This window comes from Phocoena sinus, chromosome 4, assembly GCF_008692025.1.
Source record: "Phocoena sinus isolate mPhoSin1 chromosome 4, mPhoSin1.pri, whole genome shotgun sequence".
Classification (NCBI taxonomy): Eukaryota; Metazoa; Chordata; class Mammalia; order Artiodactyla; family Phocoenidae; genus Phocoena; species Phocoena sinus.
In genome coordinates this window covers 7,860,639-7,932,727 of record NC_045766.1, presented here as the reverse complement: position 1 = coordinate 7,932,727, position 72,089 = coordinate 7,860,639, and the positions used below count along the sequence as shown (strand labels likewise).

The 72,089-nt window shown below is 38.5% G+C and overlaps 1 pseudogene; it reads left to right on the top strand.

Annotated features, from left to right (window-relative positions):
• Window positions 1–36,709: 36,709 nt before the first annotated feature.
• On the top strand, window positions 36,710–46,622 carry LOC116753171 (annotated as a pseudogene).
• Window positions 46,623–72,089: the final 25,467 nt, after the last annotated feature.

The following is a 72,089-nucleotide window of genomic DNA, read 5'->3' as shown; positions in this document are numbered from 1 at the left end:
GTTTTCTAATCTCACATTTTAGTGCCGGAGACTGATTATTCCGTTAAAGAGCAAGTCACTCACTCACTCACCCCTGCACAAAAGCCTGCCAGTTTTATGTCATTCAATGACCCCTTGCTTCCCCTGGAATTTCTACCTTGGTTTGTCTGTTAGTGCTCTTCAGATGGCATGACGGGTGTTTTTCAATGTGGAAAGAACGGCTTTCCACCTTTGAAGCATTTCATCTAAGGTGGCGTTCTTTAGATGACTTAACACGGATTCTTTCCCTTTCTTTTTCCCTCTTAGGCACGTAGGCACTCTGGTGGCATTTTTCATTCTTCACACTGCAAAAGTTGTGTGGAAGACAATAAGCTTGTTTCTAATTTGGCATTTCCAAAAGCTTGGCAAAATAGAAATGTCTATTCAAAAGTTGAAAAAGAGCATATAAATAGCACTAACTGAAATTTGTGATTAAACAATTAACAGAAAAGAACCTTATGAAGTCATTAAAAAGTATAAAGAGGGAGGCACTTCCGGCTTGATCATTACAGGGTTTGAACTGTTATTGTTTAACACTGACTGAGCACCAGCCACGTGGGAGCCAACCTGTGAACAGTGGAGTCAGAAATAGTCCTTTCCCAGTGGTATTCTCATTGGCGTTTCTTCCCAGCAAGAAAAGTTTTAGGGAGCGCTCTATAGAGATACAGAAATAAGGAAAGAGGCTGTAGATAACATGATTATTGGGGACCAAGGTAAAGAGAACATTGGCTTTGGAGCAAAACAAACAGACAAAACTGAGTTTGAATTTGTCTTCCCTCTTTTTATCTCTGGGACCTTGGGCAAATCATTTCATTTCTCTGAGCCTCAGTTTCTTCACCTATAAAATGGCAGTACTATTATATCTCTTAAAGTCTTCATGTGACTGGATGATGATTCAGGTAAAGTCAAAGAACATCCTAAACACTCAGGAAAAGGTCGCCATCTTATTATGATTATTGCTGCTAACTGTCTTCATTCATAACCATCTCATTGTTTCATAACATTGATTAATTTGTAGGATATTTAAATGTCACAAAGAATTTGAGAAAGAGGAATTTAAAGGGATCAGGGAAAAGTATACCAGTCAGTTAGCATTATGTTATTTCATTTGACTTTAAGCCAAGCAAATGTTCAGCTGCCATTTAAAAATGTACCACCTGCCTTTCCCTTCTCTTTTATATATTCTTTAAAGTAGCATGGTGGAAGATATCCAGCTAGACTCAGAGTGTGCCTTTTAATTTTCAATTTTGGGCATCCGGATTCTAGTAGGAATCCTACTTTTGGACCTGTAAACAATGAAGGAATTTGAAGCCTTGCACCCTCCATGTTTACAGGGAACACTTGCTCCAGACAAATGCCGTTGTAATATGTTTTGCTTAGGATTTATCTCTGCTCATATAAAGTGATATTATTTTCCCCTATGAATAGTAACAGATGCAGGGAGAAGATTACATAAGAATGGCTTAGTAGAGATAAGGACATTTTCACTTGTAAGAGATGAAACATGTTAGGGGAAAGCAGAGAGCAAAAGCTCTCTTCCACAGTAGGGAATATATTTGATGACCTAATGCAAATATTATACACTTTGGAAAGTGCTTGATATTACAAGTATCATTTTGTACTGTGTGCTCCACTCAGCATATTTGCTATTTTATTTTAATACACATGATTAGCACTAGAAGTGGAGAGTGTTACGGATAAGAAGTTATACAAACATGGAGGATGTAGCTGCAGTGATCAGGACAAAGCCAAGGGGGCAGGCAGGCCAGGTACCCCACTGAGGGGCTGACCTGCCCCATTCTGGTCAAAGGAATACAGCATGTGGTACAGTGGAGTTCAAACAGGCAAGAACATTCAATGTGGCCACTTCTTACAAATAAATAGAATTTTTAAAAAGAATTAAAAATGTCCAGTACAGTGTTTGGAACATAGTAGACACTTAATGGATGGAAATCTATTTTTTTTTTTAGCCTCTTTTCTTTCAGAAAGTGTAATGTTATTGCTGGCGAGTAGAATATTAGTGACTATTCATTGAGCACCTATTATGCAGCATGAATCTTCTAATGAAAATCCTTTTTGCTTCTGTCATAGCACTTAAATTTTTTCTTCCTCGGAACTCACCTTCCTTCGATTCCTGTGATAGGCTTCTCTGACTCCTAGGGTCAAAAGCCTAGCTGGGGCAGGTCAAATTATCTAAATAAAAACAAACTTTTTGGGGGGCGGGGAGGCATGCGCACTGCTCAGCTTGTGGGATGTTAGTTCCACAACCAGGGATTAAACCTGTGCCCTCGGCAGTGAAAGTGTGGAGTCCTAACCACTGGCCCACCAGGGAACTCCCTACAAGGACTTACTGTATAGCACAGGCAGCTCTGCTCAATATTCTGTAACAACACAAATGGGAAAAGAATTTGGAAAATAATAGATACATATATATGTATAACTGAAGCACTTGGCTGGACACCTGAAAGTAACACAAGATTGTTAATCAACTGTAGTCCAATATAAAATCAAAAGTTAAAAAAACAAGCCAACAAACAAAACAACAACTAAACCAAATAGAAGAGACAAGACCCTACCTCAGAACTCAGTCTCAGTAACGTGACAGACACTGAAGGACTTCAGAGTTGAAAATTTTCCACCATGGCCTTTGCATGTTCTCTCCCCCGACAGCTGCTCCTTTTCCACTCCCTTTTGGGCACAACTTTGATTTCTAACTGTTCTTGATCCTTCTTGATAAAACTTAGATTGACCAACAATGGGGTGTGGCCCAGGGAATCTGAATTTTTAACAAGCTTCCAGGTGATGCACAGGTTGCTGGTTCATAGACCACATTGTGAAGAGAAGAAACCAGGAGACACTCTAATTAGGGTGTCTATTCTAGTCATGGGCTCTTTTATTTATTTATTTTTCTACATCTTCATTGGAGTATAATTGCTTTACAATGGTGCATTAGTTTCTGCTTTATAAAAAGTGAATCAGTTATACACATACATATGTTCCCATATCTCTTCCCTCTTGCATCTCCCTCCCTCCCACCCTTCCTATCTCACCCCTCTAGGAGGTCACAAAGCACCGAGCTGATATCCCTGTGCTATGCGGCTGCTTCCCACCAGCTATCTACCTTATGTTTGGTAGTGTATATATGCCCATGTCACTCTCTTGTTTTGTCACAGCTTACCCTTCCCCCTCCCCATATCCTCAAGTCCATTCTCTAGCAGGTCTGTGTCTTTATTCCTGTCTTACCCCTAGGTTCTTCATGACATTATTTTTCCTTAAATTCCATATATATGTGTTAGCATACGGTATTTGTCTTTCTCTTTCTGACTTACTTCACTCTGTATGACAGACTATAGGTCCATCCACCTCATTACAAATAGCTCAATTTTGTTTCTTTTTATGGCTGAGTAATATTCCATTGTATATATATGCCACATCTTCTTTATCCATTCATATGATGATGGACACTTAGGTTGTTTCCATCTCCATGCTATTGTAAATAGAGCTGCAATGAACATTTTGGTACATCACTCTTTGAATTATGGTTTTCTACTGGGCATGGGTACATGCCCAGTAGTGGGGTTGCTGGGTCATATGGTAGTACTATTTGTAGTTTTTAAAGGAACCTCCATACTGTTCTCCACAGTGGCTGTACCAATTCACATCCACCAGCAGTGCAAGAGTGTTCCCTTTTCTCCACACTCTCTCCAGCATTTATTGTTTCTAGATTTTTTGATGATGGCCATTCTGACTGGTGTGAGATGATATCTCATTGTAGTTTTGATTTGCATTTCTCTAATGATTAATGATGTTGAGCATTCTTTCATGTGTTTGTTGGCAGTCTGTATATCTTCTTTGGAGAAATGTCTATTTAAGTCTTCTGCCCATTTTTGGATTGGGTTGTTTGTTTTTTTGTTATTGAGCTGCATGAGCTGCTTATAAATTTTGGAGATTAGCCTTTGTCAGTTGCTTCATTTGCAAATATTTTCTCCCACTCTGAGGGTTGTCTTTTGGTCTTGTTTATGGTTTCTTTGGTGTGCAAAAGCTTTGAAGTTTCATTAGGTCCCATTTGTTTATTTTTGTTTTTATTTCCATTTCTCAAGGAGGTGGGTCAAAAAGAATCTTGCTGTGATTTATGTCATAGAGTGTTCTGTCTATGTTTTCCTCTAAGAGTTTGATAGTTTCTGGCCTTACATTTAGGTCTTTAATCCATTTTGAGTTTATTTTTGTGTATGGTGTTAGGGAGTGATCTAATCTCTATGGGACATAACAACATACATATGGGAACATATGTATGTGTATTTTTGCATGTACCGGTCCAGTTTTCCCAGCACCACTTATTGAAGAGGCTGTCCTTTCTCCACTGTACATTCCTGCCTCCTTTATCAAAGATAGGGTGACCATATGTGCGTGGGTTTATCTCTGGGCTTTCTAACCTGTTCCATTGATCTTTCTGTTTTGTGCCAGTACCATACTGTCTTGATTACTGTAGCTTTGTAGTATAGTCTGAAGTCAGGGAGCCTGATTCCTCCAGCTCCTTTTTTCGATCTCAAGATTGCTTTTGCTATTCGGGGTCTTTTGTGCTTCCATACAAATTGTGAAATTTTTTGTTCTAGTTCTGTGAAAAATGCCAGTGGTAGTTTGATAGGGATTGCATTGAATCTGTAGATTGCTTTGGGTAGTAGAGTCATTTTCACAATGTTGATTCTTCCAATCCAAGAACATGGTGTATCTCTCCATCTATTTGTATCATCTTTAATTTCTTTCATCAGTGTCTTATAATTTTCTGCATACAGGTCTTTTGTCTCCTTTGGTAGGTTTATTCCTAGATATTTTATTCTTTTTGTTGCAGTGGTAAATGGGAGTGTTTTCTTGATTTCACTTTCAGATTTTTCATCATTAGTGTATAGGAATGCCAGAGATTTCTGTGCATTAATTTTGTATCCTGCTACTTTACCAAATTCATTGATTAGCTCTAGTAGTTTTCTGGTAGCATCTTTAGGATTCTCTATGTATAGTATCATGTCATCTGCAAACAGTGACAGCTTTACTTCTTCTTTTACAAGCTGGATTCCTTTTATTTCCTTTTCTTCTCTGATTGCTGTGGCTAAAGCTTCCAAAACTATGTTGAATAAGAGTGGTGGGAGTGGGCAACCTTGTCTTGCTCCTGATCTTAATGGAAATGCTTTCAGTTTTTCACCATTGAGGACGATGTTGGCTGTGGGTTTGTCATATATGGCCTTTATTATGTTGAGGAAAGTTCCCTCTATGCCTACTTTATGGACGGTTTTTATCATAAATGGGTGTTGAATTTTGTCGAAAGCTTTCTCTTCATCTATTGAGATGATCATATGGTTTTTCTCCTTCATTTTGTGTATATGGTGTATCACGTTGATTGAATTGCGTATATTGAAGAATCCTTGCATTCCTGGGATAAACCCCACTTGATCATGGTGCATGATCCTTTTAATGTGCTGTTGGATTCTGTTTGCTAGTATTTTGTTGAGGATTTTTGCATCTATGTTCATCAGTGATATTGGCCTGTAGTTTTCTTTCTTTGTGACATCCTGTCTAGTTTTGGCATCAGGGTGATGGTGGCCTCGTAAAAAGAGTTTGGGAGTGTTCCTCCCTCTGCTATACTTTAGAAGAGTTTGAGAAGGATAGGTGTTAGCTCTTTTCTAAATGTTTGATAAAATTCGCCTGTGAAGCCATCTGGTCCTGGGCTTTTGTTTGTTGGAAGATTTTTAATCATAGTTTCAATTTCAGTGCTTGTGATTGGTCTGTTCATATTTTCTATGATTCAGTCTTGGCAGGTTGTGCATTTCTCAGAATTTGTCCATTTCTTCCAGGTTGTCCATTTTATTGGCATAGAGTTGCTTGTAGTAATCTCTCATGATCTTTTGTGTTTCTGCAGTGTCAGTTGTTACTTCTCCTTTTTCATTTCTAATTCTATTGAGTCTTCTCCCTTTTTTTCTTGATGAGTCTGGCTAATGGTTTATCAATTTTGTTTATCTTCTCAAAGAACCAGCTTTTAGTTTTATTGATCTTTGCTGTTGTTTCCTTCATTTCTTTTTCATTTATTTCTGATCTGATTTTTATGATTTATTTCCTTCTGCTAACTTTGGGATATTTTTGTTCTTCTTTCTCTAATTGCTTTAGGTGCAAGGTTAGGTTATTTATTTGAGATGTTTCCTGTTTCTTAAGGTAGGATTGTATTGCTATAAACTTCCCTCTTAGAACTGCTTTTGCTGCATCCCATAGGTTTTGTGTCGCTGTGTCTCCATTGTCATTTGTTTCTAGGTATTTTTTTATTTCCTCTTTGATTTCTTCAGTGATCACTTCATTATTATGTAGTGTATTGTTTAGCCTCCATGTGTTTGTATTTTTTACAGATCTTTTCCTGTAATTGATATCTAGTCTCATAGCATTGTGGTCGGAAAAGATACTTGATACAATTTCAATTTTCTTAAATTTACCAAGGCTTGATTTGTTACCCAAGATATGATCTATCCTGGAGAATGTTCCATGAGCACTTGAGAAAAATGTGTATTCTGTTGTTTTTGGATGGAATGTCCTATAAATATCAATTAAGTCCATCTTGTTTGATGTATCATTTAAAGATTGTGTTTCCTTATGTATTTTCATTTTGGATGATCTGTCCATTGGTGAAAGTGGAGTGTTAATGTCCCCTACTATAAATGTGTTACTGTCAATTTCCCCTTTTATGGCTGTTAGTATTTGCCTTATGTATTGAGGTGTTCCGATGTTGGGTGCATAAGTATTTACAATTGTTATATCTTCTTCTTGGATTGATCCCTCGATCATTATGTAGTGTCCTTCTTTGTCTCTTCTAATAGTCTTTATTTAAAGTCTATTTTGTCTGATATGAGAATTGCTACTCCAGCTTTCTTTTGGTTTCCATTTGCATGGAATATCTTTTTCCATCCCCTTACTTTCAGTCTGTATGTGTCTGTAGGTCTGAAGTGGGTCTCTTGTAGACAGCATATGTATGGGTCTTGTTTTTGTATCCATTCAGCCAATCTGTGTCTTTTGGAGGGAGCATTTAGTCCATTTACACTTAAGGTAATTATCGATATGTATCTTCTTATTCCCAGTTTCTTCATTGTTTTGGGTTCATTATTGTAGGTTTTTTCCTTCTCTTGTGTTTCTTGCCTAGAGAAGTCCCTTTAGCATTTGTTGTAAAGCTGGTTTGGTGGTGCCGAACTCTCTCAGTTTTTGTTTGTCTGTAAAGGTTTTAATTTCTCCATCAAATCTGAAAGAGATCCTTGCTGGTTAGAGTAATCTTTGTTGCAGGTTTTTCTCCTTCATCACTTTAAATATGTCCTGCCAGTCCCCTCTGACTTGCAGAGCTTCTGCTGAAAGATGTGCTGTTAACCTTATGAGGATTCCCTTGTGTGTTATTTGTTGTTTTTCGCTTGCTGCTTTTAATATGTTTTCTTTGTATTTAATTTTTGACAGTTTGACTAATATGTGTCTTGGTGTATTTCTCCTTAGATTTATCCTGTATGGGACTCTCTGTGCTTCCTGGACTTGATTAACTATTTCCTTTCCCATATTAGGGAAGTTTTCAACTATAATCTCTTCAAATATTTTCTCAGTCCGTTTCTTTTTCTCTTCTTCTGGAACCCCTATAATTCGAATGTCGGTGTGTTTAATGTTGTCCCAGAGGTCTCTGAGACTGTCCTCAGTTCTTTTCATTCTTTTTTCTTTATTCTGCTCTGCAGTAGTTATTTCCACTATTTTACCTTCTGGGTCACTTATCTGTTCTTCCACCTCAGTTATTCTATTGATCCCATCTAGAGTATTTTTAATTTCATTTATTGTGTTGTTTGTCATTGCTTGTTTCATCTTTAGTTCTTCTAGGTCCTTGTTAAATGTTTCTTGCATTTTGTCTATTCTATTTCCAAGATTTTGAATCATCTTTACTCTCATTATTCTGAATTCTTTTTCAGGTAGACTGCCTATTTCCTCTTCGTTTGCTAGATCTGGTGGGTTTTTATCTTGCTCCTTCATCTGCGGTGTGTTTTTCTGTCTTCTCATTTTGCTTATCTTACTGTGTTTGGGGTCTCCTTTTTGTAGGCTGCAGGTTCATTGTTCCCGTTGTTTTTGGTGTCTGTCCCCAGTGGCTAAAGTTGGTTCAGTGGGCTGTGTAGGCTTCCTGGTGGAGGGGACTAGTGCCTGTATTCTGGTGGATGAGGCTGGATGTTTTCTTGCTGGTGGGCAGGTCCACGTCTGGTAGTGTGTTTTGGGGTGTCTGTGGACTTATTATGATTTTAGGCAGCCTCTCTGCTAATGGGTGGGGTTGTTTTCCTGTCTTGCTAGTTGTTTGGCATAGGTTGTCCAGCACTGTAGCTTGCTGGTCGTTGAGTGAAGCTGGGTGCTGTTGTTAAGGTGGAGGTTTCTGGGAGATTTTCACTGTTTGATATTATGTGGAGCTGGGAGGTCTCTTGTGGACCAGTGTCCTGAAGTTGGCTCTCCCACCTCAGAGGCAGAGCCCTGACACCTGGCTGGAGCACCAAGAGACTTTCATCCACACGGCTCAGAATAAAAGGTAGAAAAAGTAGAAAGAAAGAAAGAGAGAAAGGAAGGAAGGAAGGAAGAAAGAAGATAAAATAAAATAAAGTTATTAAAATAAAAAATATTAAGAAAAAAACAAAAACAAAATGGACGGATAGAACCCTAGGACAAATGGTGGAAGCAAAACTATACCGACAAAACCTCACACAGAAGCATACACATACACACTCACAAAAAGAGGAAAAGGGAAAAAAATAATAAATCTTGCTCTCAAAGTCCACCTCCTCAATTTGGGATGATTCATTGTCTATTCATGTATTCCACAGATGCAGGGTACATCAAATTGATTGTGGAGCTTTAATCCTCTGCTTCTGAGGCTGTTGGGAGATAGTTCCCTTTCTCTTCTTTGTTCGCACAGCCCCCGGGGTTCAGCTTTGGATTTGGCCCCGCCTCTGTGTGTAGGTCCCCGGAGGGCATCTGTTCTTCGCTCAGACAGGACGGAGTTAAAGGAGCAGCTGATTCAGGGGCTCTGGCTCACTCAGGCCGGGGGAGGGAGGGGTACGGAGTGCGGGGTGAGCCTGCGGCTTCAGAGGCCGGCGGGACGTTGCACCAGCCTGAGGTGTGCAGTGCATTCTCCCGAGGGAGTTGTCCCTGGATCCCGGGACCCTGGCAGTAGCAGGCTGCACAGGCTCCCTGGAAGGGGGTTGTGGATAGTGACCTGTGCTTGCACACAGGCTTCTTGGTGGTGGCAGCAGCAGCCTTAGCATCTCATGCCCATCTCTGGGGACCGCGCTTTTAGCCGTGGCTCGCGCCCGTCTCTGGAGCTCCTTTAAGCAGCGCTCTTAATCCCCTCTCCTCGCGCACCAGGAAACAAAGAGGCAAGAAAAAGTCTCTTGCCTCTTCAGCAGTTCCAGACTTTTCCCCGGACTCCCTCCCGGCTATCCATGGCGCACTAGCCCCCTGCAGGCTGTGTTCATGCTGCCAATCCCAGTCCTCTCCCTGCGCTCTGACTGAAGCCTGAGCCTCAGCTCCCAGCCCCACCCGGCCCTGCGGGTGAGCAGACAAGCCTCTCGGGCTGGTGAGTGCTGGTCGCCCCTGATCCTCTGTGCGGGAATCTCTCCGCTTTGCCCTCCACACCCCTGTTGCTGTGCTCTCCTCTGCAGATCCGAAGCTTCCCCCCTCCGCCACTTGCAGTCTCCGCCTGCAAAGGGGCTTCCTAGTGTGTGGAAACCTTTCCTCTTTCACAGCTCCACCCCACGGGTGCAGTTCCCATCCCTATCCTTTTGTCTCTGTTTCTTCTTTTTTCTTTTGCCCTACCCAGGTACGTGGGGACTTTCTTGCCTTTTGGGAGGTCTGAGGTCTTCTGCCAGCCTTCAGTAGGTGTTCTGTAGGAGTTGTTCCACGTGTAGATGTATTTCTGGTGTATCTGTGGGGAGGAAGGTGATCTCCGCGTCTTACTCTTTCGCCATCTTCCCCTCGTCTCCTAATCATGGGTTCTCAAGATTGCATGGCTCAGAGGCATAATCAGTGGTTCTGGCAGATATTGAACCCCAGATTTGTAGCATGAACTATAACATAGTCATTTAAAATATATAGGGGTAAAACTGGAAAGTCCTTTTGAGTAGGTGAAAGCTTTCAATTACTGTTCATTTTGTTGACTTTCCTCAATCATTGTCCAAAATATAAGTTTAAGTTGATGACAACAACAAAAACAAAGTTTTATAACTCAGCCATCTGTCGTTACAAATAGTTTTTCTATCCCAGGTTTACAAACTATATTGTTCATTGACAATCTATTGGGCTAGTTTTAATTAATTCTTTTCTTGGGCTGAGCACTAAGTTTCAGGAGTGAGCACAAATATTTATTTTGGAGGCTGAAGAATTATAGGTCTGATGAAGAACGGGAAGGTTATTACACTCAAAGGACATTTGTACCCATTTTGGGAGAATTGTAAAGGAGTGTATTATTGTGGGATGGATAATGGTAGTTTCCTTCTACACTTAGCAATTTCATAGCAATGATACAGCTGTGTACTATGGGAAACCACCCTAATACTTGACAGAAGTAGAATACCAATGGTTCATTCCTAATTAAACTTGTTTATTTTATTTATTTTTTTCTTGGTGTGTGTATGGCCTTATTTCAGGTTTGAGTTCGTTCTGTGATACAAAGACTGAATGCAGACAAAATACAATCTGCAAAGAAAGTCTATTTTTAATGTTCCAGACTCTTTTGTTCTTCTGAATCTTCTCTTTCCTTCTTTTCATCCATCCATCCCCTCATATCAGGCACCTATTGCCTTAATTTCTCTCCCTCTTATCTTTTGTGCAAGATTCTTAGGGAACAATCTACTATCAGCTATTGGAAGTATAAACATAAATCCATGTTGCTTTTCTGAAGTATATTTACACTTAAAACCTCATCTTGATTAGAATTGGAAAATGATGTCCCAATTACTGGAAAATTAGGCATTAATGAACTGATAGCACCAGAGGAACATTATAGAGCTTCTGGTTTGAGCATAAGGTGATAGTGGGGTAGGGATTTGTTTGAAGACTAAAATAGCCCTTCTGGTTGGCTTGGGTGTTCTTTGGGACTTAACTAAATTTATAATTAGTCAACAACTGATCAATACCATATGCTCTAGTTTGCCAAGGACTCTTCTTCCTCTCCACCCAAAAAAGGACTTTCAACTGAGAAAGAGAATTCAGATTTCAAAATGAGGAGTCCTACCACATTGCCTCTTGCAAAAATGTCTTCTAATTTTATTACTTTCTCTCACTACATTTTATGTTCAGGTACTTTGTTAGAAAATGATTGATGGAGTCGGAAAAAAGTCTAAAAAGAGGAAAACCAAAGATATGGTATCTCAATCATTTATTCTTTCAACAAATATTTATATTTATACTATCTAGAGTACCTAGAACTAGATAGTATGGGGGCTACAAAGAATAATTTTTCCCCTTGGGGGGATTAATTTTTGACTCATCTTAAAATAATAAAGTCCTCATGAAAAAAAAAAGATTAAAAAACACCCCCAAACCTCATTTGGACAAATATCTGTGCACCATGCTACATGTTGCACAACCCCACAGAGTGACTTGTGTGTACAGACCTCTGTATACAGTTCCCACTGGACTTGTGTAGGGTACAAGCTGTCCAGCCTTCTGAGGCAGCCCTTTGATACTTACTTTAGGGACAATGAAAAAGAATGACTTGTTGTCTCTAAAATACTTCTCAAAATATTCTTTCTCCTTTGTTTATTAGATAACCACGTTCTGTCTCACACAAACAAATCAACAAAAAATTTCAAATTGATCCAAATGCTCTAAAATGTTTTCTCTTTAAAGTTCATTTTTCATGGATTTTGCACTTCATGCAAGGGAAAAAAAGTGAAACAATGAAGAGGGGCTTTTGGAGTAATTTCCAGTGACTCTAGATTCCCCTCATTATAGATCTTAGGGCTATTGAAAGGCAGGTCTTACCTCCCTAATTGGATGGAAACAGTTCAGCCTTCCTTTCCAGAAAAAAATTGGTCTCTAGAGTCAAATGTTTGGCTTCTCTTTATGCAAAGTAGAGTCAAAAAAAAAAAAAAAAAAGCACAAATTGAGCCGGTAAGGCAAAAGGTGGAGTAGATTCTGTTCAATGCCTTTCCACTGTGGTTTTTTGTTTTTTTTTTTCTAAACAAAGCAACTCCCAACTAAAGGTGGGCTGTTTCACTTGGGCCAGTGCAGACACACAGATATTAAAGGGTTTTGTGAGTAATTAGTAACATGAATGCAGTCATCACACTCTGAGATGCGTACATATCTATCCAAGCAGAGGGGAAATTGTGTAATTAATTTTGAAACTGTTATGATGTTCCAATTGATTTGGATCAGAAAAAGGAGAACAATTAAGAAGAATCAGAAAACAATATCCCGTTTAGTATTCTAAAGGGAAGAGATAAATTAAATAGGAGTTTAATTGAAAAATTCTGATCTATATGAGGGAAAGGGAATGTTGTGTAAAAAGGATTCCTGACATTATGGGAACACTTATACTGGGCCAGCATCTTGGGCAAAAAAGTCTAAATTTCTCTGACCACAGAGCCTTCAGGAGAGTCAGAGGTCAGAAGTCAAAATGTTAAAATTGTTTCAGTTACCCACTTAACCCAAAACTTTTGCTTCTGGAATTATTCTATTGGAAAAATATTACTCCATGTTAATTCCTAATACAAAGTATAAAATATTGTCATTATTTTAGTCTTTCCATGGCCTTTTATGGGTCATTTTACCTTCTTCGTGTGGCCCTTTACCTATAGGAATTGGAATAAACATGGCTGTTTTCATAGCCTTGATCTTTCTGAAAATGCCATTAGTAATTTATTTATCTCACGGAAAAAGCATATTGATATTTTCTAGGCTAATGATATAGGATAAAATTCTTTAAAAAAATTAATACATTAAAAAAATTTCAAAACAACCTTGTGATATAATAGCTAAAATCACATGGTGGAAAACTGCCTTGTTTTTATATATATTTATCAATTACTCATTACTTAATTGATTTAATTAAGTGTCTACTATGTGTATAATCTTATTTCCTATTGCTGCTTCATTAATTCTTCCTAGAAAAAAATCCAAGGATTTCCCTGTGTCCACTGTACTCATAATTCCCTTGTGTACACAGATTTTCAGGAAAACCAACTGTAGCCTTGGAACCCAAAACCCATGTCTTTTGGAACTCTAATTGAATAAATAATTATGAGGGCAATATAGGCAAGAAAATATATATTATATCAACTACAGGTTCTACTGCTTAACAGTTTGATTTAAAAATAATGATGGGCTTCCCTGGTAGCACAGTGGTTAAGAATCTGCCTGCCAATACAGGGGACACAGGTTTGAGCCCTGGTCCAGGAAGATCCCGCAGGCTGCAGAGCAACTAAGCCCATGAGCCACAACTACTGAGCCCGTGTGCCATAAATACTGAAGCCTGTGTTCCTAGAGCCTGTGCTCTGCAACAAGAGAAGCCACCACAATGAGAAGCCTGTGCACCACAATGAAGAGTAGCCCCTGCTCACCACAACTAGAAAAAGCTCACGCACAGCAACAAAGACCCAACGCAGCCAAATATAAATAAATAAAATAAATTAAAAATAATAATAATGGCATTCTGGGACTTCCCTGGCAGTCCGGTGGTTAAGACTCTGCGCTCCCAATGCAGGGGACACGGGTTCGATCCCTGGTCAGGGAGCTAAGATCCCGCATGCTGCATGGTGTGGCCAAAAAGAAAGAAAGAAAGAAAAAGGTAATGGCATGCCTATGAATTGTGGCTGGATTTTTATCTTAAAAAGGGACTGAAATTCGTATTCAGTAAATTTTGTTCTTCTGATAGGTATAGTCGCATGACCTCAGAATTCCTCATGAGCTAATTATTAGAATGATTCTTTGCTAATCAGTTAAGAAAGTTTGGAGTCAAAAGAAAAGAAAAGGACAAAAGGCTGTATGTTATGAAGACAACGATTTCTGGCTTCTGGTTCGATGAATTTATGGCCAGAAGGTAGAATTCTCCTTTCTCGTGAGTTCGGCATTTTGGTGTTCTTTCTTTTTTTTTTTTTGATGTGGACCATTTTTTAAAGTCTTTATTGAATTTGTTACAGTACTGCTTCTTTTTAAAAATGGTTTTGTTTTTTTGGCTGCAAGGCATATGGGATCTTAGCTCCCCGACCAGGGATCGAACCCTCACGCCCTGCATTGGAAGGCAAAGTCTTAACCACTGGACTGCCAGAGAAGTCCTGGCATTTTGGTTTTCTTGGATTTAAAATACTCACTGTGTCAGGAGAGAGCATTTCAAGCAGGCCAGATAAGATGAAGAGTCTTTTCTGCCTTCAAACCTTGATGTGCTAAGTTCAGTTGTACAGGGTAAAATAATAGGGCTCTGTTAGTGGTTGATATAGAAAACCACCTGTCAGAATATGCAATATTCTACCAATTTCTTTGCCCCAATTTAGAATTCATTCAACAAGAGATCCAGTCTTGTTCATCCCATATTAAAGTATGGTCAAATTTAGGCTAATTGAGAATGTTGTCTGATAGTGAATCTTCTCTCAGCTCCTTTGCAACCCTCTTTTTTCTCCCTCTAATATCAGAAAGAAGTCAGCTAGGAACAGCCTGTGGTGCTTTCTGAGGGGATTTCCTGCACCTTCACGTACTCTGACTGACTCTTTGATGGTAGAATGAAAAGAACATGAGCAAGCAGAAGCCACTCAGTAAGTACACGTGGGATTTGGTGGATGTACTTTGAAAAACTTGAACTGTTCTCATATTTTTGTTCCATCTACTCATTAACCTCTTTTTTTTAAATCTCAGAATTGTATTCACTTCACGTCTTTCCTAGCTCCACTATAGAGAGATGATTTTATGTCCTTCCTTGAAAGTAGAGTGTCTTGCTTGGTGGCTGTCATTTATCCTCTCATCATATAAAACTTGCTCCTCTCAGACCCCTTCTTCTCTGGAAAGTAGCTGTTCTGAGGATGGTGTTTGCATTTCAACCTGGTGATACTAAATCAAGGTGGCACAGAGACTAAATTGCAATCTTTTCAAAAAACATTACCATTTTTGAAGCTTGGGTTTCCTCTGATTATATAAGAAAAGAGACTCTAGGTATAAGATGCTGGGAAACCCTGTTTCTTCCCTCCAATCATCCCTTGCTTTCCTGCCTCTATACTGAATAACCAAGTGAGTATACTGCAGAAGCTTTCTTACCTGGTCTCTATGGCCTCTGTCTCCCTGGCAACTAAACTTTTCAGAGATTACAGGGAAAACGTTTCCTGCAGCCCCGTAGCTGTTTTAATGCTTTCAAATGTCAGAGGAAAAGATTCTACAGTCCCATGGGTGCTGGTGTGAACTGGGCAAGAGACAATATTTTAAAACTTGTTTAGTCAATTCTTCACGAGGCAGCAACCTTCAAAACGTGTGCAAATTATAAAAATGAAAAATAATGTAAGTAAATTGTGGAAGAGGTTTGGAAGTTAAGCAGAGAGAGACTCCTCTATTTGGCTGCCCCCAGAGCACTGGGTATGGGACATCCTGCTTTCCTGTACCTACACATTTTCAAGGCAATAGAGATTTGCTTTCACAGCTGCTGGGGGTACAAAAGGCAAAGGGAGTCGGGTCACCAAAACACTCAGACTGACTTTCATCTTAAGTGCAAAGGAAACACAGCTTTTAACATTTCCCTGTTACTTATATGATCTTTCTCATGAGTGCCCACCTACCAAATATCAGTTTTGGGGGGTTATTAACTAATCCCTAATCTAGACATTTTCGTTACGTAACCTGGTCTAACAGAGATGGTGTTTTTTCAAACTCTTCTCCAGTCCTCAGAAACCACCATTTTACCCCGGACAGAACAGGTGGTTGTGGGACAGGGACTTACTACCTTCTCACGGTGGTGAGGAAATACATTCTCAGGACTTTGTTTGGTCATCTTATGCTTTTGCTGGGATAATGACCTCTGAGGTATAGCTGGTTCCATCCTGCTGGTATCTACTGCTGAAAGCTGCTCCTGGTAGGCTTTGGGTTCTTTTCTCTGTATTGGCACAGCTTGAGCACAGTGGTCTCCTCATGCTGATTTGGTAGCATGGGAGCACCCTTGGTGCTATGGATACTCCTGAGAGACAGCAACAGCTCCTGTACTTCAGACTCAGACCTCCTTGGTAGACCTCACTTGTACATGCCTGGGCCCTTGTCTCTTGCCATGGTGACTCAGCCAGACCCTAAACTGCTTAGTGCCTCCACTAAAAATGAGTTTTTTTCATTATTTTTAGTCTCAGGCTGGGTCCCATGCAAGCAGGCCCACATCTGTCACCTTAACTTCGAAGTTTAACATCGGCAGACAAACAATCTTATCATCAACATCTGAGCACCATGACTGATGTTTATTAGGCCCTCAGCATTTTTCTGCTGAATGACTGAATGAATGGGTGAATGAATGGCTCTACTGAGTTCTTAAGGAATAGAAGTCTTTAGCCCAACTACATTTATCCTTAAATATTTTTCAAGTGTACGCTCCAATTCATTCTTATTTAAGAAAGGAGTTGATAAGTACCAAGTCATTTAGGTAAATTTGTCACAGAAAAAGAATGAAAAGGCAGAAAGTATTCTAGAAGTGACTTGTTAAGACACCCCAGTGAAATTCTCTATTACCTTGCCAGGAAAATAATGGCCCATCATCAATACAAGTAATTGCTAAAGCACATTGATAAGAAAGGCATCTTAATTAAAGATTCTATTGGAAACATGTGTGGACCAATCTAATTTCTAGGCCACAGGGCAATAATAACCTTCCTATATAATATGTTTCTCATTTTTATGAGCATTTATTGTTTGGAGCAACACTGTCTAATTGGACCAAGCACGGGGAAAAGAGCATTAATGCTCTTTGTGCTTGATACACACTTTGAATGGGAATGTGACTGCAAAGAAGACAGTGTGTTAAAGCCTCCATGGAATTTGACTTCTAAGACATCATAGACAGATAGGGAGCAGCCCTGGCTGAGTCTACTGGGGGTAGATATGGCTGCTGTTAATCTATTTGCACTGGGGTGTTGGTGCCAACTCAGATTCTCCTTGTTACTCAAGCTTCTTGTCAGAGTGAATCATTCTCAGTCACCGAATCCCACAAGAAAGTGGAAAGTACTAAGTGTCCATCAACAGATGAATGGATGAAGAAATTGTGGTGTATGTATACTACTGAAATACTACTCAGCCATAGAAAAGAAGGGAATCCTGCCTTTTGCAACAACGTGGATGCAACTTGAGGGCATTATACAAGATGAAAAAAGCCAGACAGAGAAAGACAAACATTGTATGCACTCACCTATATGTGGAGTCTTAAAAAGCCAAAATCATACAAACAGGCAATAGAATGGTGGTTACCAGGGGTGGAGGGATGGGGGAAATGGGAAGATGTTGGTTAAAGGGTACAAACTCCCACCTATAAGTTGAATAAACCCTGGGGATCTAATGTACAGCATGGTGACTATAATTAACAATACTCTATTATAAACTTGAAAGTTAAGAGAGTAGATTTTAAATGTTATCACCACACACACACAGAATGGTAATTATGTGAGAGGATGGAGGTGTTAACTAACCTTATTGGGTATTCATTTTGCAACATATGGGTATATCAAATCATCACATTGTACACCTTAAACTTACGTATGTTACATGTCAAAAAAATCTCACTATGACTCGAAAGAAACTTATGACTGGTGAAAAAAAGTGAAAAGTAGAGCTTTAAATACAAGATAAAAAAGAAAAAAAAATTAAAGAAAAAATTGAAATTGCCAATAGAAGTATTGTAATAACATCCAAATCCCAAACAATGTACAACAACTTCTTTCTGACTGCAACAGAAGACGAAACCTTAAAATAAAAATGGCCAGGTATAAAATGCTCTAAATTTTGGCTCAAATCAATTTGTCCATAGATTAAGATTTTCTGATTCTTTATGAAGTTTACGTTATTGAAGTGGAGAAAAAAGACTTCTTAATTTCAAAACCATGATTGGTTGCATAGAATAGTTGCTGGATGTTCAATAAATAGTCTCTAACTCAATGTATTCTTAAGGGGTTTCCATGAGACAGGACAGTAGATACTGTGTGGTTTGTCTTTTTATATTGCTTATTGATAGATAAAAGAAGTTCTCATCTATACTATTGTTTTCACTGTATTTGTAACATTGCACAAAAACATGTTGCTGTTAAATGATTTGATAAACCATTGGCTTATACTGATATATATATACAACTCTTGCCTATGCTATTTCCCAATAGCACCAGAATCAGACCAATGGGCATCTTATTAAAAAATATCTTTAGCAAAGTAATTCAAGCTGTCTGCGGTATAACAGTTGTATATCAGAGCTGACACAGGATTCTTTCCAGCCACTTGCTTTTATTAATGCAGACTTATTTATTAAGAGCATATTTTCACTTCATTTATTTGAATGCTTTTTAAATTTTTATTTTTAAAATTTATTTTATGAATACTCATCTATGAATGTTCACAGTTGTGAACATAAAAGAGTTGAGTTCTCTCAGTCATCACTGGTTGGTTTTTCTCTCAGGGTTCTTTCCCATTTGGCTGAATTTTTTTCTGTCCTTGTCTTCTTTTGTTTTTTGCCACCTTTGTTGACATATGGAAAAATCTTTAGTTTTTTGCGGGCTTGTTTTAGCTCAGCTGGCCTGGAGGGCAGGACTAGAGTGGCAAACTGGGATTAGCAGAGTTAATAGCTGTGCTTTTTCATGAGCGGCATGGTCTTTGGACCAAGTCTTGAAGACTTAGGAGGGTAGAAGTCAGAGACTCACATAGTCTAAGCAAGTGGCCTTCCAAACAAAGACTTTTCGAGCCCCCTGTCTCACGTGAGAATTATGAGATGGTGGTTCTGACCACACCACGGCATCACAAGTGGAGAGGGGGTTGAGACCAAGTCTTCACTGACAGGCCCTGGCAGGTGATTCCTCTAGAGTAGTTAATTAAGAGACATGTTATTTGTGGCTACCTTTAACACTATCTATCATGAGATATTCTCATGTCAAATTCCTTTTGACTTTTTCTGATAACCATTTAATTATTTACTAGACTAGAGATGTTCTAGGGCTTAGAAGGGTGGGGGGAGGAAAGCTGACATATCTGAACAAGTGAGTAATTTATAATGGAACTAAAATATTCATAAAATGACAACTCAGATACTTCAATTAACACCATCCATTCTATTTCTGTTCCAGATAGTAAATTGAAGCCTCTAAATAACGTTTGTTTTACAATGGATGGTGCATTTCTGAACAGAGCAGATACATTTGAAGTCACTACCTTGTGCTCAGTTGATCTCTTTAGATCTGGGATAGGAAGCAGACTCTTTCAATATACATGTATATGAATAGTAGACATGGGAACTCTGTTTAGCGAATTCACTTTGTAAGCGAATGATTCTTCAGTTTTCCCAAGAGGACAGGTTACTTATTTAACTTGGTTACCTGACAACATTTTGCATTGGTTTGTCATGCAGGGAGGTCTCAGTTACACAGTATTGGATAAATCAAGATCCTTGGTTCATTATACATTCTTATATTTGGTCTTTGTATGGCTCAGTTTGATTTAGTTATGCAGTTGGTTAATTAATTATTTAAAGTATGTAAGCAGTACTTGCACAAGCTTTAAATAAAACAAAGTGAAATCTTGATAATAACCTGCATCTAACTATGTACCTTCCCATGAATCAGAAGTCAGAATAGATAAGTGACTTGAACAAGGTCACATATTGGGTAAGGGTAGAGATGGATTTCAAATAAAACTTTGAACTTCCTAACCATTAACTCTTAGAAAAAGATCAGTATGTCAGTGATGTTTCTTAAACCCCCCCAAAAACAGTAAAGGAAATTCTTTCCTTTACTGTTCGAAAGAAAAGAAAGAAAGAAAGAAAAAAAGAAAGAAAGAAAGAAAGAAAGAAAAAGAAAGAAAGGAAGGAAGGAAGGAGGCTTCATGGAAGAGATGACACTTTATCTCATTGTCAGCAGATTAATTATTTATTATACAACAGCTAAAAATGAAAAACATTGAGAAACATTCTGTGAGTGCTATGTACTTTTTGCAGACACGTAGCCTTACTTATTGCCTTATAAAGGCAATACATAGAATATAGGAAAAGGCAATAATATATAAACCTGAACATTTATAAAGCCATATGTACCCATATACTGATTACATTTGCTGATCACTCTTAAACCATTACTCTAATATGCCTCATTTGTGCAAGCTAAACTTTCCATCATTATGTGCCACATATGATTTAAAAAATTATCACCACGTGTCCCCTTTTACATGTCTATCCAAGCAACACAATCTCCCTCAATACAATCACCTTGGAATACTTGGCATTTACTCCAACAATTGCTGCCAAGTTCTTGAAATGTTTTTGGAGCTTCGTTTAATTGGATTTTCACTTGTTGCCATCTTAAGAGGGGCCTAATAAAACCAATATCATTATTTTAATGTTCCATCTCCCCACACCGTTCCATGCAGAATAGCATCATTTATTATTATGTCGGTCAGGATTTTGAGCTGCAAGCAACAGAAACCCTCACTGATGTGAGCAGAAAAAGAATTTCTTGGTAGAAAATTGGGGAGCTCATAGCATTTCTGAGAATATTAGAGAAATGAGTTTTCAGAGAGGCAGATACAAAAGGCATCCATGCAGTCAGAAGTGCAACCCAAATAATTCCTGTGACCCAGTTTTGTGAAAGCATGACTGAGTGAGGGCTGTCACAGCTTCCACCGCTGACATCATCAGCGATGTACCCTGGCTGCTGCCAGTGGCACTATGTATGTGGCTGCCACTGCCACTGTGGCCAGAAATAATTCCCTCTTTCTTCTTTCTTGCTCTGCCAGTTCCAGATTCAGAATCCTGCTTAGGTCCATCTGATTGATTTAAACTTCACCATGGTCCTATGATTTTCAGGAGAGCTGAGAAAAGGAATGTCTGGCTTCCTCATCTTCTTTAGTATTCAGAGACTTCTCTTCCCATATGGCAGAGATAGGGAGAGGCTCACAAATACGTGTGTTCTCTATCCACAGTGTAGAGTTGTTTCTGATCATTTCCTGGACAGAGTCTGTATTTCCCAGGCCACCTTGCATTTAGATGAATGGAATAGAAATGGAAATGACAGTGTCACTTCTGGCTGATGTGGTTAAGGATTGGTGCGCCTTTTTCGCTTTCTCTTTCCTCTTCTGTAGGACCTTGTATTGAAGACTATGGGGCCCCAAATGGGAAGAAACCTAGAACTCTGAATACAGAGTTGACGGCCAGCTGAATTCCAGCCTTGGGCTTTTGTGTGAATGAGAAGTCAGCTTTTGAGATCTGTGGAGTTTATCTGTCACAGGTACAGTCATTATTAATTTTTTCTATGCTTCATACTCCATCCATATTGGTATTAATTATTGGACTGGCTTTTGATACAGTGACACCCCTAGGAGTGTTGAAGATATGACTGAACGCACCCCTTGAGTAGGAAGAGAATCAGTTTATCTTAAGGATAAACTAAGGATGGGGACTTTCAAGAATGTACACAGCATCTATTGGAACTAGGCAAAAAGTTTCTAACCTTATTCCTGATGTGATGCACAGAGTGAGTGGTCCAGGCTAGAATTGTGCATTCCCTTGGTTGTGTCCTGTGCTGTCTTTAATCCCAAGCCTTAGACGCAATTGTGCCTAGACTTAATTCTTACAGTGACTTTGAATCTGCTCCAATATATATGAATTTATAAAACAAACCAACCTCACATTTCCATTCTCTAAGTGGCATTAATAGCAAATTACTTACAGCACACTTACAACAATCATGCAGCCCATCAATAAGTCAGGACCCCCAGATTAGCACTTTTCTACCAAGCTTGGGCTTGAACAGAAAGCTACTGGGGGAAAAGGATAGGGTTCTCTTAGTTGTAGGAAAAGATACTTCATACTCCTTTGCATAAATTCAGCTATAAAAAGCTCCACCCTCCAACACACAGATATTCTTCTCTAACACCCTGAACAAAACCTTCTTCCATCAAATCTTTGGAAGCCTTCCGTGGCATCACACTCTTTCATAAATCTCTCTCTGTTTTCAGTTTGGCCGTATAATCTGCTTATAAATGTGACATGGAGGAGCCATGTCAAGCTCCCCCAGTGGCTCCAGGCCAAGCATTTTTTTTCCCAAAGAATAATCTTATCTGCATAGAATGGTCCAGCCTGCAGAGAATTCTCCTTCTGAGTTTTATATTCTAATATCACTTGGTCCACTTAATGTTTCTTGTTGGCAGGGGAAATGAGATTTTTCTGAGTTAATTCTAATTAAACCCATGAGCTGCATTTTACACACCCTTGAGAGTATAAGAGAACACATTCTGGGGGCACTTTCCCCTGGTGTCATCTTCCAGGTAAGTAACTGTGTTGGGAAAGATTGGCCATGGGACTGGGAGGTATTAGTGCCCTGACAGAATAGTCTCCAGAGTAAGTAGACTCTTCTGATAGACAATGATGGCATTTTGAGAATCATCAGAAGCTGATAGTATGTATCTTACATGGTATTTTATAAATGGGGACTGAATTGTATTCTATTAAGTCAAGGATGGGATCACGTGGTGGACAGACAGGGAATCCGGCTTTTGGTTCTTGAACTCTACACCTTCCCAAACTCCTGAAAACATTAAAAAAAAAAAAAAAAAACCCAACACTTTGTTTATATTTGGTCCTCAGCTTCTTGGAAAAGCAACTCCTCAATTTCTCAGAGCTCTGTTACCCAAGCTGCTTTGGATTTTACAACACCACCCCAGGCATTAGGGGACAGAGAACATACTGGGAACAGTTTTCTTTTCTGTAGAGGTAGTTTAAGTCCTCCAGGGCTGAGCCACTGCACTCAAAGGTAAATTTATTAGTTGACAAACTACATTTATTGTGGAGGATCAAGATTAAGTGATCCTCCAAGTTATAGGCTTCTCTTTTAGAAAATTCATGAGAAATGAGAAGAGAAAAATCCCATGCCAGTGGCAAGTACGCAGGTGGGACCTCCAAGATCCATTTCCTTGGCACTTACACATTTTTCTTGCTGTCACATACATCTTCATCTTCTTGCCAGAGCTGCTACCCTCTCTTCAAATTCTTGACAGGCTAGGATAGGGGACACTGAGTCAGCAAGGGACATAGAAGAGTGGAGAAAGAAGAAAGAAGCAGGGTCAAATTTTTACCAGCTCTGGGAATCATGACTCCTCCCTTAATGGTATATTTTTCAGTTTTATTGAGGTACAATTGACAAATAAAATTGTAACATTCATAAAATGTACAAGGATATAGTTCGATATATGTATACCTTGTGAAAGGATTCCCCTCATCAAGTTAACTAACACGTCCATCACCTCACATATTTACATTTTTTCTCTTGATAAGAACACTTAAGCTCTACTCTCTTACCAAATTTCAGTTATACAATACAGTGTAATCAGCTATAGGGACCATGTTATACATTAGATCCTCAGACATTGTTTCCCTTCTAAGTTAAAGCTTGTACCCTTTTACCGACCCCTTCCTATTCCCCCCACATCCAGCCCCTGGCAACCACCTTTCTACTCATTCTATTCTGTTTCATTGAGTCTCATCATTTTTAAAAAATTTGTTCCTTTTTTTTTTAGATTCCACATATAAGTGATATCATGCAGCATTTGATTTTCTCTGTCTGGCTTATATCACGTAGCATAATTCTCTCCATATATGTATGTAACATTTTCTTTATCCATTCTTTCATCAACAGACACTTAAGTTGTTTCCATTCCTTGGCTGTTGTGAATAACGCTGCAGGAAACATGGGAATACATATCCCTCCAAGCTAGTGATTTTTGTTTCCTCTGAATATATATATATACCCAGAAGTGGGATTTCTAAGTCATAAGTTAGTTCTGTTTTTAATCTTTTGAGGGACCTCCTTATCGTTTCCATAGTAGCTGTATCAGTTTACATTCCCACCAACAGGGCAAGAGGGTTCCCTTTTCTCCACATCCTCTCCAGCATTTGTTCTCTTGTCTTTTTGGTAATAAATACCCTAATATGTGTGTGTATTTGCTCTTCTTTTTGTCTTGACATCACATGCTGTACAGGTACCACCATTAAAGCATTTTCATAGTGAAAAATAAATAAATAAATAAATAAATAAATAAATACCCTAATAGCTCTGAGATGATAACTCATTGTGGTTTTGATTTTCATTTCCCTGATGATTAGTGGTGTTGACCACCTTTTCATGTACTTATTGGCCACTTTGTATATCTTCTTTGGAAAAATATCTATTCAGGTCCTTTGCCCATTTTAAAATTGATTTTTGTTTTTTTTTTTGCTATTGAATTGAATGAGTTCCTTGTATATTTTGGAAAATAACTTCTTATCAGACATGTGGTTTGCATATGTTTTCTCCCATTCTGTAGGTTGCCTTTTCATTATGTTGAGGGTTTCCTTTCCAATGCAGAAGCTTTTTAGTTTGATGTAGCCCCACTTGCTTTTGCTTTTGGTATCAAATCAAAAAAATCTTTGCTGAGACCAACGTCAAGATTACTGCCTAGGTTTTCTTCTAGGAGTTTTAAGGTTTCAGGTCTTATATTCAAGTCTTTAATCCCTTTTGAGTTGATTTTTGTGTACAGAAAAATGTTTGTATCTTACACTTAAGATAGGGAGTCCAGTCTCATTCTTCTGTGTGTGGATATCCAGTTTTCCCAGCACCATTTATTGAGGAGACTATGCTTTATCTATTGTAATTCCTGGTTCCTTTGTCAAAAATTAATTGACTACACATGTGTGGGTTTATCTCTGCATTCTCTTTTCTGTTCCACTGAACAATATATCTGTTTTTATGCCCATATCATACTGTTTTGATTACTATAACTTTGTAGTTTGAGATCAGGAAGTGTGATACCCTCAACTTTGTTTTTATTTCTCAAAATTGCTTTGGCTGTTCAGGGTCTTCTGTGGTTCCATACACATTGTAGATTTTTTTGGTTCTATTTCTGTAAAACCTACGATTGGGATTTTGATAGGGATTGCACTGAATCTGTAGGCTGCTTTGAGCAGTATGGACATTTTAACAATATTAATTCTTCCAATCCCTGAATGTGAAATATCTTTGCATTTATTTGTGTCTTCATGAATTTCTTTCATTAATGTCTTCTGATTTCAACATATAGCTTTTTTCCACCTCCTTGGTTAAATTTATTCCTAAGTATTTGATTCTTTTTGGTGCTATTATAAATGAGATTGTTTCTCTAATTTCTTGTTCTGAAAGTTTGTTGTTAGTGTATAGAAATGCTATTGATTTTGTGTATTGATTTCGTATCCTATAACTGTACTGTACTGAAGTCATTTATTAGTTCTAACAGGTTTGGGTTTTATATCTGGAGTCTTCAGGGTTTTCCCCATATAATACCATGTCATCTGCATGGTATTTTAATGCTTCCTTTCTAATTTGGATGCCTATTTATTTCCTTTCTTTTTTTTTTGACCTAATTTCTCTGTATAGGATTCTAGTATTATGCTGAATAGGAGTGGTGAGGGTGGGCATCCTTGTCTTGGTCCTGATTGTAGAGGAACACCAGTGAGTATGATGTTAGCTGTGGGCTTGTCATAAATGGCCTTTATTATGTTGAGGTAGGTTCCTTCTATAACCAATTCATTGAGAATTTGTACCATCAAATGATGTTAAATTTTGTCAAATGTTTCTTCTGCATCTACTGAGATTGTCATATGATTTTTATCCTTCATTTAGTTATAATGGTGTATCACGTTTACTGCTTCATGTATGTTGTGCCATCCTTGCATCCCAGGGATAAATTCCACTTAATCATAGTGTATGATCCTTTCAATGTGCTGTTGAATTTGGTTTGTTAATATTTTGTTGATGAATTTTTGCATCTATGTTCATCAGGGATGTTGTTGGCCTGTAATTTTCTTTTCTTGTAATGTCCTTGTCTGGGTTTCTATCAGGGTAATACAGGCCTTGTAAAATGAATTTGGATGTGTTCCCTCCTATTCCATTTTTTGGAAGAGTTTGAGGAGAATTGGTATTAGTTCTTCTTTAAATGTTTGAAGTGGAGCCATCTGGTTCTGAACTGATTTTGTTCAGAAGTTTATGATTACTGATTTAATTTTCTTACCAGTGATTAATTTGTTTGGATTTTCTCTTTCTTCATAATTCAGTGTTGGTAGGTTGTATGTTTCTACAAGTTTATCCACTTCTTATAAGTTATCTAATTTATTGGTGTTTAGTTGTTCCTAGTAGTTTGTTATGATTGTTAGTATTTCTGTGTTATCAGTTGTAATGTCTTGTCTTTCATTTTTTATTTTATTTATTTGAGTTTTCTCTCTTTTTTTCATAGTTAGTCTACCTAAAAGTTTGTCAGTTTTGTTAGTCTTTTTAAAAACCATCTCTTAGTTTTACTGATCTTTACTATTATCTTTCTAGTCTCTATTTAATTCATTTCCTTCCTTCTACTAATTTTGGGCTTAGTTTGTTCTTTTTCTAGTTCATTGAGGTGTATAGCTAGGTTGTTTATTTTAGATCTTTCTTTTTTTTCTTAATGTAGGCATTTATTGCTATATACTTCCCTCTTAGAACTGCTTTTGCTGCATCTCAGTTTTGGTATGTTGTACTTCCATTTTCATTTGTATCAAGGTAATTTAAAAATTTTCCTTTTTGTTTTTCTTTGACTTATTGTTTGTTCAGAAGCATGTTATTTAATTATCACATATTTGTAAAGTTTTCAGTTTTCCTTTTGTAATTTATTTCAAGTTTCATACCGTTGGGATTAGAAACAATGCTTGGTATGATTTCAAACATCTTAAATTCATTTAGACTTGTTTTGAGGCCTACCATATGAACTATCCAGAGAATGTTTTATGTGTGCTTGAGAAGAATATGTATTCTGCTGCTTTTGGATGAAATATTCTGTATGTCTGTTAGGTCCATCTGGTTTACAGTGTAATTTAAGTCCAGTTTTCCCTTATTAATTTTATGTTGAGAAGATCTATCTATTGTTGACAGTGGAGTATTGAAGTACCCTACTATTATTGTATTGCTGTCTATTTTTCCCTTCAAAACTGTTAATATTTGCTTTATAGATTTAGGTGCTCTAATATTGGGTGCATATACATTTACAGTGATTTAATTCTTTCATTTCCGTCTGGTATCCCCATAATACATGTATTGGTCAGCTTAATGTGTTCTATAAGTCAAACTATTTTCACTCCCAGCCTTGAAGGAGTCATCTTGTGTAGGAGATGAAACTTATCCTTCAACCCTGCTCTAGCTCTTAGTTGTCTCTCAAACCTTTGGGATTGTCCAAGCTGCAGTCTTTCTTCTTGGTGACTCCTAGCAGTTCAATGTGTGCCAAGACCCATACATCTCAAAGGGAAGGATTGCAGTTAGCACAGGCTGATTAGAAGCTGAACTCCCAGGTAGCAGTTGGAAGCATGTAGTCAAACTCCTTCCAGGGATAAACTGGGATATGGGTGTTTGCACCTGCTGCTTCTGCACTGAGCCCTGTAGAAATAGCTGCAAGCAAGTGTTCACATGTCTGTTAAGAACTCCTTTTTTTGCTTATTCCTGTGGGACTTGTGAATGCAAGTCCTGCTGGCTTTCTGAACTATGTGATTTGGGGGCCCATCCCTTGGGTGGCAGCCTTAAAAGTTGGGCCACTAGGTGTGGGAGTGTCACTCCTCAGGGAGAACCTGGGAGTTGAAGGTTCCCTCCTGATTTAATGCTGCTACACCGTTACACAGCAGTAGATAGCTGGCACTGTACTGGGGTGGGATTCATGGCAAGAGTGTGTCTCAGCCTTTCCTCCCTATTTTCATGTGGGTATTTTTTCAGTCACCTGATAGGTAGGAGTCACTCAACTAGTTTCTGCATTTCTCTCAGAAGGAATTGTTCTGTGTGTAGCTGTATATTCAGAATGTTCATAGGAGGAAGGAAATTCAGGGACCTCTTATTTTGCCATCATGGTCCGGACTTTCAGCAGAGACCCTCCCCCACCACCATGGTGTTTTTTACCATTATATCTCATTGAATTTTCACTAGACTAAAAACTGCTGGAAGGAGTTAGCAACTAGTATTAACATTCCCTTTTACAAGTGAGTAATCTGACAATATCCCCCCCCTCCAAACTTCTTTAATCACTTCTATGGCTCTGAATTGCCTAAGAATAAGATTTAAACACTCTACAAAGCCCTTCACAGACTTGTTTCTTTCCTTCCTCAGCAAGCCCAATTCATACTGCTGCCCTTTCACACAGTAATGTCCAGACATACTGAGTTTTTGAAATTTCTCCATGCACTTCTCTCTCTCTCTCATTCACTTGGTGTTTCAGTTATCTATTGCTGTATAACCAATGATCCCAACACTTAGTAACTCAAAATAGCAATGATTTATTAGCTCTCATGATTCTGTGGGTTGGCTGGGTGTTCTGCCAGTCTTGCCTGGGCCTTCTTATGTGGATTCATTCTTCTGATGGGCAGCTGGAACTGGAGTGTCTAAAATGGCCCCACCTACATGTTGTGGCCTTGGTAAAGATGGCAAGAAGGTTGGGATGTCTCTCCACATGGTCTCTTATCCTTCAGCTATCTAGTCCAAGCTTCTTTACATGATGGCTGTGTTACGAGAGGCAGGAATGGGAATTGAAAGGTCTCAAAGCTCCAGAATTTCTGCATGTCATTTCCTCCACATCTCAGTGGTCAGAGCAAGTCACAGTTTAGATTCAGGGGAAAAGTTGATTCTATTGCTTGATAGAAGAAGCAGCAGCATCACATTGCAAAGGGGTGGCGACACAGAGAGTCATGATTCATTGAATGCCACTGATATTATAATAGGCACATGGAAATGTTCTTCCCTTTCACTTGGTGACTGCGTATTTGCCAAATTTGTCTCAATGGGTAGCGGCTCCCTTACTGGGCTTCTGTGACCTACTGGGCTAATCGCTATGAAAGCATTTATCACAGGCTCTGAAATCACCTGCTACCAAATGCATCTTCTCTAGACTGTGAGTCCACCAGTTTTATCTCTAGGGTATAGCACATGGACTGGAACCTGGATGGAGTTCACTAGATATTAATTAAATGGATGAGGCTCAAAGAGTTAAGAATCTCATCCAAGATTACGCAGAAAATAAGCTCTACTATATTGCCTGGGAGTCTTCCCTCAAGAAATGAAGGCCTTATATCAAATTTTAAAAATAATAGTGATGAATATAATGGAATTGTCTTATATTGCCTTTATTTTATTTTATTTTATTTACTTGAAGTATAGTTAATGTACCTTATTATACTTTACAGGTGTAAAATATTCATAATTTTTAATGTTCATACTCCATTTACAGTTATAAAATACTGGCTATATTCCCCATGTTGTACAACATATCCTTGTAGCTTATTTTATACATAATAGTTTGTACCTCTGAAACCCCTACCCATATGTTGCTCCTCCCTGCTTTCCTTTCCCTTCTGGTAACCACTAGTTTCTTCTCTGTATCTGTGAGTCTGCTTTTTTTGTTGTTGTTGTTATATTCACTAGTCTGATACATTTATTAGATTCCACATATAAGTGATATCATACAGAATTTGTATTTCTCTGTCTGACTTATTTAACTTATCATGATATCCTCCAAGTCCTTCCATGTTGTTGCAAATTTCATTCTTTTTTATGGCTGAGTATATTCCATTATATATATATATATACCACATCTTCTTTATCCATTAATTTGTTGATAGACATTTTGGTTGCTTCCATGTCTTGGCAATTGTAAATAATGCTGCTATGAACATTGGGGTGCATGTATCATTTTGAATAGGTTTTTTTTGGGGGGGTTATACAGCTGGGAGTGGAATTGCTGGGTCATATCATAGTTCTATTTTTAATTTTTTGAGAAAACTCCATACTGTTTTCTACAGTGGCTTCACCAATTTACATTCCCTCCAACAGTATATGAGGGTTCCGAATTCTTCACATCCTCGCCAACATTTGTTATTTTTGTTATTTTTGACGATGGCCATTCTGACAGGTGTGAGGTGGTGCCTCGTAGGGGTTTTAATTTGTATTTCTTTGATGATTAATGATGTGAGCATCTTCTCATGTACCTGTCAGCCACCTGCATTTCTTCTTTGGAAAAACACCTGTTCAGGTCTTCTGCCCATTTTAAAAACAGGTTGTTTGTTTTTGTGATGTTGAGTTGTATGAGCTGTTTATATATTATTAACCCCTTATCAGTCATATCATTTGCAAATATTTTCTCCCATTCTGTAGGTTGTCTTTTTATTTTGTTGATGGTTTCCTTTTCTGTGCAAAAGCTTTTAAGTTTATTTGCTTTTATTTCATTTGTCTTAGGAGACAGATCCAAAAAATATTGCTACAATTTATGTCAAAGAGTGTTTTGCCTATGTTTTCCTTTAGGAGTTTTATGGTTTCTGGTCTTACATTTAGATTTTTAACCTATTTTGAGTTTCTTTTTTATACAGTATTAGAAATGTTCCAATTTCATTCTTTTACATTACCTATCCAGTTTCCACAGCACCACTTAAGAGAATGTCTTTTCTCCATTGTATATTCTTGCCTCTTTTGTCATAGATTAATTGACCATAAGTGCATGGGTTTATTTCTGGGCTTTCCATCCTGTTCCATTTATCTCTATGTATGTTTTTGTACTAGTACCATATTGTTTTGATTACTGTAGCTTTGTAGTATAGTCTGAAGTCAGGGATGTGATTCCTTCAGCTCTCTTCTTCTTTCTAAAGATTGTTTTGGCTATTTGGGGTCTTTTGTGTTTCCATACAAATTTAAAAAGTATCTTTTCCAGATCTGTGAAAAATGCCATTAGTATTTTTATAGAGATTACATTGAATCTATAGATTGCCTTTGGTAGTGTGGTTATTTTAACAATATTAATTCTGCCAAATATAGTATATCTTTCCATCTCTTTGTGTTGTCTTCAATTTTTTTCATCAGCATCTTACAGTGTTTGGAGTAAAGGTCTTTTACCTCCGTAGGTAGGTTTATTCCTAGGTATTTTATTCTTTGTGATGTGATGGTAAATGGGATTGTTTCCTTAATTTCTCTTTCTGAATGTTTGTTGTTAGTGTACAGAAATGCAACAGATTTCCGTATAGTTTGCATCCTGCAACTTTACTCAATTCATTGATGAGTTCTAGTAATTTCTGGCTTATCTTGCCTTTTAAGAATGAAGAAGTAATTTTAGGAGAGGTCCTTCTCATTGTCAGGTTTTTCCTGGGGAAGAGGTTGTCTGTCCTGGGGATAATAGCTGGAATAGTGTTTTGCTACTCAAAGTGTGGTCCAGGGACCAGGAGCATTGACATCACTTGGAAGCTGGCTGGCAATACAAAAGCTCAGGCCCTGCCCCAGGTGTACAGAATTAGGATCTGCATATTCACAAGACTCCCAGGCAATTCCTATGTACTTTAAATTCCTATGTACTTTAAAAGTTTAGAAGCATTGGGTTAGAGTATATTCTTGAGTGGTATTTCATACCCACTACAACAATGACTCTTAAGAGGCAGCCTGAAAATCAACCCTACTCTCCTAACTAGGAGAGATGATATTTCTCAATGAATTGTCACTAAGTTTCCAGGGTGACTTGAGTTTGGCCCTCTCTGATTTTGCTTAGTATAAATAAAAGCAAAGCAAGTGACACTGGGCCTTTTGTGGAAGTTTCTCAGTGGAGCCCTTATGTGGTATTTGTTACTGAAACATTGTCATAATGTTTGAGCTATTTTTGGCTTATACTGTACTTTTAAGTATTTAAATATTAACAAAAGAATAATGTGTGTGTAGTGTAAGCAAAGCCTTGCACTTCCTAGAATTTGTGTTGTTATGTTTCCAATCTTTCAATTGCATATTGAAGTGTTCTTCATTTTAACTTAATTTTTAATTTTTTCTTTTTCATTAAAAAAATAAAGAATGAGGCAGGAGAGTGTGTTATTCACAGTAACTGGAGAAGAAAAACACAAAGCCACAGCTATGTGAAAGTGTGGAAAGAGATACAAACAAATCTTATCTAAATTTAACCAGGATTTATTAAGTATTCAAAAGTAATCATTTTCCATGTAACACACATAATTCAAGCCAAGAGTTTATTGTGACAATCCATTAAGTTGGGCATATTTGTTATTTAAATTATAATAATTATGATTATTGTTTAAATAAAAGAGCAATATCACTATGTAGCCAAAGGTTTAGTAGAATTCCTACTCTAAATGAGTTGGTTTTTAGGGGTGTGTGTATGTGTGTTTGCATGCATGTCTGTGTTTTTATGATGAGCCTCCTTTGGATCCAATCTTTGTGAGTAATCTCTTCAGGAACTCTATCAGCCTCACTAAGACTTGGGTTTTCCAAGGTAGAAAGGGTCCTATCTCTTACTTGGGAATTCCCAGAGCTGGGGACAGTCCCTTACCTGCTGAAAGGCTTTGCTAATTCAACAAAGAATATAGAAAGTGTCATCAAAGTTTGCTCAAACCCCCTATTTGCATATATTTTTCAATAGCATCCTGCCAATTTGTGCGAGTTGCCCACAGGTTGAGCAGCCCAGTCACTCAGCTTATTAAGGGTTAAATGACTGATTCAGGGCAATAGTTGGGGAAGGGCCAAAGTCAGGATAAAAGTGCCAGGCTCATGCTGCATGTTTCCCCTTTTCTTTCACAGGTCCAGCAGCCTTTGACATTCAGGCAATCTAGAGCAGTGATTCTCAAAGTTGAGCCTGTATCAAGAATCCCCTGGAGGGTTTATTAAGACAGTATTGCTGGGTCCCACTCCCCACGTTTCTGAGTCAGGGGATATGGGATGGGCTTGGCAAATTACGTTTCTTTTATTTACTTTGGTTTATTTTATTTTTTTATTGATGTACAGTTGATTTACAATGCTGTGTTAGTTTCTGCTGTACAGGAAAGTGATTCACTTTTTTGTATATATATATATATATATATATATATAATACACACACACACACACACACACACACACACACACACACATACACACACATTCTTTTTTATATTGTTTTCCATTAGGAACTTGCATTTCTAACAACCAAATAATGTTGATGCTGCTGGTCTGGACTCCGCACTTTGAGAACAACTTGTCTAGAGTTTGGTTTATCAACAATGCCCCCAAAGTTAAGAAAGGTTACTATGAGATTGTTACTAGGACAATTCAGAGGTCTGACTGATTGATTGATTTTTCTGATAGGCAAGATGATGTAATGTTAAGGGCATGATCTTTGAAGTCTTTGTTCGAGTTCAACTCCTAGTCTCACTGTTTGCTAGGCTAGGTGGTCATGGGCAGGGTACCGATTATAATTTGTCTCAATTTTCTCGTTGTCAAGTGGGGACAGTAATATCTAATTCATAGGGATTTTGTGAAGATAAAGTGAGACCAATATATTTCACAATGTTTTGCATCTAAGAACTGTTTTAAAAATCTTAGCTATTATTAGGTATTAATATCTACTCCTACATGAGTGGATTGTCCCTGAAAGCTCACCCAGGGTCTGTCAGGTCAGGAAAGTATCTGCTCTCCTAAGAGGCTTTGTCATGTATAAACTGAGTGCTCAACTCTAGAGCATAAATCTGTTCAACTCAATCCAATCCAACAAATATTTATAGCATGTCCACTCTGCTGGAGACCATGTTTAATGCTAGGCAGATATCTAAATATTTTCAGCTGTCATATTAGTTATCTATTGCTGAATAACAAATTACCCCCAAACTCAGTGGCTTAAATAAACATTGATTATCTCACAGTTTCTGTGGGTCAGATATTCAGGAGTGGCTTTGTTGATGGTACTTCTGGTTCAGGATCTCTCACGAGTTTGCAGTCAGAATGTCTGCTGTGGCTACAGCCATCTGAAGGCATAAGTGAAGTTAGATCTACTACCAGGGTGGCTCACGATACTCCTGACAAGTTGTCAGGAGGCTTCATTTCTACCCCATATGGGCTTCTCCATAGGGATGTTTGACTGTCCTCATGACATGGCACTTGGCTTCTCCCAGAGCCAGTGATCCAACAGAGAGTAGGAAGGAAGCTTCAGTGCCTTTTATGACCTAGTCTGGGAAGTCACAGTCTGCTATTTCTGAAATATCTCATTGGTTCCACATGTCAGCTCTATTTAGTGTGTGTCTGGTGAGGAAAGAACTATACAAGAGGTGTGAATACTGGTGCCATTTGGAGGTTGGCTACCATGATGTGGAAACTGAAGTTTAAGAAGAGTGATACATCCACTAGTAAATAACTGTATTCAAAGATGGAACGGGATAAGACCACCAAGTGAAGATGCAGATTCAGCTCCGCATGGGGAAAAGTTGTTTTAGCCAACAAGAAAATGCTTTGTGAAAGAGAAGCATCTGATTGGGACCCTGAAGAAAATGTCAAGGAAAGACAACATAGGAAGGAAGAAGGACAACATAAAGTGAGGATAAACAAAATCTTCATGAAAAACAGTGAAAGCAATTTGTTTGAGTTTCAAATTAAACCTGTGTACCTGACCTCACATGATGTCCTCTACAAAATATTATAACCCCACACACAATCCATGTTTATTGAACTGAGGACTCCATCTGGAAACTTTATGACTCAGCTGTCATATATATAATAAAGACGTCAAGATTGGAAAGGGGGTTCCAACCAATGGGAAAAATCTCTATCCTCTAAACCTCTTTAGCTTTTTTGGTCTGTATACCCATAAATAGGGTGACCATTTGTCCAGGTTTGTACAAGACACTCCAGTGTATGCCTGTTGTCCTTGTGTAATTAGTGGTATCTGCTTTCACCTTTAAAATGTCCTGGTTTGGACAATAAATTATATCATTGCTTGATATACTGAGAAATTGGGTGGGATGAGTTTTTTAATCATAGACCTGTGGCTCTAAGTATCCTGAAGACGGAAACTAAGAATGAACTTTCTTGTATTCTCTAAAACCTAGACCAATACACTGGTTAGAGAGGGTGCTAAAATGAAGATCTGTTATGGATTGGAATTACATATTACATCGAGGAGATTACAAGTAAGCCTTATACATAGTGTTAAAATACAGTCCAGAAGTCAGCCAGATATTGTAAGTTTCCATGGAAGGGAGGGAATAGAAAGAGAAAAAAATAGAACACCAACAGTGGAGAGTTGATACACTGAGCACTTATAGGGTTAAAGTAGTTCTTCGAGCTCTGGGTGTGAACTACATAGTGTCTTAATAATACCTCTAATACCTGTGCATTTATATGAGCAGAACAAGTGAAAACCTGCCTTGCAGAAATTAGATTAAACAGTTGAAGGAGACAGTCATTTTAATAAGGAGCTTCTATATAAAAACCCTTGATACATCATTATCTATTTATTCCTCTCAGTCATTCAATTTTATTTTATCCTTCATAATTAAAAAGGAGACAAAACCAAGTCTTTAAAAAATGATCCAGTGCCACTGTGTTTTGTGTAAACAATATTGGCAGGTTGTAGTTCGGTTTGCCTCTGTTCAGGGTCTGTTGCTATTCTTTCTCTCCTCACTCCATCTTTATGCTTTCCTCCCATGAGGTATTTCACAGATATTCAGGGGGTAGAAATATCTTTTGATACGGAGGCTATTAGTAGAATTATGCTCACACATAGAGAATCATACCATTGCAACATTTCAAAGATGAGGCAGGCAGTCTTAATATGTCTCTCTCTTTTATCTGGATAGCATTTATCACCTTCTGTACTCCCTTGGTACACCATCTTTATTGGTATCAGAAAGTATTAGCTGCTAACTCATTTTCTCATTCTCTGGTAAGTCCCTTGAACCAAAGTTGCATTTGGGGACTGTATTGTAAATTTGATTCAGTGTGAAGGTTCTTGGAAAGCTGTGATACACGTTGTACAAAGGTGTCAATGATAAGATAACACTTACCTCCTTCCACACCCTCCCCCCTTGTATACAATGCATACACATTTTTCTTACACGTATCAATTCATTTAATGAAACCTACACAATTTCTAATGCCAAACACAAACAACCAAGGCTTAACACAACTTTCTGGCATGTGATTTTTTTTCTTAATAAGTAACCTAAAGCTCAGTTAAGTAACTTTATTTATACAATTTTTTTGAGAAATAAATTATGAAAGTTAAGGCACTTATGAAGCTTAAAGCACTAAGCTCGCTATCATTTAAATATGGAGTTTGCCAAAAGTTCAACATGCAGTTAGCCAGAAAGACAGTTCATCCCTTTAGACTAGTGTCAAGGTAACGACCTCACTTATCTCTGTATTGTATCATGATCAATAGATGTTGTTAAGTTTCCTGTGTATTCTCTTGGGTGTGGAACATTCATTGTGCCTGTAAAAGGGGAAAATTCTGTAATTTAATCCTTAAACAGATTTGACATATGAAGGGACAGTAAATTGGAAATAATTTAGCTGATGGGTTGAAACTGTCTTAGCTCTTCATTGAAGCCTTCTTATTTGTGACTAGTATGTAAATCCACCCATTTTTTAAACCTCTTTCTCTGGGGCTCTAGGGAATTTGGAGTGAATAGATGTGAAAAAACACTAAAGGTATGATGACAGATGCTGCAATTGGAGGAGGACAGGTAGAATTCTCTTGGGTAGATTCCTAGGTGTGGAATTGCTGGGTCATATGGTGAGTTTCAACAAATTGCCAAACTGTTTTCCAGAGTGGCTGCACCATTTTACATTTCCTCCAGAAATACATGAGGTTTCCAATTTCTCCACATCCTCACCAACACTGGGTATTGTCATTCTTTTTGCTAGTTGTTTTAGTGTGCAGTGTGGGTATAAAAGACTCAATGTGGTTTTAATTAGCATTTTCTTAATGATGCTGCTGTGCGTGTTTTCACATGCATTTTGGCCATTTGTGTGTCTTCTTAGTTGAAACGTCTATTCAAACATTTTGCCTACTTTTTAATTAAGGTTTTGTCTCCTTATTGAGTTGTAAGAGTTCTTGATATATTCTGAATACAGTCATTTATCAGAAATATGATTTGCAAATATTTTCTTCCAGTCTGTGGCTTGTCTTTTAATTTTCCTAATGGTATAGCATACGGGTTCTCACTCATTTTTAATGCATGCTCTTTGAAAAAGAACTGTGCCATCGGATATACAATATTACTTTCTTCTTTCTCCAGCTAAGCTGAATCAGAACCCACACTAAGGCCTTCTTTCCCATCGTTTTAAGTACGCGAGCATCAAATTATTATTATTTTTCCTTATTCAGCATCTCCTCTGAGTCAGGAGCTATATATTTACTCTTTCTTATTCTCACAGCTAACCTGCAAAAAAAGGTGTTATGATTCTCATTTTATAGATCAAGAAACTGAGGCTCCGGGTGTTAGCAACTTGCCCCAAAATAAAAGAGGGTAAGGATCAGAAGCTGAGTTTGAATCCACTGCTATTCTGTTCTGAACCCTGTGCTTCTCAGATGATGGTAAGACTGGCTTTCCCAGGCATGGCAAAGCCATGGTCCTGTACATTTGGAAGCAGAAGGTGAAACTTTAAGGCCTTATTGATAGTGTCCTGCCCTTGGCCCAGGAGAGCTGGGGGTACAGCTCCCCCATTTCCTTTCAGGCTCTCTATCTGCTAGCTGTGAAGTAGCCCCTGTTAGTCATCATAGCTAAAAAATATATATATATTTTTATCTCGAACAGTTAATATTCATCAAACGTTAATGAAAATACATAACAAATAATTACAACAGGCATGGTGTCTGATTAAAATAAAAGAGGTGACAATCCTGTGCATTTTTAAGCTGAAAAATAAAGAATGTTACATTAATAAGACTTAATTATATTATCAAATATTTAAAATTACCTTCTTTAATAGATTTTATTTTTATTTAATATATTTCTTTTTAAATCTTCATAACACTTTCACGAGATTGGTCCATAAAATCCTATCAACTGTTATGGCAAAAAAGAATTTTAACTTAATATATTCATCACATTGATCTAAAAACTTCCACTTTATTTATTGTTCAGAAATGCTAATAACCCTTTTACACTTTATTATAACTGCTATTTTCTCCACATAGAGTGATAAATAATTAATATGATTACAGGGACATCACGTGCAGTACACTTATTTGGAATAAAACAACAACAAACCATCTGAGTAGTATATTATACATTCCATTTTAATACTCTACACTTACAATTAATGCTATATTTTACAGGAAAACATAATTAATTTTGGGAATCTCTCTTGAAATGACCACATTTAGGCAGCTGAAGCCAAGGCAGGGGATCTGTTCTAAGCCAGCTCTCTGTTTTTTCTACATTTCAGCTGCTTCTAAAGGATGAGTAAAATTATACACTTATCACCAAGTCTTTTCACATCCTGCAAAAGTTGTTTATAAAAGGGAAAGGACGGTCTTTTGGTCTGGTGCTCTCTACACAAAAGTTGAATTTGGTTTAAAATTTTTGCTCAGTTTTTATAATTGTGTTTTAATGGAAAAGTAACACCTCTCTCAAAATTGCTAAAAAGATAATTAAATTCATTTAACTTTTCTCTCCCACCTTCCCAAGAAGACTTTTTAGGGAGGGAGAAAAATGTGGCCATTGCTTCTATATTGCCATGCATGACTTGATTGTTGACATCTTCAGGGAGACAGCTAGATTAAACTACCTGGTGTGGGATCTGGTTACCTGGGTTGAGATGCTAGCTCTGACTCTCTCTAGCTATGTAGCTTAAGGCAAGTTCCTTTGCCTCTCTGAACTTTCATTTCTTCCTACTAAATTGTAAGTCCATGAAGGTGGAGACAATGTCAGTCTCGTTCATTTCATTCTTCAGGCAGTGTCTGACCCATGGTGATATGCAAAAACATTTGAGAATGAAGGAAGGATGTGGTTGTTAGATTGTAGAACTCTCATGCAGAAGCACAATTACTTGGGAATTTACATAATGTAGTCACACAGATCAAATCATCCAATCAGTCTGTTCTGATTCTGTACCTGTAGCCCGGACAAACTCAGTCATGCTCAGGATCACCCAGTAAAAACAAAGGCTGGACTCTTTGGCTCCTTCACGGGCTGTTTCTGAATTACTACTTCTGGAGAACTCAACCTAGGGCAACGGAAGATAAATTTAGCTTTCCATATTTGACTGACAACACCTCTCCTTTGCCTTGCATTTGTGATCCAACTGCTAGTGTCAACTTCATGTAATTATTGGGCTCCAAAGAACCCCCAGAGCTCTGCTCTAGCGTTGGCCCAAGTGACCAGCCTCTACCCTCCTGAGGCGTCTGATCCAGCCCCCTCAAGGGATATGGGACTTCTCTTTCCATAGGGTTCCCATTTTATATACTGCATGGTAAGCCTTTAGTTCGTGGCAGCTTTTGATTAAAGAGGTATCTATGAGAGGCAGGTCTTGGACTTGTTCTCCAACCTGTAAAGTCCGTGGGAAGCATGAACATGTCCACAATGATCAGGTTATATTCTGGTGGAACCAATCAGATTAGGGAGGTGTGGGATAGTATTCTTATGAAATCTGGTGAGGAAGAGTTAGACATTGGTGAAGAGCAATTCAAACATGGCAGATGCTCAATAAAGAATATCTTATCCTGTGTGTGTATCAATATATGTGCCCCTCATTTCAATGACTGAAAGAAGGGAGGGAGTTCTACAAATTGGGTCCCAAGACATCTAAATTGAATTGGTGAGAAGGAAGAAAAAGTAGGATAGGAATTAGAAGTCCTAACCCAAAAAAAGCATGCACTGAAACCTAAGGTTAAGAAAGGGTGGAAGGGACTTCCCTGGTGGTCCTGTGGCTAAGACTTCGCCTTCCAATGCAGAGGGTACAAGTTTGATCCCTGGTTGGGGGGCTAGGATCCCATATGTCTCATGGCCAAAAGGCCAAAACAAAGAACAGGAGCAATATTGTAACAAATTCAATAAAGACTTTAAAAATGGTCCTCATCAAAAAAAAAAAAAAAAAAAAGAGGTGGAAGATGGAGACCAGTGACATTGTAGACTCTATTTATTAATGTAAGCAACACTAACTGCTAAAACAAACACTAAAATCTCAGTGGTGTAACACAATGAAAGTGTATTTCTATTCTCAGGCAAACAATCCTGATTGCCAAATATCCCATCAGTGGGTCCAATAAAAGATTAAATGTCCCTACCTCACATTATACAAAAAAATTAGTTCCAGGTGGATTGTGGATAACCATGTGAAAGTTAAAACAACAGAACTTCTAGACCAGTGCTGTCCAATAGAACTTTCCATGAAGATGGAAAAGCCCTTGTCCACTAGCCACATAATGCTATTGACCACTTGAAATACAGCTTGTTCAACTGAGGAAATTAGCTTTGAATTTTATTTAGTTTTCATTCATCTAATTTTAAATAGTCACATCTGGCTAGTGGCAACCCTAATGGATGGCACAGTTCTAGAAGATAACACACAACAAGATCTTCATGAGTCTGGGGTAGGCAAAGATTTCTTAAACAGGACATGAGGACTAATGTAAAGGAAGAAGACTGATACACTGAACTTCATTAAAATGAAGAATTTGTGCTCACTAGAAGACATCATTAAGAAAGTCAAAAGGTAATGCAAAGTTGCAGTGCAAAAGTATGACAAAGGACTCATATCCCAAATACATAAAGAAATTGTATTCATCAACAAAAAAGAGCAATAACCCAATTTTAAAAACAGCAAAAGATTTGAAGACACTTTACAGAAGAAATTATCTATCGAAATGGCCCAACATACATATGAAAAAGTGTTCAATACAATTTGTCATCAGGAAAAGCAAATTAAAACCATGGTGGGATACCATGTATCCATCAGAATGGCTAAAAACAAAACAAAAACTGACAATCCTAAGTGTTGGCAAGCACAAACTGGCATGCTCATTCTCTGCTAATAGAAATGTAAATTAGTGAAACCACTTTGGAAAACTGGCAGTTTCTAATAAAGTTTAACATATACTTATAATTAAACCAGCAATTTCACTTCTTGGTATATACTGAGGAGAAATAGGTACATATATGCACCAAAAAATATGAATTAGAATGGTTTTTCAGCTACATTCTTAAGAGCTCAAAATGAGAGTAACCTAACTGTCCTTCAGTGGTAGAAGTATGAATAAATTGTTATTTAGGTGGGCACATGAATGTATGTGTATACACCAGGTGGAATATGAGGCAGTAATAAATACACACTACCATAGGAAAAAGTCCCACAAATATAATATTGAGTGAAAGAAACTAGTTTCAAAAAGATACCCCATTAATAATTTATTTATATAAAACTAAAAACAATCAGAAATAATCTATAGTGATAAAAATCAGAAGAGTTGCCACCTTTGTGTGTGTATGTGTGTGTTGGTGGGAGTGGGGAAGGGGAACAGGTAAAGGCAGAGTCATGAGGGAGGAATCTGGGTGCTAGTAATCTTTGCTTCTTAATCCAGATGCTGGTTAACCAGGTATGATTACGTGGCAAAAATCCTTTGAGCTGTACCATTACCATTTGTGCATTTTTCTGTTTGCGTGTTACGTGTCAGTAAAATATTTACTTAAAAAATCTCTATGAAAATTTATGAAGCGGGTCAAAGAATGATGAGCCACCAGCGTGAATGACAAAGAGAGGTCTAGATCAATGACAAAATGTTTATTTCCCCTTGTATGGCATTGTGTCTGACAAAGCTATGAACTAGAGATTGGGAGACTTCACCGTCTGAACTGTCACCTCTCAGAGATGGAGTTGCCTTTTTATGTATTTGAACACAGAAAGGGCTCATTTATCCCTTTAATAAATATTATTGAGCACCTCTACTAAGTGGTGGGCTCTCGTTCGGAGGGGCCAGTTTGGAGTAGACGGGCTTTTAATTATTCAGAGAAGGTTAAAGCCGACGATGGGCCACTCAAACTTTTCCTTACCTTCTTTCTCCCCTTCACGGACAGCTCCCTAAGCTTTCTTCTGGCTGCCACGTTCTACTGAATTCTATGTGCTTTATTAAGGCAAGTAGTAGTGCCCAGATATAATTAATTCAAGGCTTCTAGATGAATAATTTTGTCCCCAAATCTGCAAACTCTTGTGGGCAGAGGCTTTGCCCGATTCTTCTATGAGCCCCTGTGCCCAGGAGAGGGGTGAAACTTTAGCAAAAGATTGAAGGTGTGGAGAATGAAAGAATAAATGCTAAAAGCATTTAGGACACACCTGCTTTTATTCCATTAGAGTTTTCTTTCTCATTCAAGGGGGAAAACATCTCAGGTTAAAAACACTCAACAGATAATGACGTGGAGTGACAGAGATCTTCCTCTTCAAAGTTTTGATGTGGATACTGGTTACCTGATTCCCAATCTCACCAAATTTTTAAAAAATCTCACTTATGTCACTGTCCCATTATCAGCTACCTGGGGACATTCTATGGATCAAACCTTTTTCTCCCTAGAATATAGACTTCCCATATCAAAGACAGATAGCACATCAATAACAGATAACACTGGTGTTTACCTATCTTTCCAAACCAGGTTAACAAAAAGTTGCAGTCTTGTTTTCCTTTTCTATGACTTGGGATCTCTATTCTGTGAGCCCACAGAGGGGACTGAGAAATGCATACTTTTGTCCTTGAGAAGGAAGGAAGATCTAGAATCAGATTTTTAAATAAATGTTTTGTTTTTGTGTCTTTTTTCTCAACCATGAATATTCTCTTCCCGGGAACACTGGGGACTTGACTCTGATGACCTCATTTCCTTTGAATCCTTTGATGTTTTGTTTCCTCTGCCTGAAGTATTTTACTGTCACCAGTGAAACCACAGAGAAGATCATATAACTGAATGTCTGTCTCTTCCATGCTCCGTGGATGTGGTGGTGGTGGGAACAGTTCTTGGCTTTTCCCTGAGATATTGGAACTCGTTGGAAGAAGTGAAAAGGCTAGCTGCCTGAAGGCTCCTTTCTTTTTTACTAGATATATAGGCAGGATGGTAGGGTCAGATTAGTCAGTTTATGAACTATTCACAGATGGATTAGCCAGCTAATGGACTATTCAGGCCTCTGTTCCTTTTCCATTTCTCTTACCCTGCTAGGCTCCGGTTTATTCCACTCCAACATGGTTGTTCTTAAGGCCATAGAAAGAAGCAGGAAGAGAAGATGTAGTGGTGAATGATGGTACATAGCGATGCTCAGAGGAGTGAAAATTAGCCTGATGAAGAGTGTCCAGTCATGTAGATGGGGGGGGTGGAGCTTGCAGGAACTCGGCAACCTGGGCTGTTTCAAGGCATGCATCCAACCACTTGAAGAACAAATCTAAAAACAAAAGCCAACACCCTGATATAGGTAATGAGCAAGCTGGTGTTACGCGAAGGATGCTGGACTTTGGGACTTGGGTCCCTATCCCAGACATACTCTTCAGCTAGACTAAATCTGAGCTCTACAATGTGCCTCTGAGCCTAGTGATCTTTGGATTGCCTATTAATTTTATTTAAATTAAAATCTGTTGAGTGCCTCCGCTATGCAAGGTGCTTTACAAACAGTATTAGGATTGCTCTTCACTGCAAGTTATAGCTGACAATAGCTTCAAGTATAAAGTCAATTAACGGTTAAGCATAAAAGAAAGTTTGGCGGTATAAATTCCGGGGTTGGTAGCTCATTCTAGAGATGTCATAAAAGATCTATGACTTTCTGATTTTTGTTGTACTGCTATCCTCAGCATATTTCTGATTTTTTTTTTTTCGTATGGTTGAAAATGGCTGCTGAAGATCAAAATAATCGTGTCCCCAGAGGGATGGAGAGAGGTGGGGGGCAAATGGTCTTTCTACTCTCAATGCTTTTTTATTGAGGAGGCAAACACTTCCAGAACCCAGAAACATAACTCCTCTTACATCTCATTGACCAGAACTGTATCACATGCCTTCACCTAGACCAATGATTAGCAAAATGAAGTGAATTATCTTCATTGGTTTAGGCCAATCAAAAGTTATCCACCAGGTCTGAAGTCCTGGTCTACAGGAACAAAATAGGAAACTGATAGCAAGGAACAAGGGAAAAATGAAAATTGAGTAGATAACCAATGGTATCTAGTACTTATTTATTTGCATAGGATCCTAGTCAACTGAGTCTGCAGAAAGAAAGTCCTTAAGGGTCTGAAAAAAGAAAAAGAGTGAGAATGGATACTTATCAAACTTTCCTGTTTAGACTGGTAGCCACAGTGGCTCAGTAAGCATTTTTTGGCTCCAGGCTTCGAAGTGTCAGTTCTAGCAATATGACTTGTTTTCACTGTTAAGACCTTTCAGTTCTTGGTGACATTGTTGTCTCATCTGTAGAACAGAACAAGGCCCATGAGCTTGGAGTTTTAAAAATTGATATTTTCATAGGTGCTTGAGACTGGAAATTATTGGTAAACATTAGTGAGAATTATTTATGAATGAGGAATATTCATTGCATATCTCTTTATAACTTTATACCAAAGATAATGGTAGGATCACTATATATATAATGTATTCATCTGAGCTGATGATCAGGATCAAAATATAATTTCAGTGTCTTTAATTCTCAGCACAATTCAGAGTTTGTAATGTATAGTTTAAAGTGACCTTTAAAAATAGATTTCAATGGCCAACTTAAATATGAATACCTTAAGAATATTACTGGTAGTATTTATTCTACCTAACCAACCATCTATTAGGATTTCATTGTGACTCTACTGCTGTTACATCCACTTCAAATAGTTCAACTGACACCTCTCCTTTCCTGGAAGACTTCTGCTCTTCTCAAGTTCCTTATGTGGTTTATTCCATCATTGTGCACCAAGTTGCTTAGTTTTGAAAATTATGGTTATTCTTTTTATTTATTTTATTTTATTTTATTGCCGTACGTGGGCCTCTCACGGTTGCGGCCTCTCCTGTTGTGGAGCACAGGCTCTGGACGCGCAGCCTCGGTGGCCATGGCTCACGGGCCCAGCTGCTCCGCGGCATGTGGGATCTTCCCGGACCGGAGCACAAACCCGCGTCCCGCGCATCGGCAGGCGGACTCTCAACCACTGCGCCACCACGGAAGCCCAAAACTTATGGTTATTCTTGATGACTCCCTTCTCAGCACATTCAATCAGTTGTCAAATGTTATCAGCTCTGCCTTTAACACAGTTCTCATGCTTAACCTTCCTTGTTCATTTCTCTTTCAGGTTAGCAGACTATATTTACATCTGGGAAAACAAACAAACAAACAAAACATCTGGGGTGATTATCAGGCGGGGGGGCAGCGGGTAGGTGAGGGTTTCTAGTGTTTGGAGGATTTTTCTGAATTTTCCAGGTTTTCTATAATCATTTATCACCAGAAAAAAATGAACATAGAAACAACAGAATCTGTTCTTCAGAGATGTTAATTTGGTTATTCTCAGTGTCCTTCATTCCTAAGTATATGATGCCTGTATCTGTGTCTGTCAGCATCTAATCTTCTGGAAGGCATGACCCTGGCTCATAAACATCCCACACAGCCTAGGCATTCCAGCAGCGTTTGCTCAGTTAAATCTAGTTGAAGACTCGCCGCACCAGACAGCCTCTGCTGGTCCTCTGGCTGCTCCACGCTGCCGCTGCCTCGGCCCATCACTAGCAAAGAAGAAATCTCTATGCCCCTCACCCACGATCGCTCGGGCACGTGCAAAGCTGGCTTTACTGGAGATGACGCCTCTCGGGGGAACGAGTTTCCGTCCACCATTGGCCACCCCTGACAACAGGGTGTCACGGTAGGCTTGGGACAGTCACGTGGGCGATGAGCCCAGAGCAAAGCTCAGCATCCTGACCCTCAAGTGCCCCATGGAGCACAGCATCATCACCAACTGGGACGATGTGGTATGGAGAAGATAGGCACCAACCACAGCTTCTACAATGAGCTGCGTGTGGTCCCCAAGGAGCACCTCCTGCTGCTGACCGAGGCCGCCCTGAACCCTGAGGCCCATCCTGAGAAGATGACTCAGATCTCCTTCGAGACCTTCAACACTCCGGCCGTGTGCATGACCGTGCAGGCTGTGCTGTCCCTGTAGCCTCTGGCCACACCACTGGTACTGTCCTGGACTCTGGAGACGGGGTCACCCACACTGTGCCCATCTACTAGGAGTACGTGCCTCCCCCCCCACCCCACGCCGTCCTGCGTCTAGACTACGGTGGCCAGGACATGACCGACTACCTCGTGAAGATGCTCCCAAAGCGTGACCGCAGTTTCACCATCACCGCCCAATCATGCGTGACATCAAGGGGCAGCTCTGCCACGTAGCCCTGGAGTTGGAGCAGGAGATGGCCACGGCTGTTTCTTCCTCCTCCCGGTGAACAGCTGCGAGTTGCCCGACCGTCAGGTGATCAGCATCCACAGTAAACAGTTCTGGGGTCCAGAGGTGCTCTTCCAACCCTCCTCCTGGGTATGGAGTCCTGTGGCATCCGGGAGATCACCTTCAACCCCATCCTGAAGGGTGACGTCTGGGGAGACCATCATGTACCCCACACTGCCCGCAGGATGTAGAGGGAGATCATTGGCACTGTCTCCCAGCAGGATCAAGATCAAGATCAACCCTCCTGGGCTTCCCTGGTGGCGCAGTGGTTGAGAGTCCGCCTGCCGATGGAGGGGACACGGGTTCATGCCCTGGTCCGGGAAGATCCCACATGCCGCGGAGCGGCTGGGCCCATGATCCATGGCCGCCGAGCCTGTGCGTCCGGAGCCTGTGCTCCGCAACGGGAGAGGCCACAACAGTGAGAGGCCCGCGTACCACACACAAAAAAAAGAGCAACCCTCTTCCTGAACACAAGTACTAGGTGCAGATCAGGGGCTCCATCCTGTCTTTCCAGTTGATGTAGATCCGCAAGCAGGAGTATGACAAGGCCCGCCCCTCCATTGTCCACTGCTGCATAAGTTCGTTCAAAAGTATAAATTTGCCCTGGCAAGTGTGCACACCTCATGCTAGCCTCATGAAACTGGAATAAGCCTTTGAAAAGAAATTTGCCCTTGAAGTTTGTATCTGCTATCAGCTCTGGATTGTACAACTTGCTGATTTTGACCTTCTGTTTACGTTAACTGTTCCTTTGGTCTATGTTTAATATCCTTTACATAACTTTGATTTAAACCCCCAATACATGCAGCTCCGTCACTACCTGGCTGAGGTGAGAACATGTTTGTGGAAGAAAAACCCATGGTCCTGATGAGAATTTGCGAGCCCATGTGTTTCTTGACCTGTGCAGGGTATTCGTGTGTAAGAGCTGCTTATTCCAGGATTTCTTTAGAGGCTGGCCAGAGTCCTGAGCCAGCTGGCATTTGTCTTTGGTGTCCGACGGGGTTGGGAAGGTCCCAACCTTAGAACCCACTTTCCTTTCTTACCTCACAATTTCCTGCCAGAATACCTGGTGGTTGTTACTTCCCTTGAGATGGAAAATGGTTTGCATTTACATCTATAAATGTATTCATCCTTTGAATTTATGTAAGGTTTTTGTATGCAATTCCCAATTCTTTAAGAGATGACAACATATGTTGGTTTTCTACTGTCACATGAGAACATCTGGTCCCAACAACATTTGGTCATTGTGAGGGAAATAAAAGTACTGCAGTAAACAACAAAAACAAATTCAGTTGATTGTTCGGGTGGAGGTGAACCACACAAAATTTTGTCACTCTTAAGATTAAAAAAATAGCTAAAACAAATCCTTAAAATTTTAGTCTTCAAAAAATCCTCCAAATGGCTCAAAATTTCAAAAGAAAGAATAAGAGATTATGAGAAAGAAGAGAGCGAAACTTTCAATCTGCTTCCTTTAGAAGTTACCATTAATTCTCTTATCAGTTCAAGAATTTATTTCGTTCTATGTAACTTTCTCCAACTGTTAGCTTAAATCTTTTTTGTACATTTTTCAATAACTTTCCCTTCTTTTGGACTCTGAGTTGAATCATATCATTAAGATTCTAGGCAGAAAGTTTCAGAACAGTTGGACATTGGGATATTACAGCATTCAGAATAATTTATTCTACATCATTAGTATATACTGCACATCTACCTAGCCTAAAATTTTGACAAAGTCTTTGACAAAGGCTGAGAGAAAGCAGTTCCCAGAGAAGGAAGAAAAGAAATTTCATTCTAGCTGGCTAGACTAGATAGCATCTTGATTTACTATCAAGGTTCCCAAATATTGGCAAGTAATGATTTTTGTGTAAATTATACACTTTGATGTGTACAGAGGCTATGGAGCATTTTATATGAAGTAATAATATTAAGTATTTTGATTGAATTAATGACTGCTTAATCTGAACTCTAAGGAAATAAACAACACTAAATATGACACACTCACCCTTTATGAACTTAAATTCTGGGACAGTCCAAGTTGCCATTTTTGCTGATCTTTGTGGATATAAGATTGAGTTACTTTATTAGCAACAACAAAACTTTCAATCTTCAGTTGACAAATTATGTGACCACTTCTGGAAAGATTGCTCAAGTCTTTCTTATTATTAACCTATCATAACTCTGATTTTTAAAATAAAAGCTTATTTCTTGTTGAATTTTCATTGAAACAAACATGCCTGTTATCAGTTGTGTTCAGGGACTCACATCTTGATAGATGACTAAATGTCTCTCTTTTCCTTGGATCCTCTCTCCCCTTCTCAACTCTCTTTATATAAGAATTGTTCCCATCAGATGAATGGCTTTGAATAGCAATATTTATATATTTCAGTGGCCTGTAACGACATGGTTCTTTTTTTTTAAAAAGAAAGTGCTGGTATAATCAACAAACAAAAATCACATTAAAAAAAAAAAGAAAAGAAAAAAAATAAATGACACACTACCGTTGATTATAAGTTTTTAACATTTTTAAATACTCAAAATATCTGCTTTCAAAGAATGAGAGAAAAGTGGAATGAAAAATGGACTGATTTACATGGTCAGGTCAGTGGATAAAGAGAAGGCGCCAGCTTCTGTGTTTCTCCAACTCTCTGGGAGTCTTGGTGAGCATATGCTAGCATGTAGCAATGTAAATTGAATACAGTGTAAATTGGATTTGAATGAATCTCCAGCCGGACAAGGCAGTTTTCTCTTTGACCACTTCAATGGAAAAGTCATAGTCAAATCAATTGGTTCCTGCAATTTTTCAAAAGTTGTAAGAGCTTTTAATACAATTTAACAAAGTGGAAGGGAATGAGAGAAAGCATTCTCTCCCACATACACTCAAAATCTTCTCTTTTCCTCTCTCAGGTACAAACACTTGTACAAATACAAATGTTCATTTGCTGTTTTTATTGTTTTAAATAATAATAACTAACATTTACACAATTCTTACCAAGTGATAGGCAATGTTTTATCCCCTTTATATTATATATAGGGGATATATAAAGTATAAATATATACTTAAAATATACTTTAAATATATATATAAAGTATAAATTTATGTTATTTTATAAATATATATAATAAATATTAATAAATATTAATAAATATTATAATTATATATATAAAGTGTAAATACATACTATATATAAAGTGTAATATATACACTAAAGTGTATATATTAGTATAAAGACTAATCTTCACACAACCCAGTGAAGTAACTGTTATTATCCTGCTTAGTAGAGAAGGAAACAGGCAAAGAGATATTAACTTACATCCTCAAGGTCACACAGCTGGTAAGTAGCTGGTGGGATTCAAATCCAGGCGTCTACACCAGAGTGTGGGTTCATGAGGTTGATGTGTTTCCCTCTCCCTGTTGTAGCCTTCTTGAACGTGGAGACATCCTTATTCAGCTACAGAATAGAAATGGCCCTGGTTTCAGAGGCACTCAGGTCTAGATTCTGATTTCAAACTCTGAGAGTTCATAAATTATTGTAGACTGGCTCTCAAAAAAATGAAAGTCCTGATTTATAGTTTTACTTGCTTTCCATGATGTAGATACTTCTGACGTGACTGATTTTAAGTTACCCGTAACTTAACAACTGGCTTGCAAAATTCTTGAAATTCTAATAATCAGCTCTTGCAAGCTGATACGAGATGGCTCCAGCTGATGGAGAGTCAGCAATGAACGGTTTTGTTCAAACTCGGGTCACCATCATCTAGAACAGTGACATGAGGCAGTTGCTCGTTCATATTTATTAAATAAAGGAATGAAAATGCCTCAGCTTCTCATACTCTCCGTTCGCTGTATCAGTAAAATATTCATACTAGTAGTATCAGATGGGTTGCTGAATGGATCAAATGTTAGCTGAAAATATGTCTGCAAAATGCCCAGCTAAATGCCTGGACCTTAATGGAACATACATGCTCATTCCTGTCCTTTTGGATTACTGCTCCTTACAAAGTGTCTTCTACCTAGTGGGAAGTGAATGAGTGAAGGAACAAGTGAACAACTGAATGCATTGGTAAGGAGCCTCAGTTCCAGATAGGAATGGGTGACTTTAGTCTTTATCAATCAACGTGTAACAGAGGGAAGTATGTGGCAGCATTCACGTTTTCGTGACTTCACCATAATTTTAAATGTCCCTCTTGTCTTAGGCCAGGAATGTGAATTCAAATGCCCACAGAGGCCAAGCTGTTAAATGATTAAAATATGCTCAAGGGGAAGAAAGTCGGGAGTAGATGGGATTAAAACAAACTGAAGATCACACATTCACCATATAGGCACACACATTTAAACATTTTTAGACTTCTGTGTAAGCCAAATAAAGCATGTCTTGGGCTAGGTATGGCTCATGGACTCCCAGCATTCCACCTTTGTTTTTGGAATGATAAAAAGCATGGACTCTGGGGCTGACACTGGCCTGATCTGAAATCTGGTTGTGCCACTTACTGGCTAGTGGTGTTAAGGGAAGTTACTTAAACACTCTGGGGCCATATCCAAGGGGTGGAAGTGACCCCCAGAGGCTCTAGCAGCGACCAAGAGTGAGGCCAGGCATGCATATGATGAACTCTTAATCCCCAGTTAACTCCCAGCCAAGAGGTAGGGAGGTAGGGACAGTTTTACTTGACCCTTTTTTTTGTGCACATTGGCCAGGAGGAGAACATTTCTCCATGCTATTATTGGAGACTCTCTAGTACAATAACTGGTTCTCAAACTTGGATGCCCATTAGAATCACCTGGAGAGTTAAAAAAGTGATTCCTGGATTCCAAGCCCTGTACTTTGATGTAATTGATCTGGGGAATGGCTTGGCATCAGATGATTCTAACATGCAACTTCGATTAAGAAACACAGTCTCGGGCTTCCCTGGTGGCACAGTGGTTAAGAATCCACCTGCCAATGCAGGGGACACGGGTTGGAGCCCTGGTCCGGGAAGATCCCATATGCCGCAGAGCAACTAAGCCTGTGCGCCACAGCTACTGAGCGTGTAAACCACAACCACTGAGCCCACGTGCCACAACTACTGAAGCCCGTGCGCCTAGAGCCCATGTTCCACAACAAGAGAAGCCGCTACAATGAGAAGCCTGCACACCGCAACAAAGACCCAATGCAGCCAAAAATAAATAAAAAAGAAATCAACTCCTTAAAACAAACAAAAAAAAGAGAAACACAGTCCTAAAAGATGGAGGGAGGAAAAAAATTATATGATTTTCAGGGGACTTTATGTGAATTACTTTAACGTACATTTACAGCATGCTATTTTCTTTAACAAATGAATGCACAAAGACTTTCCACTGGACTTCAAATATTTAAAAAACAACAGCCATTAAAAAAACTGTTTGGTCTCATGCACACTTGCATTTATTGAAACTGTTTTCTGTTTAAAAAAATGAATTTTGCCTTCATGAGACATATAGGATGACATATGATTGTTGCTTTAAAACGTGAATGTTCTGTCAGTCATCTCTCTCGGCTTGAATTCTGCCTTGCCCTCTGGATAAACTCCCACCAAGATAAAGCTTACGTGTCTCACCTAATTTGCCAGGAGGATGCTTACCTATTTAGGTTAGGGTACCAGAGTTGATGAGAAATTCTTTGGGAAGCCAAGCACAAGTTTTTGCTTTCAACTATTTATAGCAATCAGCTGGATTTTCCAGTCCCTCATTAGATCAATCATGGCCATTGTCTTACAGTTGAGTGGGAAATCGTTACAGGTGGAAGAAGGCAAGATGCTTCTAATTCAGCAGAGGCCCCCCCTAACAGGAAATCTGCGAGGAATTATAATCGAATAGTAGACTTGTCAGGGGAATGGAGTTGCTTCCAAGGCAGGATTTCTGAAGCCTTTCTGGATTCTGGGTTGAACATAAAATAAAAGGTAGAGAGAAACTGCAACAAACCCACATAGACAAAGAGAAAACAATGCTTTCTTTCAGGTATATTGCAAGTCTGGTGGTGGGTTTTCAGCTTTCGCTGAAATGCCACTTGGTACCGACACATTTAGATTTGGTGGGGGCTTATCTTTTCTATGGGCCATTTATTTGGGAATGTGTTTTACAGGTGGCCCTGTTTCTGGGTCCAAACCCTGGGCTTATGTAGCATAGTATGCTGCACATCTTTGCGGCTGAATCAAGTGTCACGTATTATGGACTGCTGGTAGCCAATAATTTGGGAAGTTCTTTTTTCCTCTCTCTGCTTTTTCCCTGGCCTATTGAGCCACGACAGTCAAAAGCCAGCTGAACCCATCATGAGGGGGAAGGCAGGAGGGAAATTGCTGGGCTCCAGATTTCTGCTTGGGCCCCTTACGTGGGCTCTGGGGTGACCCTAGGAGCAGGTGGGTCTGATTTGGCATCACTCCCATTAAAACCTGCCTCAGAAATCAGTTTATTTGAAGGAGTTAATGAAAGTGCTAGATATTTTCTACCCACTGGCAGAGGGAAAAGTAGTGCACACGTCTGAATAAATAACTGAAAATGGCTTCTCACTGTTCAGGAAGTACAATCAATTTGAAATTAGGATTATGGAAACATCTGCGAAAATTCAAGTGTCATCTCAATTTGGGCTCATTCAGATCCTGTATTTTTCAACTTCCCAAGCAGTGCATTTAAAATCTAATCCTAATTAACACACATAGTTTAATTATAGCCAACAAAATATTCTACAAAAATTGTGTGTGCTGGTTGGGGGGATGGGTGGGGAGGGAGGAGGTGAGGGGGAAGCCAGACAAACGTTCCCTGATTGTAAAAATTCTTGTTGGGTTAATAATATAAATCCTCAAGATTTATAACACACACTGAAGTTTGCTGATCAGGAATCAAAGTCACATAAAAAAGCATGGAGCCTCCTTGCTTCCTAGACCTACTTTTTTTCTTTCTTCCTATTTCTTGTTAACATGGAAAGAACAAAAGCCTTGTTAGTTTGGCTCATACTCTCTCGTTTGGGGAGAACTTTGTTGCTTTGTTTATTTTTTTTCCCTCTGATCAGAAGATAAACCTTTATGGTTGTGTTTGAGTACAAAGAAAGACATAAATCTACTTGCATAAAGCAAACTTTATGGTCTGTTGTTTTAGCGATGAGGAACACCTCTAAGGATTTGAAGGTTTTACTGAGAGGCATCCAATATTTTTGGATGCTTTACTGGAAACTCATCCTGATCAACCAAAGACAGCAATCAACCATCTTGCAGAATTATTGGGAGGTGTTTTCCCCTCCCAAACCTGGCATAAGTGGAATGTGCAAAGGGAACATAAATTTAAAGAAAAGAAAACAAAAATCAAGTAAACAAGGGGAGAAAAAACCCATCTAGAAGCTAAAAAAATAATTTTAACTAAAATTAACTCTGGGAGAGAGCCTAAAAATCCTAGTTGGCTTAGACTTTGTTATTTTGCATAATTATTTTCCTCAATCATAAACATAAGGGAAAAAAGGAAGATTTAAAAATTTCCTTAAGTACTTTGTTCCTCTGTTACTCATGTTAAAATACAGAGGACTAACTTCTACCATAGATTCTGTCTGCAGAATTTAATGATGTCCCTATTATTGAAAAAAGAAAAACAGTCAAATTCTTGGTGTCATTCTGAAAATTTTACTGTGATATTGGCTGTAATGAACTTTGACCCTCTGTTAGTATTAAGCAAGTCTAGGTTTCTGAGGATATGGTGTTGATATTTCTTAGGTTAATACCGCTGTAATTTCCTACACTAACCCCAGTCTTGAAGACAAAATTCATTTTTTTCTTTTTCATTCATTTCATGTGCTTTTTATCATGCACTTTATTTTTTTTCAAAATTCATTTTCTTTAGCTTTTAATAGTCTGTACACTTGCCTTGTCTATAAGTCAATTCCATTCCTTTGTCCATCAAAATTTGTAAGAATTTATAACAATGGGGCAGTTTTCGATTGGTTAATAGTGATGAATGAATTACAGAGGGTACGCTATGACATTTTGTTGAAAAGAATCTACATTTCTTTGCAGAAACCAGTATCTCAGAAAGGCCTGTACAGTAAGAATGTAAGGTATTTCTATCCTTACAGGATAATGTTTAAAGACTAAAATCAACCTTGAAAAGTGGTCTGCAGAGTAAAATTTGATTAAATTTTTTTGAATAGTAACGTTAATAATTTTTTTAATCAATTCTTAGTCTCTTTCATTTTTTTCTCTCTTCTTCTCTCTCTTTTCTAGTGCCTTGCCCTCCAAATTGAAGAAAGAGATCATTTATTCCTATCTTTGTCATAGAGCCTAGCACAGGACCTGGCACATAACAAGAAAGCAATAAATACAAATTGAATAAAAGAATTAATTCTACTTATTCATTGATTTCCATGGTGAAATTAGAGATATGATTTTTGTCTGGGTGTAGGAAGGTAGCTATAGAATTAAGCGTAATAATCTTCTGGAGGAAAAGATAGAAAATTATTATGTCATTTTTTATTTTATTTATTATTTATTTTTTTGGTGGCATCATGGGGCTTGCGGGATCTTAGTTCCCCGACCGGGGATTGAACCCCGCACCATGGCAGTGAAAGCACAGAGTCCTAACCACTGGACCACTAGGGAATTCCCTATAAGCCATTTTATAAAATGACATTTTATAATGGTAATTGTCAAAGCAAGTCACAAAGTAAGAATGAAGAAACTGCAAAGGATTTGGAATTCAGGCATTGGCATCAAATCTGGATTAAAATCTCATGCCTCCCTCTTATTAGCTGTGTGATGTAGCAAGTTACTAACCTCTGTAAACCTTGGTTTCCTCATCTATAATGTGAACCTAGGGTTTTAGTAAGAATCAAATGAGATAATGCTTGTCAAGTCCTCAGCAAAGTGCCTAGTTTAAGATCATACACTGAAGTGATTATTATTAGTTAGAAATATCTTCATTTTTGGCATAATAATTTAAAGGTCTGAAGGAAAAAATACCAACAGCTGAACTGTACAGAACACCAAGGATTGAAATGTCCCCAGACTCTTTAAATCCTTCCAGATATTCTGCGGCACAAGGCTCTATGCTCTCCCTGGATTCCAGGCCCTCTTTCCTGGTGGAATGCGGAAGCTGTTGGCTTGTAGAAAGGAACAGGTTGTTCTGGGCTGAGGAGTGAAGTACAGAGGGGCAGAAATGCAACTACAAATTCAGGAAAAGGGAGAAGCGGCAGTTAAAACAGATTTTCCAACCTTCCATAGTTCACATGTATCTAAATACTTTCCCAAAGACTCAGACTCCCAGTGTGATGGAAACAAAACCACGCTTGACCCAAGAAGGGCAGTCATCTGTCCAACAGGCATTCTGTTATTGTGCGGATCGGAAATTAGTGCTCGAGTGCTAACAGTTATTGTCGAAATAACTAAGTTAAGAATTCATTTGTAATGTAAAATAGATAGCTAGTGGGAAGCAGCTGCGTTGCAGGGGAGATCAGCTCAGTGCTTTGTGACCACCTAGAGGGGTGGGGTAAGGAGGGTGGGAGGGAGATGCAAGAGGGAGGAGATATGGGGATATATGTATGCATATAGCTGAGTCACTTTGTTATACAGCAGAAACTAACACAACACTGTAAAGCAATTATACTCCAATAAAGATGTTAAAAAAAAAAGATTGACACAGGATAAAAAAAAGAATTCATTTGTAAAACAAAAACAAATAAGAAGAATGATCCCATTTTGTGCTAAAATATAGTCATGACACTAAGGCTACATTTTTAACCATAGAAATTGTAAAACACAGAGATTTATACAAGGCTGGAGTCTTGGGAATTAATTTCATTGCTGTGGGTAACCTAGAAACAAGCAAGCATGATAGTTTTGCTATCAACATGTTTATATGGGATAATGGGAGAGGTGAACAGGGCTGATCAAAGATTACTGGCATCAACAGATCATCTGATCAAAAGATTAATGATGGTGGCAAGAAGCAGTGTATGGAGGATATAGGTGGAAGCAGTAGAAGGTCAAATATGGGAGAGTGGAAGCATTTGGAACTTTAACAACACCTTTGTGGGTTTGGGGGCCTTTAACAGAGGATTAGAGGAAACATTAAACGTCTAATGCTCTTATTTTCAAGCCAAAATGTCACAACAGAGCAATGTGAAGCAGGTAGAGTCAGGTGGAAACAGAACATGGTGTGGAAGTTTGGCTTTCCACTTATGGTAGAATTACTGATGGAGGGTTTTCTGGTTCCATCTATGGTTGTAACATTGCCACCAGTTTTGTTCCTTGGCCAGAGTCGATTAACGTAAGGGTAGAAATGCCTGATGTAGCTGGACAGGAGAGATTCTCTTTCCCAGGAATTTGAAACATGAGCTGAGATTCTTAGAGGCAGGAGGTGTTTTCAACCTATTGTTTCGTGGTCAATGTCCCCAAGTTCCTGTTGTACAGTCTTCCACACAAGGCCTTGTTCAGCTCTTCCTCAGTCCATGAGCTACGTAGTATTTTTCTAATAAATCTTGCCCCCATCTCCGACCTTTTGCATTAGTTCAGCAGCATTTGCTTGCCACCAAAAGACCTTACATGATTTATCCCCTATTCCCTTCTCTTCCCCGGTGACGGTGGCTGAACAACCATATGAGCTCAAGAGGATTAGACAGCTAAGTATAAAAAGTTGTTGGTCCTACAGATCAAGACAGTTCCACGATTTACAAAATACAGAAAAACAAACAACTCTTTGTAATAGCTCATTTTCGTTTCTAAGCTTAGGGAAAATAAAGCAGTGGGAAGTGATTAACTGAGCAGGCTCCAGAGTTTGAGTCTCAGTTCTATCATTTACTATGTGACCTTAAACAATTTAAACTCTCTGTGTTCTTTGTTTCTTTATCTGACAAAATGGAGATAATGTAGAGTTGTTGGGAGGATTAAATGAGGACACACATGTAAAACACAACTTCATATGGTACTTTTATAGAGAATGTTGGTGATTTTTGTTGTTATAAACAGGTAGAATCAACATTACTTTTTCCATTTTATATTTCCAAAAACTGAGGCTCTAGAAGATGAAATGACTTGGTCAAGGTCACACAATGGTAGAATGAGGTCCAAAGTTCCAATTTTTAAAAATATCATTCACAAATATTTATTGAGTACCAGGCCTTGGGAATACAGGTCCTTGCCATCAACAAACTTAGAGTCTGGGGCAGGGGTCAGCTAACTACCACGTGTCGGATAAATCCAGCTCTTTGCTTTTATAAATAAAGTTTTGTTGGAACGCAGCCCTGTGCCTTTGTTAAGCATAGTGTCTGTGGTTCTTACCTGCTACAGTGGGAGAGTTGAGCAGAGTTTAGACTTTTGGGTCCAGCCCAATAGTCCAAACTACTTACTCTCTGATTCTTTGGAGAAAAAGTTTGTCAAATCCTGGTCTAGTGGATTTATGATGTGTTGGACTAGAAATGTTTTCTTTAATTGTAAAAGACTAATTAAAACAAGAAAAAAAATCCCTCAGAATGTGAACAAGTTTTAGTCTTTACAGCCTCTATCATACCCAATACAATTTTTTTTCACCACTTTCTAAGAGAAAGATTCTCTTTTTGCAACTGTGGGAAGTTGGAAAATGGCTTCTGATGGATTCACATTTCCTCCTCATTTTTCTCAATGTTTAATTATCCTTCAGACCTATAGCTTAGTATATTGTCCTTGCTTTTCTAACTAGAGAAGAAACAATGTGTTGTGTTATCTAATTTGGCTAAATTGCAAAACTTCTTGACAGACACACCCTTTAGCAATGCAGCCTAGAAACTGCTCCCTGAATCATCTCCTTAATAATAATAAAATTAATCACACATGTTCACTTATAATATTAAACAATTAAATCATTTCCGCTGTCCAGTATCAGGATTTTGAGCATGTTTGTCCACATATTTTAACAAAATCTGGTTAACTGCTTTAACCTTTCTCATCTAAAATGCACATGATGAGAGATGTGGCAGAATTGTTTCTACAAGAGCTAGAGACTCTTCCACAAAGGACGGTTGAGTACAGCAATGTCATTTTTCGGATGAAGTCCTCCTAGCCTTGCTGGTGGGAGAAAGTAAGTGACCCTTGAAGCACAAGATACAGATCCAGGCATCTGGTTTCCTGAATAAACTCTGTGACATGCACTCTGGAACAGCTTTGCTTATAAAGGGAATGCAGTGCAGAAACCATCGCAGATGGGCTGTCTTGTTGGAATGCATGGGGTAGTGGCACCTGAGTTTGAAGATACCATTTGGATTTATTTCCTTGATGAGCAGTTTTCTTGGGTAAATGCTGTTTAGAATAGTTCTAAGCTTGGCTGCTTAGAAAGGGCCAGGCTGGAATAACCACCGAAATTACCCCCAGCAGGAACTTCTGCAGTCTGGGAAGGGCACAACACATGACATGGGAACCTCATCCTTGCTGGGTTGCAGCTGACTGGCTCACTTGGGGTAGAAGGCAGACACCATTTGACACAATAAGAGTGATAATTGAGAAAACAAATTCTCAGGAAAGAATGAATCTGAACATCAGGCAGCTGCAAAGTTGTATTCAAGGATATTGAGTATTGACAAGGAGGAGGAACTTGGCTGTACCCATTACAGGAGAACCAAGCCCATCTTGTCAGCAGACAAAGGGGTTTAAGTGTTCCTAGTTGTGTGAGCCATTACCAGGAAGCAACCAATTTAAACTGCCATCCTGATTTGACTAAGTTTGTTTTAAAAATGCTGAAAGTAGAGAAAGGTAGTGGTTTAAGCAATTCTAGGGCTACTTGGAATTAAAATTTCTATCAGAACTGGCATGCTGCATTGTGGGGTGTCAGACCAATTAGAAGATTGTTACATATTATTTCTTTTAAATTGAAGTATAATTGATGTACAATGTTGTATAAGTTATAGGTGCACAATGTAGTGATTCACAATTTTTAAAGGTTATACTCAATTTGTAGTTATTGTAAAATCCTGGCTATATTCCAGGATATATATATGTGTGTTGTAAAATATACCCTTGTAGCTTATTTTATACATAATAGTTTCTACCTCTTAATTCCCTACCCCTATATTACCCCTCCCCCTTTCTCTCTCCCCACTGATAAACATTAGTTTGCTTTCTACATCTGTGAGTCCAGTGGTTTTTTTTTGTTGTTGTTATATTCACTAGTTTCTTTTATTTTTTATGTTGCCCATATAAGTGATATCGTACAGTATTTGTCTGTCTCTGTCTGACTTATTTCACTTGGTGCAATACCCTCCAAGTCCATACATGTTGTTGCAGATGGCAAATTTTCACTCTTTTTAATGGCTGAGTAGTATATCATTATGTGTGTGGGTATATATGCACCACACATTCTTTATCCATTCATCTGTTGATGGACACTTAGGTGGTTTCTATATCTTGGCAATTGTAAGCAATGCTGCTATGAACATTAGGGTGAATGTATCTTTTCAAATTAGGGTTTTTGTGTTTTTTGGACATATACCCAGGAGTGGAATTGCTACATCATATGGTAGTTCTATTTTAATTTTTTGAGAAACCTGGTTTCCACAGTGGCTACACCAACAGTGTACAAGTGTTCCCTTTTATCTATATCCTTGTGAACATTTATTTGTGTTTGTGTTCTTTTTGATGATAGTCATTCTAATAGGTGTGAGATGATATATCATTGTGGTTTTGATTTACATTTCATTGATGATTAGTGATGTTGAGCATCTTTTCAAGTGCCTGTTGTCCATCTGCATGTCATCTTTGGAAAAAAATCTCTGTTCAGGTCTTCTGCTCACTTTTTGGTTGGGTTGTTTGTTTTTCTGATGTTGATTTGTATGAGCTGTTCATATATTTTGGATATTAACACTTTATCAGTCATATCATTTGGAAATATTTTCTCCCATTTAGTAGGTTGTGTTTTTGTTTTGTCAATAGTTTCCTTTGCTGTGTAAAAGTTTTTATGTTTAATTAGGTACCATTTGTTTATTTTTGCTTTTATTTCCATTACTCTAGGAGACAAATCCAAAGACTATTGCTATAGAAATAGATTTTCAAGATGGCGGAGGAGTAAGACGTGGAGATCCTCCCCAAAAATGCATCTACATGTGGAACAACTCCTACAGGACACCTACTGAATGGCTGGCAGAAGACCTCAGACTTCCCAAAAGACAAGAAACTTCCCACATACCTGGGTAGGGAAAAAGAGAAAAGAATAAACAGAGACAAAAGAATAGGGATAGGACCTGCACCTCTGGGAGGGAGCTGTGAAGGAGGAAAAGTTTTAACACACTAGGAAGCCCCTTTACTGGCGGGGACAGGGAGAGGTGGGAGGGGGAAGCTTCGGAGTCACAGAGGACAGCACAGCAACAGTGGTGCAGAGGCCAAAGCAGAGAGATTCCCTCACAGAGGATAGGTGCCAACCAGCACTCACCAGCCCGAGAAGCTTGTCTGCTCCCCCGCTGGGGCAGATGGAGGCTGGGAGCTGAGGCTTGGGCTTCGGAGGTCAGACCCCAGGGAGAGGAATGGGGTTGGTTGCGTGAACACAGCCTGAAGGGGGCTAGTGCACCACAGCTAGCCGGGAGGGGGTCCTGGAAAAAGCCTGTACCTGCCTAAGAGGCAAGAGACCATTGTTTTGGGGTGCGCAAGGAGAAGGGATTCAGTACACTGCCTAAACCAGCTCCAGAGATGGGCGCGAGCCGCAGCTATCAGTGCGGACAGCAGAGACAGGTATGAAACGCTAAGGCTGCTGCCGCCACCACCAAGAAGCCTGTGTGCAAGCACAGGTCACTCTCCACACCTTCCCTCCTGGGAGCCTGTGAAGACTGCCACTGCCAGGGTCCTGTGATCCAGGGACAACTTCCCCGGGATAACACACAGTGCACCTCAGGCTGTTGCAACATCACACCAGCCTCTGCCACTGCAGGCTCACCCCACATTCTGTACCCCTTCTCCCCACAACCTGAGTGAACCAGAGCCCCCTAATTAGCTGCTACTTTAACCTCGTCCTCTTTGAGAGAAGAAAAGACGCCTTCAGGAGACCTACAAACAGAGGCTGGGCCAAATCCAAAGTTGAACCACAGGAGCTGTGAGAACAAAGAAGAGAAAGGGAAATCTCTCCCAGCAGCCTCAGGAGCAGTGGATTAAATCTCCACAATCAACTTGATGTATGCTGCATCTCTGGAATACCTGAATAGACAATGAATCATCCCAAAGTTGAGGCAGTAGACTTTGGGAGCAACTGTAGACTAGGTGTTTGCTGTCTGTGACTGACTAGTTTCTGATTTATATGTTTACCTTAGTTTAGTTTTTAGTGCTTGTTATCACTGGTGGATTGTTGGATTGGTTGCTCTCTTTTTATTTATTACTATTTTTTAATTTTAATAATATTTCTTTAAACTTTTTATTTTAATAACTTTATTTTATTTATTTTTCCTTTCTGTCTTTTTTCTTCTCCCTTTTCTTCTGAGCCTTGTGGCTGACAGGGTCTTGGTGCTCTGGCCGGGTGTCAGGCCTGTGCCTTGGAAGTGGGAGAGCTGAGTTCAAGACATTGGACCACCGGAGACCTCCCAGCTCCACGTAATATCAAACGGCAAAAGCTCTCCCAGAGATCTCCATCTCAACACTAAGACCCAACTCCACTCAACAACCAGCAGGTTTCAGTGCTAAACACCCCATGCCAAACAACTAGCAAGACAGGAACACAACCCCACCCATTAGCAGAGAGGCTGCCTAAAATCATAATAAGTTCAAAGACACTCCAAAACACACCACTGGACTCCATCCTGCCCACCAGAAACACAAGATCTAGCCTCACCCACCAAAACACAGACACCAGTCCCCTCCACCAGGAAGCCTACACAAGCCACTGAACCAACCTCACCCACTTGGGGCAGACACCAAAAGCAACAGGAAGTACGAACCTGCACCCTGTGCAAACGAGACCCCAAATACAGTAAGTTAAGCAAAATGGAAAGACAGAGAAATATTCAGCAGATGAAGGAACAAGGTAGAAACCCACCAGACCAAACAAATGAAGAGGAAATAGACAGTCTACCTGAAAAAGTATTCAGAATGATGATAGTAAAAATGATCCAAAATCTTGGAAATAGATTAGAGAAAATAGAAGAGATGTTTAACAGGGACCTAGAAGAACTAAAGAGCAAAGAAACAATGATGAACAACACAATAAATGAAATGAAAAATTCTCCAGAAGGAATCAATAACAGACTAACTGAGGCAGAAGAATGCATAAGTGACCAGGAAGATAAAATAATGGAAATAACTACTGCAGAGCAAAATAAAGAAAAAAGGATGAAAAGAATTGAGGACAGTCTCAGAGACTTCTGGGACAACATTAAATGTACCAGCATTCAAATTATAGGGGTCCCAGGAGAAGAAGAGAAAAAGAAAGGGACTGAGAAAATATTGGAAGAGATTATAGTTGAAAACTTCCCTAATATGGGAAAGGAAATAAGTCCAGGAAGCACAGAGAGTCACATACAGGATAAATCCAAGGTGAAACATACCAAGACACATATTAATCAAACTATCAAAAATTAAATACAAAGAAGAAATATTAAAAGCAGCAAGGGGAAAACAACAAATAGCATGCATGGGAATGCCCATAAGGTTAACAGCTGTTCCTTCAGCAGAAACTCTGCAAGCGAGAAGGGAGTGGCAGGACACATTTAAAATGATAAAAGGGAAAAACCTACAACCAAGATTATTCTACCCAGCAAGGATCTCATTCAGACTTCACAGAGAAATTAAAACCTTTACAGACAAGCAAAAACTAAGAAAATTCAGCACCACAAAATGAGCTTTACAACAAATGCTAAAGGAACTTCTATAGGCAGGAAACACAAGAGAAGGAAAACACCTACAATAACAAACCCAGAACAATTACGAAAATGGTAATAGAACATACATATCAAAAATCACCTTAAATGTAAATGCATTAAATGTTCCAACCAAAGACATAGACTGGCTGAATGGATAGAAAAACAAAACCCATATATATGTTGTCTACATAACACCCATCTCAGACCTAGGGATACATACAGACTGAAAATGAGGGGATGGGAAAAGATATATGGAAATGAAAAGAAAGCTGGAGTAGTAATTCTCATATCAGACAAAATAGACTTTAAATTAAAGACTATTACAAGAGACAAAGAAGGACACTACATAATGATCAAGTGATCAATTTAAGAAGAACATATAACAATTGACAATATTTATTCATCCAACATAGGAGCACCTCAATACATAAGGCAAATATTAACAACCATAAAGGGGAAATTGACAGTAACACAGTAATAGTAGGGGACTTTAACACCCAACTTTTACCAATGGACAGATCATCCAAAATGAAAGTAAATAAGGAAACACAAGCTTTAAATGATACATTAAACAAGATGGAGTTAATTGATATTTACAGGACATTCCATCCAAAAACAACAGAATACACTTTCTTCTCAAGTGCTCATGGAACATTCTCCAGGATAGATCATATCTTGGGTCACAAATCAAGCCTTGGTAAATTTAAGAAAATTGAAGTCATATCAAGTATCTTTTCTGACCACAATGATATGAGACTAGATTTCAATTACAGGAAAAACTCTGTAAGAAATAGAAACAAATGGGATTGACATATATACACTAATATGCAAAAGATGGAAAACTAATAAGAACCTGCTGTATAATAAAATAAATAAAATTTAAAAAGAGAAAGAAATCAAGGAGGAAATTAAAAAATACCTATAAACAAATGACAATGAAAATATGACAGCCCAAAACCTATGGGATGCAGCAAAAGGAGTTCTAAGAGGGAAGTTTATAGCAATACAATCCTACCTCAAGAAACGAGAAAAATCTCAACTAAATAACCTAACCTAAAGCAAATAGAGAAAGAAGAACAACAACAATAACAAAAAACCCCAAACTGAGCAGAAGGAAAGAAATCATAACGATGAGATCAGAAATAAATGAAAAAGAAATGAAGGAAATGATAGCAAAGATCAATAAAACTAAAAGCTTGTTCTTTGAGAAGATATACAGAATTGATAAACCATTAGGCAGACTCATCAAGAAAAAAAGAGAGAAGACTCAAATGAACAGAATTAGAAATGAAAAAGGAGAAGTAACAACTGACACTGCAGAAATACAAAGGATCGTGAGAGATTACTACAAGAAACTCTATGCCAATAAAATGGACAACCTGGAAGAAATGGACAAGTTCTTAGAATAGCACAAACTTCCAAGACTGAACAAGGAAGAAATAGAAAATATACACAGACCAATCACAAGCACTGAAATTGAAACTATAATTTAAAATCTTCCAACAAACAAAAGCCCAGGACCAGATGGCTTCACAGCCGAATTCTAGCAAACATTTAGAAAAGAGCTAACACCAATCCTTCTCAAACTCTTCCAAAATATAGCAGGGGGAGGGACACCCCCAAAGTCATTCTACAAGGCCACCATCACCCTGATACCAAAACCAGACAAAGATGTCACAAAGAAAGAAAACTACAGGTCAATATCACTGATGAACACTGATGCAAAAAATCCTCAACAAAATACTAGCAAACAGAATCCAACAGCACATGAAAAGGATCATACATCATGATCAAGTGGGGTTTATCCCAGGAATACAAGGATTCTTCAATATATGCAAATCAATCAATGTGATACACCATATTAACAAATTGAAGGATAAAAACCATATGATAATCTCAATAGATACAGAAAAAGCTTTTGACAAAATTCAACACGCATTTATGAAAAAAAAACCCTCCAGAAACTAGGCATACAGGGAACTTACCTCAACATAATAAAGGCCATATATGACAAACCCACAGCCAACATGGTTCTCAGTGATCAAAAACTGGAACCATTTCCACTAAGATCAGGAACAAGATAAAATTGCCCACTCACACCACTATTATTCAACATAGTTTTGGAAGTTTTAGCCACAGCAATCAGAGAAGAAAAAGAAACAAAAGGAACCCAAATCAGAAGAGCAGAAGTAAAACTGTCACTGTTTGCAGATGACACAATACTATACATAGAGAATCCTAAAGTGCTACCAGAAAACTACTAGAGCTAATCAATGAATTTGGTAAAGTAGCAGGATACAAAATTAATGCACAGAAATGTCACATTTCTATACACTAATGATGAAAAATCTGAAAGAGAAATTAAGGAAACACTCCCATTTACTATTGCAACAAAAAAAGAATAAAATACCTAGGAATAAACCTACCTAAGGAGACAAAAGATCTGTATGCAAAAAACTATAAGACATTGATGAAAGAAATTAAAGATGATTCAAACAGATAGAGAGATATACCATGTTCTTGGATTGGAAGAATCAACATTGTGAAAATGACTCTACTACCCAAAGCAATCTACAAATTCAATGTAATACCTATCAAACTAACACTGGCAATTTTCACAGAACTAGAAGAAAAAATTTTACTATTCGTATGGAAACACAAAAGACCCCGAATAGCCAAAGCAATCTTGAGAACAAAAAACAGAGCTGGAGGAATCAGGCTCCCTGACTTCAGACTATACTACAAAGCTCCAGTAATCAAGACAGTATGGTACTGGCACAAAAACAGAAATATAGATCAATGGAACAGGATAGAAAGCCCAGAAATAAACCCACACACATATGGTCACCTTATCTTTAATAAAGGAGGCAAGGATATACAATGGAGAAAAGATAGCCTCTTCAATAAGTGGTGCTGGAAAAACTGGACAGCTACATGTAAAAGAATGAAATTAGAACACTCCCTAACACCATACACGAAAATAAACTCAAAATGGATTAAAGACCTAAATGTAAGTCCAGACACTATCAAACTCTTAGAGGAAAACATAGGCAGAACACTCTATGGCATAAATCATAGCAAGATCCTCTTTGACCCACCTCCTAGAGAAATGGAAATAAAAACAAAAAAATAAAATGGGACCTAATGAAACTTGAAAGCTTTCACACAGCAAAGGAAACCATAAATAAGATGAAAAGTCAACCCTCAGAATGGGAGAAAATATTTGCAAATGAAGCAACTGATGAAGGATTAATCTCCAAAATATACAAGCAGCTCATGCAGCTCAATATCAGAAAAACAAACAACCCAATCCAAAAATGAGCAGAAGACCTAAATAGACATTTCTCCAAAGAAGATATACAGATTGCCAACCATCACATGAAAGGATGCTCAACATCACTAATCATTAGAGAAATACAAATCAAAACTACAATGAGGTATCACCTCACATCGGTCAGAATGGCCATCATCAAAAAATCTACAAACAATAAATGCTGGAGAGGGTGTGGAGAAAAGAGAGCCCTCATACACTGTTGGTGGGAATGTAAATTGATACAGCCACTATGGGGAACAGTATGGGGGTTCCTTAAATAACTAAAAATAAAACCACCATGTGACCCAGCAATCCCACTACTGGGCATATACACTGAGGAAACCATAATTCAAAAAGAGTCATGTACCACAATGTTCATCGCAGCTGTGTTTACAATAGCCAGGACATGAAAGCAACGTAAGTGTCCATCGACAGATGAATAGAAAAAGAAGATGTGGCACATATATACAATGGAATATTACTCAGTCATAAAAGGAAATGAAATTGAGTTATTTGTAGTGAGGTGGATGGACTTAGAGTCTGTCATACAGAATGAAGTAAGTCAGAAAGAGAAAAACAAATACCGTATGCTAACACATATATATGGAATCTAAAAAATAATTTAAGAAATGGTTCTGAAGAACCTAGGTGCAGGACAGGAATAAAGTTGCAGATGTAGAGAATGGACTTGAGGACATGGGGAGGGGGAAGGGTAAGCTGAGATGAAGTGGGAGAGTGGCATGGATATATATACACTACCAAATGTGAAAAAGATAGCTAGTGGGAAGCAACCACATAGCACAGGGAGATCTGCTCAGTGTTTTGTGACCACCTAGAAGGATGGGATAGGGAGTGTGGGAGGGAGATGCAAGAGGGAGGTGATATGGGGATATACGCTTACATATAGCTGATTCATTTTGTTATACAGCAGAAACAAACACAACAATGTAAGGCAAATATACTTCAATAAAGATGTTAAAAAAACACTCAAATATAACTTTCGGGCTAAAGAAGAAATGAAAGTAAAAATTGCCAACCATGGGTTCTGATATAAGAAATGTTCACATATTGAAATATAGGAAAGTCTTTGTGTCTTATACATGAGTTCATTTGAATTTGATGCTAACTAAAATGTCCTGTTTGTGGTCTATCAAATAAACATTGAACATCTGCTTTAATTATTAAAGAAAAGGGCTCATGGATCAGAAGTAAAGAATGTCCATGTTAAAAATGAAGATTAAATGCCCCTCTTCTTGAGACACCAATGCTGTTCCTCTTTTAATGATAAGGCTGCCTTCCCAGGTGCCAAAGCCATCCTGCTTGCTGTGTACTTGCTGGTCTGCTCTTTTTTTTTTTTTTTTTTGCGGTACGTGGGCCTCTCACTGTTGTGGCCTCTCCCATTGCAGAGCACAGGCTCCAGACACGCAGGCTCAGCGGCCATGGCTCATGGGCCTAGCCTCTCTGTGGCATGTGGGATCTTCCCGGACCAGGGCACGAACCCACATCCTCTGCATCATCGGCAGGTGGACTCTCAACAGCTGCGCCACCAGGGAAGCCCTTTTGTTTGTTTGTTTGCTTGTTTGAACATTGTAGCAATGGATCCATCACTTGTTTAATGTTCTTTGTCCTGACAAGATATAAAACTGTACTGAAAACCCTGCTTCTCCAAAGCAGTTTCTCAGTCATCTGGGATGTGGGCTTTGAGGCTTGTCCTCAGTCTGACTCAAATAAAACTCTTCTATTCTTAAAAAAAAAAAAAATTGCTATAATTTATGTCAAAGAGTGTTCTGCCTTTGTTTTTTCTAGGAGTTTTATGGTTTCCAGTCTTACATGTAGGTCTTTAATCCATTTTGAGTTCATTTTTGTGTATGGTGTTAGAGAATGTTCTAATTTCATTCTTTTACATGCAGCTGTCCTATTTTCCCAGCACCATTTAGTGAAGAGACTGTCTTTTCTCCATTGTGTATTTTTGCCTCCTTTGATGTAGATTAGTTGACCATAACTATTTGGGTTAATTTCTCTGCTCTGTATTCTGTTTCATTGATCTATATGTCTGTTTTTGTGCCAGTACCATACCGTTTTGATTACTGTAGCTTTGTTCCTCCAGCTCTGTTCTTCTTTCTTCAGATTATTTTGGTTATTCAGGGTCTTTTGTACTTCCATACAAATTTTAAAATACTTGTACTAGTTCTGTGAAAAATGCCATTGGTATTTTGATATGGATTGCATTGAATCTGTTGATTGCCTTGGGTAGTGTGATCATTTTAAAAATATTGGTTCTTCTAATCCAAGAACATGGTATATATTTCCATCTGCTTGTGTCTTCTTCAGTTTACTTCATCAGTATCTTGTAGTTTTCCAAGTACAGTTCTTTTACCTCTTTAGGTAGGTTTATTCCTAAGTATTTTATTCTTTGTGATGTGATGGTATATAGGATTGTTTCCTTAATTTCTCTTCCTGAATGTTCATTGTTAGTGTATAGAAACACAACAGATTTCTGTATATTAATTTTGTATCCTGCAACTTTACTGAATGTATTGATGAGCTCTAGTAATTTTCTGGTGGTGTTTTTAGAATTTTCTATATGTAGTATGATGTCATCTGCAAACAATGATGATTTTACTTCTTCCTTTCCAATTTGGATTCAATTTGTTTCTTTTTCTTGTCTGATTGTTGTGGGTAGGAATTCCTATACTATGTTGAATAAAAGTGGTGAGAGGGGGCATCCTTTTCTTGTTCCTGATCTTAGAGAAAATGCTTTCAGGTTTTCATAGTTGAGTATGATGTTAGCTGTGGGTTTGTCATGTATGGGCTTGTTTTGTGGCCTAGCATGTGATCTATCCTGGAGAATGTTCCATGTGCAACTTGAAAAGAATTTGTATTCTGCAGATTTTCAATGGAATGTCCTATATATATCAATTAAATTTGACTGGTCTAATGTGTTATTTAAAGCTAGTGTTTCTTTATTGATTTTCCATTTGGATGATCTGTTCATTGATGTAAATGGGGTATTAAAGTCTCCTACTATTATTGTGTTACTGTCAATTTCTTCCTTTATGTCTGTTAATATTTGCTTTATATATTTAGGTGCTCCTATGTTGGGTGCATATGTATTTAAAATTGTTATACGTCCTTCTTGGGTTCATCCCTTGATCATTATACAGTGTCCTTCTTTGTTTCTTGTAACAGTCTTTATTTTAAAGTCTATTTTGTCTGATATAAGTGTTGCCACCTTGGCTTTCTTTTGATTTTCATTTGCATGAATTACCTTTTTCCATCTCCTCACTTTTTGTCTGTGTGTGTCTCTATATCTGAAGAGGGTCTCTTCTAGACAGTGTATATATCGGTCTTGTTTTTGTAACTATTCAGCCACTCTTTGACCTTTGGTTGGATCATTTAGTCCATTTACATTTAAGGTAGTTATTGATATGAATAGTCTTATTGCCATTTTGTTAATTGTTTGGGGGTTGTTTTTGTAGGTCATTTTTTTCTTCTTCTTTTGTTCTCTTATGATTTGATGACTATCTTCTGTGTTATGTTTGGATTCCTTTTTCTTTTTTTGTGTGTATCTACTATAGATTTTTGGTTTGTGGTTACCATGAGGTTTTTATATATTAGTATACATATATATGTATGTGTGTGATTGTTTTAGATGCCTTAGCATTTTAAAAACTTTTAATTTTGACTTCTTAGCATTTTAATCTTGAAAATGGAATGTGCATGTTTTCTTAGACTTCTCTAGGCATGTTCCTCACAGGTCTTGCGATTCAATCCTAAGGGTATTTCATAAGAGAGAAGGAAGGACAGGCTCAGTGTGTGGTGTGTACTGCCTTGCAACACACTGCTTCAGTGGATGAAGGGGGCCTGGGTCCACAATGGACCCCACAAAGCAAAACAAGGAAGGCTGAAATTATGTGACTAGGAGGTGATGGGAAGCCAGTGGTGATCAATCCAATTGGAAGCAATTAGGAGCCATGTTGAGTGATTTTCTCACATGATATTCCTTGTGCCATCTCATTGTGTACATTAAATGCCCCATTTGGCTTTCTGGTTCACCTTTCATCTAAATATGAAAATAAATTAATTTGAGTCTCTACCTTGCATTGGACAGAGAAGTTCAGTCCTTTCTCCAATATATCTGAGGACTCTTGGGTGGGGGAAGATGCTTACAGAGGGAGTTGCTTTCTGCTCTCTTACTCCCAACTCTTAACCCAGATTCCCCCTTAGCTCCTCTGGCTTCCCAGCACCACCTCCCTAAGGAGTTCCAGCCTTCTTTGTTGTGCTCTACCCTCCAAACCAAGGCAGGCTGCTCCAAGGCTGGTACGTATCTCTGCCCTTCATGAAAGGACACTATCTTTGTCTCCATCTCCCTGTTCCAGAGCAGGGTTAGAAGTATCCGATGAATAAGAAAACCCTTATTTTCTATAAATAAGAAATCTTATAATAACCCTACAAATAAAAAAAAATGGAAAAATTTTCTATTTAAGTTGTATCCAACAGCCATCTCTTAGATCAACCCTCAATCAATAGACCATTTATTAAACAGCAAATTTGATTTTCTTCCATGAGTCAGTGGATTGGAAAGAGAACACTGGTTGCAAGTTTTTAGAGCTAGGGTTCTTGCCCTGTGTCTGCCTCTGATAAGTGCTGTGACCTTGTGAAGGCTCCCTTTCCTTTATGATTCTCAAGGTGCTTATCTGTAAATAGAACAGTTAGGGTTAGGCCAACATTTTCCAAACCGTGCTTTTCATATACTAGTTTGGCAAGATATGAATGGGTGTTCCAGGAAACATGCATTCTGGGGTTCATTCTTAAGGACTGCATACTTCAACAAGCTTGAGAAGGTTTCTTGGCTGCAGAACTTCTCAGATCTCTCAAAAGCAACTGCAACTATGAGGGAGAGAGATACAATATGCAGCGTTTCCCAAAAACATTTGAAAGAGCTCCCCAGTCCCCCTTTTAAGTGAGAAACCTATAAGTATCTTGCAGAAATGCTGCTTATTGAACACTGTCATTTTCAAGAATAATTAAGATGAGTCATTTCATCTTCTTCATGTTCAGGTTCCACTGCAATTGTTTCTTCTTGCTCAGCCCAAGTGAAACAATACCAAGTCAGAATAAAGGGAGACTGGCTATTTCTTAATGGCTTTATCTTTCTTTTTGGTCATTTAAAAAAAAATACTGAAAATCTTCTCACCTTCTGAAAAATTGCAAAGCAGAACTCTGGGAATTTTGGTAATTGCAGTGTTATTTGTTCAGATGACTCTGGGTTCCATTATGGCCACTGTAAGCCTGCTTCTACCTTATTGAGCTGCTGTTGCTGCCTATTACCTAAAGCTCAGGCACGGCCGAGCATGGCTCTAATTAAGAGATTAAGGAGCCAAAGTCCTAGAAAGGTCAAGTTACCCTCCCTGGCTCAGTGCCACTCTCCCACCTGGTAATACAAAGTATAAAATTCTATTCTTTGAAATGATTCAACGCTTTTGTTCACATTACAATGAAAATAGTTTCTTTGTAGATTTTCTGATTGCAAAATTCTGGATAAGTTTGCCAAA